The sequence below is a fragment of the Podarcis liolepis genome (genome assembly GCF_965112155.1).
Source record: "Podarcis liolepis genome assembly, chromosome: 5".
Lineage (NCBI taxonomy): Eukaryota > Metazoa > Chordata > Lepidosauria > Squamata > Lacertidae > Podarcis > Podarcis liolepis.
Genome location: NC_139556.1, coordinates 80,457,601 through 80,529,689, shown reverse-complemented (window position 1 = coordinate 80,529,689; position 72,089 = coordinate 80,457,601). Strand labels below are relative to the sequence as shown.

Below are 72,089 nucleotides of genomic sequence, written 5' to 3'. Positions count from 1 at the left end.
TCAGTTGCATGTTAGAAAGATGCCATCTCTATTATCTTTTTGCTATTGGTTGAAGCCTTCTAATATCAGGCAGTAACTCTATTGGATTTCAAAGTGTGTGTGTGTGATTGTTTTATATGTGTTTTTATTGTACTGTGAAGTTGCTTTAAGATACTTTATAAGAAGTGAAATAAATAAAAAATGAAATAAATGAAATAAAATCTTGGTAAATGAACACCACAAGCTTCCAGCGACCTCCTTCTAGAGGGAACTGATTCTGGATTAGAATTGTGTACCACTTGGAGAATTGAGCTTGTGTGTAATAGGAATAAAATGGACTGGCTAAATAAAAACTTCTCCCATGCAATAAATGTTTAAATTCTGTCTGGAGTGATTGGAGAGGGGAAAGGTCCTATGCAGCAGGTTTGCCACCCATTTAGCAAACAGTAATTTAATGATTTAAGAGATCCTCTAGGAAACTTTCTCCAGCTTCTCAAACTGACAGAATGATAAATTGGAGAATCAGTACATAATCAATGGGAGTCAATCTCCTGCCAGAAGTAATTTTAAAGAAGGAAATGAAGGTTCGAGGTAAGAGCAAGACATTGCACTGTTAAACAAGGTTTGGCTTCTTTCCTTCTGTTATGATGGTGTTGGTGATGAATTTATTTATACCCACCTTTTTTTCCTGACAGGGACTCAAGGCAGATTTTTGTGATGTTCTTTAAGATGGTGACATGTTAAAGGTTGCTTCTAAACAAGATTTGTTGTCTGTTGGAATGTCTCAAAGTTTTAACCACTTGTTAGATTATTATTTTTAATGTCAAATAACCTAGAATTATGGCTATGATGTCCAAGCCAGCCAGGTCATAATGGAACTCATTCCATTTCTATCCCTTTATTTGTGCTATGGTACATCTGAGCTACAAAACATGAAGAAACGTTTTCTTGAAAGCATTTGAGAGAGTACTAAACCTGAGGACTTGCGGCCTGGTTGTGAGCCCCTGTTTGGTGTACAAGTCAGAAGACTGCTTCATTGGTGCAGTTGTCTCAAGGCTGACTCCTGTTCATGTGTACGCATCACTTCCCTACTTGATGCCTTGCAGTTGGCTGACTCCATTGGGAAACATTGTGCCTATAAACTAATTTCGAAACTCTGTCTCTGATTTATGATGGCTTCTTCATACATACAGTACAAGGTAAGCACTTGGTGCTGAAGGCAAATGGTGGACATGTATACCCATGAGCCAGCCAACGTCTAGTTTCTTCACAGGTGATGTGGGCCAATTGTATACTGACGCAGAAGAATGGATAACCACAAAAGCAATGGCAACAGTTACTATGATTAGCTGGAAATGGTAATTGCTTGCAAAATGACATAGAATTAGGTACGTTGGTAGGAAAAATGGGGGAAGGCCATAGGTTGGTGGAATAGCACATTACTTTGCATGCAAGAAGTCTCAAGTTCAATTCCTAGCATCCTCCAGGCACAACAATACATGGCTCACACAAGTTGCCTGTTCATGCAAGAAGTTTGCCCCCGCCCACCGCTGCCACTACCGAGCTGGTGGCTGATATGCATTTCATTGAAATGGGAACTTGCATGCCCGTGATGAGAACAAATGGTGTTTTGCATGCTATCCTGTAGGAATGAAGCATTTTAACGTAAGGTTACCAGACGTCCCCGGATTTACAAATCAGTCCCCATACAAAATCCAATGAAGTTGAAAAGTGTCCCCGGATTCATTGGGAAAAAATCTGGTAACCTTATTTTAAAGACCAATTTATTTTGGTGGGGAAATCAAGTACAGTGGTACCTTGGGTTAAAAACTTAATTCATTCTGGAGGTCCGTTCTTAACCTCAAACTGTTCTTAACCTGAAGCATCACTTTAGCTAATGGGGCCTCCTGCTGCCGCCGCACCGCGGCCACACGATTTCTGAAGCAAAGTTCTTAACCCGAGGTACTATTTCTGAGTTAGCAGAGTCTGTAACCTGAAGCGTCTGTAACCCGAGGTACCACTCTATGCATTTAAATCTCTCTCCCCAATACCAATGGAACCATTGGAACTTAAATTTGCAGCTATGTGTCCCTCCCAACTCCACTTTTTTGGCACACTAAATGTGATATGTGAGTTCCTTGATAATACAGTGGTACCTCGGGTTAAGTACTTAATTCGTTCCTGAGGTCCGTTCTTAACCTGAAACTGTTCTTAACCTGAAGCACCACTTTAGCTAATGGGGCCTCCTGCTGCCGCCGTGCCGCCAGAGCATGATTTCTGTTCTCATCCTGAAGCAAAGTTCTTAACCTGAAACACTATTTCTGGGTTAGTGGAGTCTGTAACCTGAAGCATATGTAACCTGAGGTATCACTGTACTTTGATTCCAGTGGCTTTCAAGCTTGTGAAATTGTCACAGTGGCTAACATTATGCACCATTGGTCTATTCATTCACTTCGCCTAGGCAGACAGATGCTGCAGTAACCTGAGCAAAATTTCCATGATCAATGGAATTGAACCACCACCACCACCGCAGCAATCCTTTCTGTCTCTCAATGTTGCTTCCAATGGCACAACTAGGTAACACTGTGCAAATATTTACACAGCTTGCTAGTATGCTATAGCCTCCCATGGAATTTCATTCTTTCCAATGCTAGAGGTCTGGGACTAAAATTGTTCCCTACATATTGTTTCCTGTTTCCTGCCTGTTGCTAAAACCACAAGCCAGCATCTGATCTCTTTCTTTTGTCCTTTATTTTCAGATCAGATTCGGATAGGAGGAAGTCTTGTCATTCATTCCATGAGCCTGTTCTGTACTAGTCCTGAAACAGTTAACCAAAAGCAGGACTTGGCCTTTCTGCAGGAGATGAGATTTCATTCATATTCCTTTGTAAACAAGTTAACAATGAAGTACTACTCTGCTCTCATTCCCATAAAATCACCTTAGCAACACCTATAGCAAAACAACTTCAGCTGTCTTTCAGAGCTAACCGGCACATGGAGACAAGGAAAGCTTCCAAGGTTAGAAGGAAAGAAAGAAAAAGAGTAATGCTCCTTGCTTTTGTTTTTTAATTGATCACCGAACCTTCCATATTTATATGTTTATATAAGATTTTTATATTGTCTTCCAATTTTACAAGGTCCCCCAAGGTAGTTTACATGCATAGAAAATAGCTCCCTAAATGTCCAAATTAAACAATAACATAATTCCAATAGAATATTAAAACTCATAAAAAGAAGATCTATTACTATCAACCCCAGAGTAAAAGCCCAATGGAATAAAAATGTTTTTGTTGCCTGCCTAAAAACCAACAATGATGATGCCAGTAAAATCTCCCTAGCACTCCAACTGGGGCTGGGCTGGGCTCCGTAGGCTGCAAGCTACCACCAGCATGCAACATATTGTTGGCAGGATTTGCAATGGTTACCAGTCTCCTACCTGACCACCACATCCCTAATATGCCAGTAAGTCACTGCTTTGTGCAGGACAGTTTCTCCTTAATGTGCCATGATTATAGGAAGTCTTCTCCGCAGTAATTTGGAGCATGGCTCTCTGTTTGGTTTCCCTGTTCTATGGAATAGTATCCCTGTTAAGCTATGGCAGGTGCATGTATTATGAGGCAGCCTGTTTGTGTTGGTTAAAAGAATGGATTGTATTGGACAATGCAGACATCTTAGATATAGAGGGTCATGACCTGAAATTTGACTGACATGCATGTCTCTGGTATGGGAAGGCTGAAATTTACAGGAGTTTTATGAACCAGATTCTTAGGAAGAATCTGTATAGCATTTGGGAGAAATATTTTTTTAAAACTGCTGGAAAGAAAAACACATTTATGGCTATCTCCCACTGAAGCAATTACAATTAAGAGAGTTAATATGGGCAGACAATGGTCGAATTACATGTTTTGTTAGCCCAGACAGTCTGTTAGACAGACAATGGTCGACAGCCCATCCATGTTTCCCAAAAATGGAAAGGGAGTGAGGTCCCAACTAAAGAGGATTGGCAACTTAAGTTGACAGAATATGCAAAACTTGCAGATTTAACACATAGAATATGAGAGCAAGAAGAACATACATTTAAAGAAGAGTGGAAAACATTTATTGAATATATGGAAAATAACTGTATACAGCTGAAAACGCTGGCAGCACTAAGATAAATTCAACAGAGTAAATAATTTTTGATGAATGTAAAAGTGGAAAACTGATTTGAATGCTTATAGTAAAATATGCAGGGATGTATGATATGTAAAATGAACCATGAAAAGAGAAGAAGGGAAGTCACTGGATATTTTAAAGTTTGTAAAATGTTTATTTGGAAATGTTAAATTGAAAACTTAATAAAAATTATTTTTTTAAAAAAAGAGAGAAATGGCAGGTGCATACTATCTGTGTTTTCTGGAAGCAACTCACCACATTTTTGTTCTAACCATCTTTCTCTGAAGGATGGAAAGGCACCTGCCTTAGTTGTACATTTGGTACTGTTTTTAAACCTTTTAAAACCTATTTTAGCTGTTTTTATTATATGTCTGTAAATAACTATATATGTAAAAGGCAGCTTAATAAAATGATGGTGATAGATCTGTTTCAATTGGGTGACATTGGGTTTTAGGCCCGGTTTTGGCACAAAAACTGCTTGGGTCACCCTGTATGATGACCTCTGTTGGGAGAGAGACAGGAGAAACGTGTCCCTGTTAATTCTCCTTGACCTTTCCGTGGGAAGGAGCACCAGAATGAAAACACACAACTCACTGTCAAATGGGTCCTAAGTGCAGTCAAAAACCAAAGATTTATTTTTCTCTTGCAAAGCTAAGCAGGGTCCGGTGTGGTTTCAAATTGGATGGGGGATGCTGAGATTCCGGCATTGCAGGGAGTTGGACTCCCAACTCTACCCTTCCATGATAATCCATTTTCTCAATATGCTAAAATAGGTCCCTTTCTAAAGGCAAGTACTCTACTATCCCGATTCCATCAAGAATTCATTCTTTTCTCAGTGAGAAAACAACAGGTTATTAACAGGCCTTCAGTGCCCTTAGTGCAAGTTCTGTTTTCCTGAACATGAGTGGAAAGTCACAAGGCTTGCTCTTACATATCATTGTCATAACTGTCAACTGTCCCTTATTTGGCGGGAAAGTCCCTTATCCCAGCGCTGTGTCCCGCTGCTGTCCCTTATTGATGATGTCCCTTAAATTTCCTGGGTTTTAAAGGAAGCAGCTCTTCTCCCTCCCTGCCTGCCAGCCAGGGAGAAGGGAGGCTCCAACTGTGTTGCTTTGCTGCGTTGCTCACCTAATAAGGAGTCTAAGAACGATTGGGGGGGTGGAGCTTGCATGCCTTGTGCCGATCAAATCGGCCGCGTTGCCTGGGGACTTGCCTTTGCTCAGCACTTCCCAGCAGAGAGGTGACGGTGGTTTTCCTTGCTGCATCCCCTTTGCTAGGTTGCTGTGTTGTGGGAACCACCGCTTGAGGCTTCGTTTGGCTGCTGGCTGGGCTTTCTGCCTTTGGCTTGGAGGGGCTCAGAAGTTGAACATACCTGTGCTGGGAAAATCCCTTATTTTGGCTGCTGATCCCTTATTTTTGAGGCTGCTGATCCCTTATTTTCAAATCTGTAAGTTGACAGGTATGATCATTGTGCTCATCAAATGGAGAATCTGTTTTGCCTGTCTCTAGCATAATATGAAAAAGTGAGAGGAGTACTGGCTCACTGGGTGAGTGTCTGCTTTGTATGCAGAAGGTTGCAGGTTCAATGCCTTGTTTCTCCAAGCAGGGCTGGGGAATACTCTTTCCTGAGACCCTGGAAAACAACTGTAATTCAGTGTAGACCATGGGTAGGCAAACTAAGGCCTGGGGGCTGGATCCGGCCCAATTGCCTTCTCAATCCAGCCCACAGACTGTCTGGGAATCAGCGTGTTTTTACATGAGTAGAATGTGTGCTTTTATTTAAAATGCATCTCCGGGTTATTTGTGGGGCATAGGAATTTGTTCTCTTTTTTTCCTTTCCAAAATATAGTCCAGCCCCCCACAAGGTCTGAGGGACAGTGGACCGGTCCCCTGCTGAAAAAGTTTGCTGACCCCTGATGTAGACAATACTGAGCTACACAGACTTCTAAGCCTGTTTCTTTTGTTTCTTTGAACTAAACTTGTGGGATGCCAGTCTACCTCACAGCTACCTGCATGGGGTATTTTATCAGCATCACTCAGTTGTCACTAACTAGGGAGTAGTTCTGGTCCTGCCCCATCCCTGGATGCTCAGGTGACAGTCGTGGCCAGGGGTGCCTTTTCTCAATCGAGGTTGATGCAGCGATACCCATGGTTAGACACTGCAGTCCTAGCACTGGTAACACATATCTTGGTTACATAACACTGGATGACTGCAGCATGCTTGGGCCTTCCTGCTGAAAAGTGTCCACAAACACAAATGGATCCAGAATGGGGCAGCTTAGATAATGAAACTGGAGTTGCATATTGGGAACATGCCTGCACACACACTGAAACATTTACGCTCCCTGCCAATTTGTTTCTGAACTGAGTTCAAAGTGATAGTGATCACCTTTAAAGCCCTTTGTGCTTTGAAACCAGGTTAATTGGAGGAGCCTCTGATCCCATTGGAATGTACCCTTTTGCTGTTGTTCTCAGCAGAGGTTCTTTTATGTGTGGGAGACAGAGGGTCTTCTACTGTATGGCAAATACCAAATGTCTTAGTTTTTGTTTTGCTTTGAAGTGTGTGTGTGTGTGTGTGTGTGTGAGAGAGAGAGAGAGAGAGAGAGAGAGAGAGAGAGAGAGAGGGGTTGGAGTTTGGATTTTGGATTTGATATCCCGCTTTATCACTACCCAAAGGAGTCTCAAAGCGGCTAACATTCTCCTTTCCCTTCCTCCCCCACAACAAACACTCTGTGAGGTGAGTGAGGCTGAGAGACTTCAAAGAAGTGTGACTGGCCCAAGGTCACCCAGCAGCTGCATGCGGAGGAGCAGGGAAGCGAACCCGGTTCACCAGATTACGAGTCCACCGCTCTAGAGAGATTCTATGTAAGCATAACAGGTCAGCAATAAATATTAAACACAAATATTCGAGATTACATTTCATACCTTTCACAAATTAAACTCTTCCAAAAGAAACTTCTCATCTTGAGTCTGATGTGTTATCATCCAAGATCAAGAAAACCCCACATTCCAGAAGGCAGTGTGGAAGAAGGATGAGGTATTCTCTTTTAGATATAGGATCTCTGCAGAGAAAAATGGGGGCCACATTCCTAGGAAGTGATCCTGTCCAATGACATCTCATGTAAACCAGATCTGATGAACTTATGAGTGTGTGTTTGTGTGTGGTTTTTTTCTGCTAGAACTATTTGTCAAATTCTGGCAAACCAGCCTTGAACTGGAGGGCTATTTGTGGTTTTCCAGTGCTTGACCATTTCCATTCTGAACACTGTAAGGAGGAACAGTACAACCGCAGATTTGTGCCTGGAAAGAGTGAGGGAACAGATAAGTGTGGATAAGCCCTATGATAGCCGAGTGTTTGAGTTTTGGTTACATTCTAGAATACTGAACCCATCTTGGTTGATACCTCCCCATACCAGCTAAGGTTGGCATCAAGACATTTTTCACACAAATATATTTTCCCTCTGACACAAAAAAGGGTCTTTGTTTTCAGAGGATTAGATCAGTATCCATTCCTAGTGCAGCAACATTTCTAAGCATTTCTCAAGTTGTGAAGGCTTGATGTGCAGATGTCCACAACGTCATCTGTGGAGACTTAGAACAGTGTACAGCCTCCTCAGTTTTATATTTATAATGTTTCAAAGGAATAGCCTTTCAGAAGGAACAATGCGCAGAGGAATATTGAAATACGTGCTTCACAATCCTTCCTCTTCACCAAATACTACATAATGAGAAAGCATAAAAATTAGTGAAAAAAAGAAGAGAAAAAAATAGGCAAGGCGAAGAACAAGGACTTCATGGACTTGACAAACAAAGGCTTGCTCCACTGAAAATTCAGCAGAGAACAGAAGAAGTCTTAGAAGATCTGAATCTATAGCAAATTAATAGTGGCCAGGATCCAAGGGAGCATGAGATCACTTCTGTGAGCCCAGAGGCAGGGGGCTTGTTTTTTCTCTGGCAACCATCATTCATTGCCACATAGCAATCTGCTTTTGAAACAAAGGAGAGTTTCAAAAGCTGCTTTTGCTATACAGTCAAACCTTGGTTGTTGAATGTAATCCATTCTGGAAGCCCGTTTGGCTTCCAAAATGTTCAGCAACCGAGGTACAACTTCTGTTTGGCTGCAGGAGCTTCCTGCACTCAAGTGGAAGCTGCGTTGGACATTTGGCTTCTAAAAAACCTTCAGAAACTGGAACACCTGCTTCCAGGTTTTCGGTATTTGGGAGCCGAAACGTTCCAAAACAGAGGTGTTTGGGAACCAAGGTTTGACTGTATCCTGAGAGTCAGCTGTTCACAAGGGAAACAATAATAGAAAATTCAGGTTATCAGAAGTCCTATAGAGCTTTTTCGGATTCCCACCAGTCTGTCTTTTGAGCAGTCTCTCCTTGTAACTTCTCCCTTGTCAATATGATCTGTTAGAAAACAGTTGTAGTTACAAATCCCTATTTTCATATAATTACGGGGGGGGGGGGGGAGGCAGACCTTGAGCAAATTGGCCTCCCTGAAAATTAAATATATAGCATAAACTTGCATCTCTTTGCAAATTTGCATGTTTGCTTGGATAAATAAACCATTAAGCTTCCTCACAACTAACTATCACCTTCCCCTTAAATGCATGTTAACTGCTTTCTAGCAGATTTGCATAAGCCTCAAGTTGCAAATGCAAGCAATGGACACTAACTGGATTCTTTCATGGCCAGCTGCCTACAAGGCTAGGAACTAGATCCATGATTTCCAAACTCCCCCTCCTTCAACGGACCATTTGAAAATTGCTGGGGGTCTTGGGAAATCCCTTAATTATATTTCCTGCCTGTTATAGCAATTATAAGGCACTGTGCTGGGTTGAATTCCACATAATTCAAACTGTAAGTCTTCTTCACAGGCACACCATGGGCCCCTTGAATGAAGTTCATTGACCACTGGTGATCTACAGACCACAGTTTGGGGACCCTTGGAGGTGGTTGCTTGGCATTGTGGAGGCACGATGATGGTTACGTTGCCCACTGAAAACATTACATAGGTCTTTAGTAGTTATTCTTCATTTAATGAGCAAGATTGCACTCCCAATGAATTCAGGAAGGTTTGCTTTGTCCTTTAACATTTTTTTTAAAAAATAGCTTCTACAGATCTTCAGTGTGCCTGAAGCATACTGTGCTTCCTTATATTCCCTGTTCCTCCCTTGGGGAAAGTAGGGCTGTTCATCACAGGGCTGCCTGTGGAATGCCTGAGCAGTTGAGACAGCCATGGAAAAATATACCCTGCTTTCTCAAGGAGCAAATTAGATGGGGTTGGGGGCTCAGCAGAGCAAAAACATGCACATATTATTTCAAAGTTTTTAATTGAGACTGCCCTTTACTGAAACTATCTAGGATGTGTACAGTACAGGAGAATAAATCAGTCAGATTTTTATTTTGTTAAGTACTATGAGAATTTGGTGAATGAAAGAATTAAATTGAGTAAATATGAGATCCATATAAAATCACAACTTCTGTGCAAACAAAAAAGAAAACATTGAGTTGACTTTTGCTAGGTTCAGAGATTTTAGCATACTGTAGGTTCAATTCTCCCATTAAAATCACTGGGACGCTAATTTAGGACTCAGCTATACAGCTGCAAATGAAACGTTTTAAGTGTGCTTTAAGTGCAATATAAAATGTAACATTAAATGATGATGGTGAGCCTTATGAAAAATTCAATGCATTTAAATTTTTTTTTAAAGGATTTGCAGAATGGTTTTTATATGTATGTAGATTCCACCTATATCTGGATTATACCCTTTAATGTTCCATCTCTGGGATATTAAGAAGTAAGCATTTCATTCTTTCGTGTTGCAGAATAAGACTTAATTCAGACACAGATGCAAAGTATAGCAAGTCAGATATTGCTGTAATTAATGTATTACACTTGCTTTTCACAGCCTGCATTGGCCCCTAGATTTTTTCTAGATGTAAAAGAAATCCAAGCACCAGAAGCATGTGCATGAATTGCAAAGTAGAAATATGTTTCTGCCCCCTTCCTGGCTCTATGATGTCATTGCCAATATCCCTTGCGATAGCATCAGCCGCACTTTTGACCTAACAACCCTCCAGCACGGCACATGGTATTGTACAGTCACTGAATGCTCCCTGTGACTCGTGGACGTTCAAATGCAAACACATTGCATGGAAGTCAACAAACTACTCAATGATGGCCGAGCTTTCATTTCTGATGCTTTATTCTTTGACTTTGGAATGTAGGAGGAGGAAACAACTCCAGTGACGAGGGCATGTGCGCAAACAGAATAATGTATCATGTGCTCGATTCATTAGATCATGATCCAATGCACAAAGGGGGCTTGTTGTCACAGAAGCCCAACTGTGACCATTTTGTGACCTCCCCCCACAAAACAAATCCAGAACACAGTTTTTTGAATGGCATTAATTTTGCATTAAGAGAACTAGTTCTTCTTTGCTCTTAGATTCTTCTTTGCTTCCTAATCTTCATTTTATCGGAGAAGTAATTTTACATCTGAGGAAGGGTGATCTACAGAGGAATCCTAACCATATCTAGCCATGAGTAAGTCCTGTTGAATTCAATAGGGGTTACTCCCTATTCCCTCCACAGAACTACAATTCCCAGAGTTCCCTGGGAAGAGGGATTGACTGTTGAACCATTCTGAGAACTGTAGCTCTGGGAGGAGAAGAGGGGTTTCCTGAATAACTGTCAGCACCCTTAAAAAGCTGGATTCTTTGGAGGGGAAGTCATGACTGTTTAAAGTGGTATGATCCTACTTTAAATGTGTGGTGCAGATGGGGCCAAAGTGTGTGTGTCCCTCCACATTAACCAAATAGCCCTAATTTATTCTCATGAACCCATGGGGTGAGTTCCAGTGGAGATATTCCCAGTATTTATCAGGCAGAAGAGCCTGTTCAGCTGAATGAAAAATGTCTGTGGCTTAGGAAATGGTCTTGCCTCCCCCGTTAGAAAAAGAGGGAATAGATTAGTTAGAATAAGGAAATAGAGGAGAGAAAACTATACAGCTTGCCTTTAGTGTACGGCTCTTGATAGTGTCAAGCTTCTTCTGTAAATATGTATCTAGTTTTCACCAAGGGAGCCAAGTAAACTAGCTTATTTGACTTTCTAATTTGTGGCTGATGTTGAGTTCAGCATAACTGCAGGCCATCCACCATGCTGGGTCGCAAGCACGAGGGATAAATTATTAGCTATAAATAATTTGTCTAGCTCTTGTTTTAAATAACGTTGCGACCATGGAAAAGAATATTTCAGATGCAAGGGAAGTGATCTGTGTGGTCCTACTTCCAGTTTTACAGAACTGAGGTGCAGGGAGGAAAGGGAGGCAAAGAGAGGAGAAAAGGAAGCATTAGCCTCCCTTACTTGTTAGAAAACTAGGATTTCAACTGGGAGCCTAGTGTTCTATCACTGCACATAACTCAAATCTTGGGCTGTGTGCAGCATCAAGTCTTCTAACTGGCAGGTAGTATATGTGCTAAGTCCCTAACAGGTACCTGCAAACCAGTCTAGTGATTCTAGCACCATGGAAAGCTCCAAGTGAGCCACTTACTCTAATGAAGGGTGAAGGTATTCTGAGTCCTTGTTGAGAGCTTCTACCCAGTCCATCCTTCCTAAGCTCAACCTCTTCTGCCTGAAGAGTGTGACTTCTTAAAGACTGACCTCTTGATCTGAAGATACGTGCTTCTACTCCTCTCTTCTTGCCTACTGCATTCCATATGCAGTTGTGTTCCTTTTCAGACTTCAAAATTGTGTTCCAATCCTTGTGGGGTTTTTGTTTGTTCATCCCTGGTAGGGCAGGACCTGTCTTGTGAGATGTTTCCTTCCTTCCTTCCTTCCTTCTTTCCTTCCTTCCTTTCTTCCTTCCTTCTTTCCTTCTTTCCTTCTCTGTGAGCTATTGCCTGTCTTCTATAAACTTCTGCCCTGCAGAAACTGGGGACTTGGTCATCCCTTATCAGTAGCTGACAGGGAGGATGCTGAAACTGAGTTCATTGCATTGCCTGAAAGTTCCAAGCCTTCTTGGAAAAGTGAGTGAATTGCATTAGGACTCCTTGTTGCTAGGTCCAGTGGATAATGAAGTTGGTCCATTAAGCTATAAGGCACCGTTTTTAATGTCAAGTAGTTAGGACAACCTATGAAAGGAGGGGAGAGACTATCAGGCAAGGCCTCCTTCCACCTGCCTTGCCCCACCCTCTGGCCCCGGGTCTCCTCATAAGGAAGTTGTGCCTGGAGGAAGAACTGTGAGGGGAGAGACTCCATCAGGCAAGGCCTCCTTCCACCTGCCTTGCCCCACCCTCCAGTCTCTGCTTCTCAATGTGTATTGTATTGTTTTATGTACTGTAGCTTGCCGTTGTTTTATTGATTATAGTTTAGATATTATTGTAACTGTTGAATGGATTTCTGTTTAACTTTTATATGTTGATATTATCATTTTATACTATTCTAATGATTGTTGAATGTTACTTTTTTGATGGAGGTCACCTATTTTAAAGTTATGTTTTATTATCACATTTTTGTATTCCATTAGATTGTTATAAGATGTACATTTTTTGTTTCTTCAGCTTGTAAACCGCCTTGAGTATTGTAAGATAGAAAGACGGTATACAAATTAAAAATGATGATGATGATGATGATGATGATGAAACAAAACATGTCCAAAACTACCTTCACTGTCAGAGGCATTATGTTTCTAAATATCAGTTGCTGGGAATCACAGGTAGAGCAGAGTGCTGTTGCTCTCATGTTCAGCTTGCAGGCTTCCCACAGGTATCTGGTCATCTGTGAGAACAGGATGCTGGACAAGATGGGCAATTGGCCTGATCCAGCAGGCTTGTCTCATGTTCTTATGAGTAAGTGCTTAGGTTAGATAACACCTGAGAAGTTCTCGTTTTTAACTGTGTGACTCTGTTGTGTTTTACCTAGCGTATCATCCATCAACACTCTAATTAAGAGCTTTCCTTTATTTTATCCAGAGATTTTTTTTCCTGCAAAAAGACTGATTAGACCAGAGATTTGAAAGGACAGGGGTAAGAGCAAGGAGGATATGAATGAAGGGTGCTGAGGATTTTTACATCTGGGTGTAGTTTGACCAATTTCTATGTTGCATGAATTTTTTATTATGTCACAGAGGGGGATATAGTTTTAGATGCATCTTCAATAAACCAAAATAAAATACATATGGAGATCTGGAAAACATTGCCTGCAAATATGCATGGCTTCTAGTGGGCACTTTATAGAAAAAAAGCAAACAGAAAGCTTACCGACACTCCAGCAAGTCTATTGTGTTTGTGCATTTCTGCAAAATGGTTGGCTTTTCAGTTCTGCAAATTGCTAAATTGCTCTGAGAGCTATTAGCAGGTACAGAAAAGAAAAAAGAAGGGAGGCAAGCAGCGGCAGCTTAACTTTCTGTTTCTTCTTGATTTGATTGTCAAGATTGGCTGGAATTTTGAATAAAATGTACAGGATGAACAATAGGGTGCTAATTGCAAGTGATTAGCCACTGTTCCAAAATGCTGATACTCAGCCTGAGCTAGCACCACACAGGATTTTCCTCTGGTGCCACAGAGATGGCCAAATAACTCAGAAAGAGAGAGGAAATATGCATTCAATACACTCAGCTACTTTCTTCCTCCATTTGCCTTGAATTATTATTCCCACCCACCCAACACACTCACTCTTTGCTCATTATTTTTGCAAATCAATCCATGAGTAAAGATTTATCATAAATAACTTTTGTTCCAATTTTCAGAACAGAAGAAAAAAAGATAACTTGGATGTGGTTGAATACATGGGCTCATTTAGAAACCAAAAGAGAGGACACTAATGCTTTGTTCCAGAGCTGCTACTTCTTGTTTTATTTTTTATTTTTAAATCCAGTAATTACTGGATTTTATATTGAACAATATTAACATATTTTAGAGTGTGCAAATCATTAAGGGCACAAACCAATAATTATAAATCAAACTCTTTACCATCTTTATTTATCTCATGCACCGTCACAATAAACTTGCAAATGACATCTGTTTTCATTTTACAGATGTACTGTATTAGAGCTTGTTCATACATTGTGTGAAATGGGGAGAGCAGGGGAACTGCTGAATCATATCTCTGCTTTCCTCAATGTTGATGCATATTGTGGACTATGGACTATGATGGCTGATACCCCTGTGGGTCAGGGGTCCCACTGAAAAATGCTTCTATTTTATGAGTCACACATAGTCATAGGCTGCAGTCCTAACCCTGCTTATCTAGGCACAAACCCCATTGAACTTCCTTCTGAGTAGACGTGTTTAGGATTGCACTGATAGCCTGTGTATTTCAATAACACATTTCCCACAAAAACATTGTGCTCAAAGCAGCTCACGAAAACCAGACACCTGAAATGCAATATAAATACAATAGCCAACACATACACTCCACTTCAATATAACATTGAAAGTTCAACAATTCACAGGTCACTGAAAGCGTATCAAAAGTGTAAATGAACAGGAAAAATAACAATAGGGCAATGAACAAATCAATATTATGCACACATAAAGCAATCGTTCATATTCTATGGCTTTTATTGTAATCCAAAGTTCTTTTTTATGATTTTACATTATGCTTTGAGATATTAGCATTTTGTAAGTTGCTCCTTATGTGGCAAACAACTAATACATTGAAATAATCATTGTAATTGTTGTTGTTGGGTCCTATCCAGCTAAGATCTACTTAGAATAGATCCACTGATGTCAATGAACCTACGTTAGTTGTGTCTATTAGCGTTGATGAGTTTGCTCTGAGTAGGACTAGCTATGGATACAGTTTATTATGATGGTGGTGATTATGATAATGATGATGATTGGGCTTGGAAGCTGCAGGTATTGCAAAATATGACAGCTTAGCCACACACTGGGTGTTTCAACACAGAGGCCAAAGGTGCTTCCCCATCTTGGTCCTGCCAATATCACTGCACCTAACCAAAGAGCAAAATAGCTTGAACAAATCCTGGTTTGGAAATCTAACAAAATCTAGAAAGCCACAGACCACCCCATCCCCCAATTTCTTGTTTAGAGGAAAATTCCACTCCTTCCTGAGCTAAAGAATAGGGACCCATCATTTTTAGACATTTCCAAAATAGTTCTCACTCTCATATTTCCTGTTTTCTGTCCCTCCCCACACTTTTCTGCCTTAAAGGATAAGCAGGCCATCTCTATCAAATGAAACGGTTTGTAAAGTTATTTTGATAAAGCTCCATTGAATCTCCGGAAGGCACAAACTAGTGCAGTGTGTCAATTTCTTTTAATTATCAGCTTCTTCAAACCACTTCCCTCCAGCACTACATTACAGTTCACTTTTCAGTAATTAATGTCCATGAGCAGAATTTAATAGGACATGATTAGAGGGCAGAGGATAACGGCATTTTGCTCCCTTTAACATGAGATACTGACAGCGAGGCACTGAGGAACGAAACCAATGTTCTGCCTGGAACTTTGACCCGACATCTGAAACATCTGACAAAGCTCATTCACCTGACGTGATCTTCAGAGTAAAGACACATCCACACCACGCTTGGAACTTGTCGCCCATTTCTCCAGTTCAGACTAAAACTGCCCTTCTGGGCTAAAACTGTCATTTCAGCAGTGTAGCAGCTAAAACTAGAGACTCCATCCCTCCCCAGCTCTTAGCCAGATTCCAATCTATACAGGTGCTTCCATCTATTTTCCCTTTCTCCCAAGTGCATATCAGCAGGCATTTCAACAGTGGCCCTGAAGTTCTTACCTGGCTTGTTCCCTTCTCTCCTCCTGTGGCCCTGAGGGAGAGGGGAGAAGTCAAAGAACCAGCCAGGAACCCATGTAGTTGTTTTAGTGCCCTCCAGTCCTGGAGCAGGGGTCTCCACAACAATGGCTCTTCAAGGCCACTGTCAGTGTGGAGATATGCTGGTGGAGGTGTTGTGCTTTCCATGATTCTCCTCCAAGGAGACTTAAAGTTCTCAGTCTGGGTGAGACTGGACCCCAGTGCTTATGGCAGTAACAGGTTCTTCTTCCAGGGAACAGTCATTGCCCAGTGGTAGAACATCTGCATTGCATGTGGAAGAGCCCAGGTTCAATCTCCATGTAAGGCTCGGAATGTCCTCTCTCTCAAACTCTGGGGTGCGGTTGCCCATCATTGTGAACAATGCTGAGCTGGATGGACAAATGGTCTGAATAAGAGTTCTATCACTCCACGTTGACCTTCAGACATACTGCCCACAGACTTAGACAACTAGGGATCTGCCAATGGCATGTGCTGAACTCAGCATGATGGTGTTGTTGATGGCGTTGATGATGGTGGATGTGGCGTTTGCCCGTTCTTTTGAAAATATCTGTACAGGGGGAGAGAAAGAGTTAATAGGTAGACCAATAGAAAAGCCAGAGGCGGAGCCTACCTGTTTATAAAAGGGCTTAGCCCGAGGGTTAGTTGGTTGGTTGGGAAAAGGCAGTTGGGAAAGCAGTTGGCAGACAGATGGAAATAGAGAGACAGTTAGTGCAGTTGGTTCTTGTGTGAGGGGAGCTAGAAGAGTTAGAGACAGAATAAAATAAGACTAAGAGGGTAAAGGGTAACAGCATTTCAAATGAATTTAAAGTTTATTTGTGTTTGCAATAAACTACAATCTTGTTAACTTAAGAACCAGACTGAGACTAAGTGATTTACCAGGGAGGACCTGGTTGGCGGCAGTGGATTAGTGGTGTACGGGTCAATAATCTGTGAGATGACCGGGGGCTCCGTATGAACGCCACAAAATTAGTGGCAGCGGCGGGATAAATAAATACGCCCGTGGTGGAATAAATAAATACGCCCGTGGTGGGATAGATTTATATGCTCGTGAAAAAATACTGTCTTTTTAGATCTAATAGAGCAGTGGTTTTCAACCAGTCTGCAGGGGCACCCTGGGGTGCCTTGAATGGTGGTCTGGGTTGCCGCAGACAACACTGGCCTCTGACCCTCTTTCCTTCCTTCCCTCCCTCCTCTGATGCCCTCTCGCGTCTCTACCTCCCAAAGGCTTACACTGCTGTTTGTTGCAGCAGTCCTGGCTACAAGCTCCGTAAGTGAATGGTTCCTCTGGGACTGGCCAGGGGGCTCAGAGACTGGCAGGAGAACTCCGAAGGAGAGGGGAGAGGGGGCTAAGGATACACTCCACAAGGGGGAAGGTGTTCAAAAATGGCTGAGAGGCTGCCAGCTCTGCAGGCAAAGGGTGACATAACTGAGCTCCTGAGCCCCACAAGGGTGCCACAGAAAGAAAGTAGTTGGTTAAGGGGGCCATGGACTCAAAAAGGTTGAAAACCTCTGTAATAAAGTGCCCCCAAAATGGTTTTTGCAATTGAAAAAACAACACAATCATATAACAAATGTTAAAATTAAAACTTTAAACTCATAAACAGTGGCGTAGCGTGGGTTGTCAGCACCCGGGGCAAGGCAAGTAATTTGCGCCCCCTAACCCGTGGATTTGCGCCCCCTAACCCGTGGATTTGTGCCCCCTAACCCTAACCCCCAGATGTTGTGCCCGGTGCGGCCGCCCCCTGCACCCCCCACGCTACGCCACTGCTCATAAAGGACAGAGTTAAAAGGCTTCTAATGCGTATTAAAAGCCATTCAAAGCTAGTTGGAATGTTTGCACTGCCTGGCATTTGGGAGGCAATTCCACAACCAGGGTGCTGCCACAGAAAAGTCCCTGTCTCACATGCCTGCTAACCAAACAACCTTTGCTGGTGAGATGTTACATAGGGCCACACAAGACGGCTTTTTGCACATAAGACAATTTTTCAGACTTACAGGGCTGTGTCCCAGTTCATACAGTACATTATCTTTCAGTATCAGCGAACCTTAATGTCTTTCCTGTCAACACAACAAATAGTTGTATTTGCACCAATGTAAGGCTGCCACCACCCCTATCACCCCCTGCTCCCCGATTAAGGTGGCTTCTGGCATATCCAGTTCTCTACTGAATCATGAGCCAGGAAGCTTTCCCAAGCGAATACACCCTAATTAAGCACATATTTGTGTGGCTGAATTATGAGTGCTCTCATTTGTTAATGACATCGGTCTCATAGGGGAAAAGTTGATAAAATAATGAGCCAAGCTGCTGCTGATCTTTCACAAAATATGCAAATGCCCCTATTGTTTGCTGTCCAAAATAATTTCAGCTCAGTAATTGTTTTATGACACAAGAGGCAATAGAAATCCATTTAGTTAACGGAGATCCTTGAGTTTTGATTAAATTTGACTGTGGCTTATCAGTGCACTCTGTGAATAGAAATGAAAACGTCCTTCATGTTTGATCCTTTTGGTCTCTTCTCCCAAGAATGCTGCTAACTCTGCAGCGCCGCAGTTGGACTGAATATTATTATTTTTTATGTTGTGTTATTTTCACAATGTCCTGTTCTTAAGGGTCCTATGACCTGCTGCAGCAGCAAGTCCACAGTTATGGTTGTCGCACAAGGTACCAGCACAATTTGTCTTGCATTGACACTGTGAACTAACCTGGGACACCATGCAAGAGCCCCTTTTAGGAAGGGCAGGGAAGGGCAATATCTCTCCCCCTCCACTGCCCCATTTCCATCCAGGTTGATTATTCATTGGGAGCACCAGTGCTATTTCTGTTTAATGAAATATAATGGATTAACCAGAAAAAACTCTTTAAATCTACTGCTCTTTTGCAATTAAATGTTCAATAAATCAATATAAATAAATGCAAATGCGGCACTTTGAATCATGTTGCGAATCTTGCCCTCCACCTTAAAGAAAAACCATTTCAAATGACACCTGGGGCATCATGTTGGCAAACTGTGAAAAATTGATACAGCTTAACAGATCAGTCTGTTTCCATACTATGCCACTTAGCTACTGTATGTTGTCACTCATAAGTCTGTAGGTCGTATTTCTGAATTAATCTGCATCTTTATAATAACAAAATTTGCAATTAAGTATGGTATTTATTAATAATGTGTTTTCTTTATGCATTTGTATAATGCACAACAACATAAGGCAAATCTGCAGAATAAAAGCAAATGCCCATCTCATTTAGCATCCTTTTCTCACAGTTGGCAACCTCGTGCTGATGGGAAGCCATATTGGAATACACATTTCTATGCAGTTTGGAAAGACGTGAAATCTGTTGGATTGCTATGTTCCAGATCTCAACATCAAGTACAGATTAGTTGCAGATCAGGACAGTCTGCACTGGAATTTGCAAATATCTAATTTCTCAAGCACCTCCACGTTCACATATGTGGATGTACATGACTAAATCTTGGTGATACTGACATCAGTGCTACTGCTTGCTGTATGGTCATCTATAATGTTTCAAGTTCTTCTCTTAATGCTTTTGTGCCACAATTTTGTAAATTGAGAAAGCGAAGAAGAAGAAGAAGAAGAAGAAGAAGAAGAAGAAGAAGAAGAAGAAGAAGTTGTATAGTTTAATTGAACCTTAAGCTAAATATCAAAAAGACCAACAGTCATCTGACTTGTCAATAGCTTTCAACTGAGGCATCGTCTCATATGGATTATTTGATGCATCCTTACAGTGGCTAATGGAAATGACTTTCATGTCTTAGCCATACAAATTTCATTTATTATAAATATACTTGTTTAATAAGTGGGTCTCTGGAATATTAATTTAGAGAACAGAGGTCATAGGTCAGTCACTACCACCACCCCAATTTATGAGTATGACTCATACTTTGGTTTCATTGTGAAACATCATTGCTCTCCCTGTCATCAACCAACAGTAACTAAGATGTACCGTATTTTTCACCCTATAGGACGCACTTTTTCCCCTCCAAAAATGAAGGGGAAATGTGTGTGCGTCCTATGGGGCGAATGCAGGCTTTCACTGAAGCCTGGAGAGCGAGAGGGGTCGGTGCGCACCAACCCCTCTTGCTCTCCAGGCTTCAGGAAGCTCTGCGCAACCCTCGGGAGACCGGCTCCGAGGGTTGCGCAGAGCTGCCTGCAGTCCCCGGCTCAGCACAGCTCTGCGTGGCCATCGGGAGCGGGGCGCTAAGTCCCGCCCCGCTCCGGATGGCGGCGCAGAGCTGCCTGCAGTCCCGGGATCAGCGCAGCTCTGCGCGGCCACCGGGAGCCGGGGGCGAAGCCCCGCCCCGCTCCGGATGGCGGCGCAGAGCTGCCTGCAGTCCCGGGATCAGCACAGCTCTGCGCGGCCACTGGGAGCGGGGCGCTAAGTCCTGCCCCGCTCCGGATGGCGGCGCAGAGCTGCCTGCAGTCCCGGGATCAGCGCACTTCTCCCCATCGCCAGCCCCACAAGCTCGGGGGACAGCAGGGAGGCAGAGCGTGCCTTCCCACTGTTCCCCGACCTGGTTCTTCCAGCCCCGCACCTGGGGGGGAAATAATTTTTTTTCTTTATTCCCCCCCCCCCAAAAAAAAACACTAGGTGCGTCCTATGGGCCGGAGCGTCCTATGGGGCGCAAAATACGGTAAATTAGTCCTGGCTGTACACTAGGGTTGGTATTGTAAAACCAACAAGAAAAAGGCAGACTGTTCTGCTCTGTCACAGCTCCATGAATAAATATCAAATGTGAATTCCTGAGGGTCAGGTTGAACTGCCCCTGTGGAGTCTCAAGACTGGAGCAGAATTACAGTCACAACAAAAACTCTCTAAAAACTCAACAATTTTCTGCTAGCAAATGGATCTCCCTCCCAAGTTGCACATATACTTCCCAAATAAGGAAGCTCAAGGACAGGGATGGAGGACCTTGCTGGCTCAGTGGGTTAGATCACATTGAGTCAGGTCATTGATCCATCTGGCTGAGTGTTGTCTACAACACAGCAGCTCTTCAGGGTTCCAGGCAAGGGTCATTCCCTGTACTTTCCAGACATCCTGGGGATTGAAGCTGAGAAGCTCTGCATGCAAAGTAGGTGATCTAACCCTAAGCTATGACTCATCCCATAACAGACAACACTGAGATGGGGGATAGATGTGTTCCCTGAGCCTGGCAAACTCAATCATGGAAATCAAAGCATGATCTAATCTACTTACCCCAGGTAATTGTCTATAGCACCCCATTCTGTGTAACGTTTGTTGGTTCTTCTAGAGAAGTCATTTTCAATCTTTTTGAGACCTGGGACTCACATTTAACTCAAACATGCATTTGGGGACCCATTTCTTATTTATTTTTACCATAGATTTGTATGGCAGTAGTTCTGTTGTTGTGACCCATCATGGATCAGGGGCGTGGGACCAATATTAGTCCCAACTCACTAGCTGTAAACCAATATTCTAGAGCAGGGGTCGGCAAAGTTTTTGTGGCTTGGGCCAGTTCACGGTCCCACAGACACAGTGGTGGGCCAGAGTACGCATGCACACGCATGCATGCGCAAACGCTATTTCCGATGCTCCTTCTGGTATGGAGGAGGCTTGCGCAGCTTCCCATTGGCTGCAGGAGCTTCCTGCAGCCAATGGGATGCCAGCCAGCATCGCGGAAGGCGGTCCCTGCTCTGCTCCACGCCGGTTTAGCGCAGTGCATGGGAACCAACCAAGTGGGCAGTGGGGATCCATGGGCCGCTTAAACGGCCCCCATAGGCCGCTAGTGGCCCATGGGCTTTAGGTTGCCGCCCTCGTTCTAGAGCAAGCTAAGACGAAATGCTGTAGACAGGCTTTTATACATGGATGTATACGAAGTACTGACACTCATTATCCATAAGATACGTTATCATCCACCTAATGACTTTAAAAAATAAATTTGTACATCAACCTTCATCTGTAGACCTCAGGGTAGTTCACAACATAAAATAACAATATAAAAACAGGAAAATACATAATAAAAGTTGCATAATAAAGGCACCAGGTGAGCCTCTCTGGGGAGAAGCCACTGCAGAAAAGCCACGCTCTCATGTTCCCTCGCTCTGGACTTCTCATGGAGGAGGCACACAAAATGGGCCTCAGAGGATGATCTCAGGGTCTGGGTAGGTTCATATGGAGAGAGGTAGCCCTTTTGGTATTGTGGTCCTGAGCCATTTCAGATTTTATAGGTCAAAATAAGCACTTTGAATTGGACCCTATTGTTGAGACAATAATATTTTAGCTTAATAAACCACAATATGAATGATCATTTTGCCATACATTCACCCACCTCATTCCTTCCTTTATGAAAGGCAGCAAAAGACAATAGTCCAAAGGGGCTCACTGTATCATTTGCAAGAGCATTTCAGATTTATTTCACTATGTACAATAGCCTCCACAGGCCTCAAAGATTGTAACAGCCCCTCATTTGCCTTCTAACAAAGTGCAGGCTATTATCATTTAGGTAATAAGTGGTTTGAAGTTTAGGAACTGACATAAAATTGCAGGGATTTGACACGATCTCAATCAGATATTAACTAGCATTCAACAGTCTTACTTGCCATTGAGCCAGAGATTTATTAAGATCTAAAATACAGTCCTTGTGATAGGTCATATCAGAGTAATAAGGAGGTGTCTTTAAAAAAAAAATCAAGTTGAAAATCACATATAAAAATTCTGAAGAAATTGCAGGTCACCAGTGTTTACATGACCCTGTGCAGGGCTTGAAGTCTGATTAGGATAAAAGCAAACAACTAATCTACAATTTAGAGATTTTACTTTCTTGGGCTCCATGATCACTGCAGATGGTGACAGCAGTCATGAAATTAAAAGACGCCTGCTTCTTGGGAGAAAGGCGATGACAAACCTAGACAGCATCTTAAAAAGCAGAGACATCACCTTGCCAACAAAGGTCCGTATAGTTAAAGCTATGGTTTTCCCAGTATTGATGTATGGAAGTGAGAGCTGGACCATAAAGAAGGCTGAGCGCTGAAGAATTGATGCTGCTGAATTATGGTCTGGAGGAGACTCTTGAGAGTCCCATGGACTGCAAGAAGATCAAACCTATCGATTCTGAAGGAAACCAGCCCTGAGTGCTCACTGGAAGGACAGATCCTGAAGCTGAGGCTCCAGTACTTTGGCCACCTCATGAGAAGAGAAAACTCACTGGTAAAGACCTTGAAATTGGGAAAGATGGAGGGCACAAGGAGAAGGGGACGACAGAGGACGAGATGGTTGGACAGTGTTCTCGAAGCTACCAACATGATTTTGACCAAACTGCAGGAGGCAGTGGAAGACAGGAGGGCCTGGTGTGCTCTGGTCCATGGGTCATGAAGAGTCAGACACGACTAAATGACTAAACAACAACAACAATCTACAATTTGTTAAAGCAAAGTAAGAACATAAGAAGAGCTCTGCTGGATCAAGCCGATGGCGCGTCTAGTCCAGCATCCTGTTCTCACAGTGGCCAGTCAGATGCCTGTGGGAAGCACATAAGTAAGATTTAAGTACAAGAGCACTCTGCCTATGGCTTCCAGCAACTGGTATACAGGAGCATTGCCACCTCTGACATGGAGGCAGAGCACAGTGGCAAACTTTGGGTTCTCAAATTTCAGTGGTGCATTGTGCGACGCCAAAATTTTGTGAGCCCCTGCCTCTTGCCTTCCATCCTACACCACACCTGAAGCTCCATGCCCAGTGCAAGTGGATGAGTTGTGCTCCCCTAAATCCATCTGTCAGTACGCCTTTGAGCCGATGCCAACGACTGGGCTCAACAACTGGTTCTGCCCCGACTGGGCTAGGCGACTGGAGCACTTCCAGAGTCCTTTCACTCCTGGAAATCAGGTCTAAGTGCACCGGACCCACAAGTGTCCATTGTGAGCACCAAACTCAGCAGAGTATGAACAACACGGAAGAAAGCTGTGAAACATAACTTCTTTTATTTCTAATAGCTACTGCAAACTAAAACTAAAGAGCTACTGGCTTGCATGAGTGTTACAGCTCTCACTCAGCCACCTAATCTCTGCATAGATAACACTCAGACTCCACACAGAGTCAGGCAGGAGTGGAAGAAGCAAAGAGCAGTTTCCGCCCCCTCCTTCCTGAAAATATCATATCAGGAGATTCTTGCAATGGAAGGGGGTGAAAATTTCCATAGCTAGTAGACATTTTTCCTCCAGAATTTGTCCAGTCCTGTTTTATTTTTTTTATTTTTTTATAATTTTTAATAAATGTTCTGTTTTACAATTTAGAAAACTCATTTAAACATCCTTAAAATATCAATGACTTCCCTTCTTCTCTTTCCATGGTTCATTTTACATATCATAAATCCCTGCATACTTTACATAAAGTAAACCGTTCAGTATTCCATTATTACATCCATCAAAACTTGTTTATCTTAATGCTGCCAACGTTTACAAGTGCAATTTCCCCCATATATTCAATAAACATTTTCCAATCTTCTCTAAACGTTTCTTCTTCTTGTTCTCTTATTCTATACAGTCATACCTCATGTTGTGTCCGCTTCAGGTTACATGTTTTCATGTTGCGTCCTGCAGCAACCTGGAAGTACCGGAAATGGTCACTTCCAGGTTTCGCTACTCACGCATGCGCAGAAGCGCTAAATTGCGCCCTGCGCATGCGCAGACGTGGCACTTCAGCTTGCGTCAGTTCTGTGTTACGGACGGGCCTCCAGAACGGATCCTGCCCGTAACATGAGGTTCCACTGTACAGTGGTACCTCGGGTTACAGACGCTTCAGGTTACAGACTCCGCTAACCCAGAAATATTACCTTGGGTTAAGAACTTTGCTTCAGGATGAGAACAGAAATTGTGCTTCGGCAGCGCAGCGGCAGCAGGAGGCCTCATTAGCTAAAGTGGTGCTTCAGGTTAAGAACAGTTTCAGGTTAAGAATGGACCTCCAGAACGAATTAAGTTCTTAACCTGAGGTTCCACTGTATGTTAAATCTGCAAGCTGCACATATTCCGTCAGCTTAAGTTGCCATTCTTCTTTAGTTGGAACCTCGCTCGTTTTCCACTTTTGGGCTAACAAAACACAGGCTGCTACTGCAGTCCTCTTTTAAAGTTATCCAAGTTAGTGGCCATTATGCTTCCTATGGGCATGAGTTCCATAGTCTAACCATGTGAAGAAGTACTTCCTTTTGTCTGTCCTAAATCTTCCAACATTCAGCTGCATTGGATATCAAATACCGTATTTTTTGCTCTATAAGACTCACTTTTCCCCTCGTAAAATGTAAGGGGAAATGTGTGTGCGTCTTATGGAGCGAATGCAGGCTGCGCAGCTATCACAGAAGCCAGAACAGCAAGAGGGATTGCTGCTTTCACTGCGCAGCGATCCCTCTTGCTGTTCTGGCTTCTGGGATTCAGAATATATTTTTTTCTTGTTTTCCTCCTCCAAAAACTAGGTGCGTCTTGTGGTCTGTTGCGTCTTATAGAGAGAAAAATCCGGTAATTGTGTGTGTTACCTGGAGAAGAGACAATTGGCAGCATATTTAAATATCTTAAGGGCTTTCATTCAGAAGATAAAGACTTGTTCTCGGTTGTTCCAGAGGGCAGGTTCAAAGCCAATGAGTGGAAATGGCAGGGAAGCAGATTTTGCCTTGGCAGAAACTTCCTGGGACAAACCTGACAGGGGGACAAGCTTCCTTACAAACTGGTGGACTCTTCTTTTCTGGAGCTATTGAAGCCCAGGCTGGGTGGCAATCCCTTGAGAAGGCTTGGGCTAGATGGTCAAGAAGATCCCTTCCAACTCTAGGATTCTAGGAACTGGGCTGTGAAGAATAGCGCCTGATATTTGTAGCACAGCAGAACAAAATGGTGGAGCCAGAGAAAGAAGAAGCATTACTGGTCTGCAGTTAGTCAGGGTATGCGAAGCATTCAAAATGTAGAAATTCAGGAGGTGGCAACAGTCAAGAAAGGCGTATTATTATCTTTGCTCATCATCCTAGCTTCACTCATATGCAGCAAACAAGGTGATGTTGCCAGAATCTGTTTATCTCCTCTGACTTTTAATGCAATACAGGAACTAGTTGCTGATTGAAGAAGCCTTTTGACTGCGTATTTATTAGGCAGTCTTGGAGAGAATTTAATTAGGTAATCAAGGCAGAACATCCCTATATATTGTGCTGATTCACTTGTGTACTTAAAGCATCCAACAGTTGTTTTCCAAAATGCAAACCACCTTCATTTTAATATCTTTCATGTTTCAGCCCTATCTTCTCTGTTATTTTCTTTTCTCCTCAAGTTTACTTTGTTTTCGATATAAAACCACTCTCAAATGTTGTGGCTGCCTCCCAGCCACCCTGGGTCTTGTGCCACAAAGGGGAGGCAGATCTAGCCACAACAGAGTGTGGGCCTGATCTGCTTACCCTCCCTGCTGAAGGACTTCATACAGTTCAATGAGTTGATGCCCAAAACTAGGAAGCGCATCTTTCCGGTGGATCTCCGGTGATAAGTCACGTATCCCGTGCAAGTTCACAGTGCCCGAAAATGGGATGTCCCAATTTAATTGGGGCAGTTGAGGGGAGAAAAGAGGAATATTTCTATAAGGCTGCCCTTTTCCCAATCAGCCTAAAAAATAACAATCCCTTGTTTCTCCCCAAGAACAACTCAAGTAGCAAATAATTTGACTTAAGGCCCTGTCTGGTGAGGGACAGGTAGTAGTAGTTGTAATAATAATAATAATAATAATAATAATAATAATAATAATAATAATAATAATATTGTAAACCACAATGTGAGCTTCAAATGAAGAGTGGTATAGAAATCGTAATCATCGTCATCATCATCATCGAGACCTCAGGGTATAGGGTGGTATATGAATTCAATCGATCAATAATAGCAAATTTCATTATCTTCACAGACTGTAGACAGACACTTTGGTTCTGGCAGAATTCCTGGGAGTCTATAAAAGCCTGAAAGAATGTTCCCATGAAAATGTGGGCCTTCTGCTAAGGATGCATCTTCCTTCTTTATCTTTTTAAGAAAGCTGTTCTCCAGTAGCAGGTACATCGCTGCAACTTTGCACAACTCACAATTTTTTATGTTTATAATAAGAACCGCTTTTGCCTCATATATACATGTTTACAAAAGCAGTTTTCCTGTTTTAACACATTTTTGCATGTTACTTTCATCCAAATATGCAGACATCGCCCTCATACATCCACATTTGTACATATTACGTGACTGGAGAACTGCAATGCAAAATTAAGAGACGTGCAAGTTTTGAACTGTGGCTGGGTTTTGGTTCACATGCGGTGTAATGGTTCGAGTGTTGGCCTAGGACTTAGGAGACCAGGGTTCAAATCACCATTTGGCTATGAAGCTCACTGGGTGACCTTGGGCCAGTCACTCACTCTCAGCTTGGCCCACCTCACAAGGTTGTTGTGAGGATTGAATGATGAAGGGAAAACCACGTACATCACATTGAGCTCCTTGGGATGAAAGGTGGAATATAAATGTGGGGTGGTGAAGAAGAAGACATAATAATAAATGCCAATGAATCAAAAATTTCCCCATCCTACTTCAGAGAAAACATTACAGTGGTACCTCAGGTTACATACTCTTCACGTTACATACGCTTCAGGTTACAGATTCCGCTAACCGAGAAATAGTGCTTCAGGTTAAGAACTTTGCTTCAGGATGAGAACAGAAATCGTGCTCTGGCGGTACGGCGGCAGCTGGAGGCTCCATTAGCTAAAGTGGTGCTTCAGGTTAAGAACAGTTTCAGGTTAAGAACGGACCTCTGGAACGAATTAAGTACTTAACCCAAGGTACCACTGTACTTGACATGCTCAGAGGAGTTGCAGAGCAGAGTGACAGTTAAGAGGGAGAGTGCTGATGCCATGCCCTGGCAGACATTGTCAGCCACCGTGGTAGAGGAGCCAGAGCAGTATGGCATACATGCAGCCCACCAATAATATCTTGTCCTGAGCTCCCTCACACATACCCCCCCCCCACTGTTTGGTTTGTAGGCCCATTCTTAGCCAAGCTTTCCAGGTGGGTCGCAATAAAATGCTTAAAACAACAGTAGAAACAATTAACCTTCAAAATAAGGCAAGTTATGATCAATAAATCTAATATGACAAAAACGTGAGTCAGGAATTGTTCAAATCTCCAGTAGTAATGTTCATTGTTAAGCGGGTGCTTTCTGAAATAGGGCCAACTTTCTAAATTCCATTGGCTGATAAAAGCTTGGAGGAAAGTAGGTAACCTCGCCTCCTTGAGAAGGTAGTTCCATAGATTGTAGAGTCTGCTGGAACACAAGTGGTGCTGTGGTCTAAACCACTGAGCCTCTTCGGCTTGCCAATCAGAAGGTCGGCGGTTCGAATTCCTGTGATGAGGTGAGCTCCCATTGCTCAGTCCCAACTCCTGCCAACCTAGCAGTTCAAAAGCATGTCAAAGTGGAAGTAGATAAATAGGTACCACTGTGGCGGGAAGGTAAATGGCGTTTCCATGCATTCATGGTTTCCGTCACACTGTTCTGTTGTGCCAGAAGTGGTTTAGTCATGCTGGCCACATGACCCAAAAAGCTGTCTTTGGACAAACGCCAGCTCCCTTGGCGTGAAAGCGAGATGAACACTGCAGCCCCATAGTCACCTTTGACTGGACTTAACCATCCAGAGGTCCTTTACCTAGAGTCTCCTGCCACATCTCAAGTAGCAGAGGTTGTTGTAAGAATACCCCGCCTTCGCAATGAACAAAAATCTCCATACATGGCAAAGGCACGAGGCAATAGATTTTCCTTCAGATTAGAAGGAAAGAGAGGCTGTGGTGGGCTTTGCAGCTTTTGCAGGTAGAAGAGAATCAGTGATACCGTCTGTATGTTTTTCACATAAACAGGAAACGTTATTTCCTGGTTTGGCAAGCACATTTCCTAATACAGAGGGCTTCTTCCTCATCTGTCTCCCCACCCCCCTCCTGGGCAAATGAGTGCAGCAATATTTCAGCACATACTTATTACTGAACGTTTTTTAAATGATTGTTTGGTTACTGGGGAGAAGGGGGGTGGGAATCATGGCATCTGTCCACATCCTGCCTCCATCACAGGTGAGGAATCAGGCGAAGCATAGCTAAGCTGACACGAATTAAATGACTCCACAGCAGACTCAGGTGTCTTGTGGCATGCCTAGCGACGGCCATAGTAGTGAATTGCTGCCTGTCTCCTAATTTTCTCTTCCAGAAACCTACACACACATACACACTTGTGCTTGAGGATGCAGCTGTAAAAGGAAGGGGGCGTGTTGATTTCCCTATCACTAGGCTACACAGTGGTGCAGTTAGGCCAAGGCTGGGGAGCCTGCAACCTTCCAAACGTTCTTGGACTCCAATTCCTATAAGCCCTAGCCAATGTGGCCAATAGTCAGGGATGATTGGAGTTGTAGTCCAACAACAACTGGGGGGCCATAGGTTCCCACTCCTGAATTAGAAAATTTTAGGTGGTTGGTGATTGGTGGTGGTGGTGGTTGTTTTACAAAACCTCACAGTGTATGTCAATTCATTTGTTTCAAAATTTAGTACACCAGCCCTATTGTATATGGGGACCCCTCTACTCATTCTGTTGAGTGGGACTCTAGATATCTGCCCCCGTAACCTGCCCTGAGGGCAGCTTCATGCAGCATCCGTCATGCTGTGCAGAAGGAAATCTTTCTTTTATGCATTAGCATAAGTTGTAGAACACATGCTTTGTATGAAGAAGGTTTCAGGTTTTGTTATGTACTGAGTTGAATAGGATCCAAAATGCAGCAGTCTGACTGGTCCTACAACAATAGGATTCAGATTGCAGCAGTCTGATTGGTCCTAGAACAATGCAGCAGTATGATTGGTCTGCAGGAGCCACCCAATCCAGCTCCAGGTGGAAGTGAATCCACAACCTGATTGGCCTACAGGAGAATCCCGGAATTAGCCAATCACGTGCAGCCTATTGTGTAAATAATGTATATAAAGCAGGAACTGGTGGGAATGACTGGCAGAATCCGAGACCAGGGAGAAGAGTCGGTGGAAGAAGATTGGAAGAAATTTAAAGACTATCTACAGAAATACTGTAAAATTAATGAATGTTAGAATGATGTTGGATTGAAGTTAAGTGGTTTTTAGCAGCAATGTTATAAAGGAATATGTAAAAATGGATTGTTAACAGGTGATAATCTAAAGTTATAATATATTAAGATAAAAGATTAAGATAAAATCAAAGAGGGAAAGGATTTGCTGAATTAACTAATTGAACTGGAATACAAAAAAGGGAGGTGTGATGAGGTCAGGGAAACAAGCAAATTAAGGATAAGATATGGAAAGACTGATCTGTTTTTAACTGTTTTTACCTTGTATTTTTATTTTCTAGTTTTTTTCTTTCTTTTTTCTCTTATCTTTGTAATATGTTGAAACTTTAATAAATATCTTTTTTAAAAAAAATGTACGGTATATAAAGCAGATATTTTAGGGGAACATTCATTCCTCCTCACCACTATGAGCTGAATAAAGAGCATGAAATCCACTCTCCACTCCGAGTATATTTCAGGTTTAATCCCCAGCATCTCCAGGCAGGGCTTGGCTAGACCCCTGTCTGAAACCCTGGAGAGCTGCTGCCAGCCAGTGTAGACAGTACTAAGCTAGAAGAACCAACAGTCAGACTCACTTTAGGGCAGCTTCCTATGTTCTTTCCAGGGCAAGACCTGAACACAGCCTGAAGCACTTGATTTGAAAGTGGGGGTCTTGCTTTGTCCAAATGCTTGACAGTTAAACACCTGATTTAGGTTACTCATTTGCATACTTCCAATGTTGCAAGCTGAACTATTGCTGGCTTCAACACTTCTCCTTGCCTGTCCTTTTAAGGTGATTATTTGCATTGATTGGTGGCTATGTGCCATATATCACTACTTGAATTGATCCACTCTGGTAGTTTGATTCAGATCATATTGACTCCGGGGACTCAGTGATGGATTAGCAGTTGCAAACAAGCAATCAAACTCAAACTTATCCATATTAGGTCCAGGGTATATTGAATAAGCCATCAGTCTATCTTAGCATGATTAGCCTTGTCTAAATAGTTTGTAGGCTAATAAAAAAACAATAATTGCAAGTTTCCTGCAGTCCCAGGAAACCATGGGGCATGGTGCCCCTGATTTCTTGCTCAATTATGGAGAGACTTATCCACTGAAGTCCTAAAGCACTGTTTCTGTTGGTGCTTTTCCAGTTCCCAAATCAGCATTGGACTGAAGGGCCATTTCTTTCACATGTAAAAGCTGCTATCGTAGGATGATGAAGTCACATGAGCGATGGCAACAATGCTTCAGATGCCCACTCCATCCCTACTCTTTGTTGTTAAAGCATGTTCTCCCTCATGGAGAGCATGTGTTGCAGTGGGGGCTGGCAAGAAACTCCACTGTTGCTGGGCGGGACATAAGAGTGTTGTCCACCATTTGCAATTGGTGGGGAGATTTATATGTTGCCATTTTGTGACTGACAGCCAAAGCTGATAAAAGCCATGTGCGCATCGTTGAGCTTCCTCTTTTCGCTGTGCACATCGGATCACCTGCCCACCCTCCCTATTTTCAGGGTTGTTTGCTTGACCTTGCTATGCCTGTCATGGGGTTGTCTGCTTTGGGGGCAGGGGCCCGGTAGGAATTTTGTCCATTTGGCTGCTTGGCTGGTGCCATTTGGTTTTTGCCTACTGCGTAGCAACTCGTCACAACTTGTAAGGTTGCGGTTAGGCATTGGTTATAAATTGGTGGAGGAGGGGTTAGGATAGGCTGGGCCTGCCCCTCCATAGTTGCTGCAGAAAGGGAATTCCGTTAAAGGAATCCAGGGGCTCGCCATGCGTTTGTCCAAACCCCTGTCAAAGGAGCTAGGGCCACGCAAGAGCCCCTGGGAGCATTTGGGGAGAATGGTACCCAGCTCCGTCTCTCTCCCCAAAATGTTTTCCCTTTCTGACTTCAAGGGCATGCAAATGTCAGTCTGTCCCTGTGTGGGGTCAGATAGACGCAACCAATGCCTAAGCAACCACTCACATTTTCTGTATTTCAATAAAGTTGTGGGCAAAATTATGCCAAAAACCTTAAACAAAAATTATGCATCAATTGTGTTTTATTTGGGGTGGCTTGGGGACCTTGACACGCAACCTACGTTAAGTGCTCCTGACTATGCACTCTTGCTAATGCACCAAGTGTCCTGTTTTAAGCATCCCAAATTGACAAAGGCCACCCCACTTTCCATTCCCAATCCTGGATGTCCCATTTTGGCTCCTGCGCTCTGGCCATGCCAGAACATGGGACCAAAAGACAGGCGTTTTTCCGTCCCGGACTCCCGCCCTGTGGTGAGAGTCAGTTGGCTCACACCAGAGCGTGGGACCAAAACACAGAATTGAAAGACGCATCAATTTACCTTGACCCCAGGTGTCGCCAGTCTTCTTCCTCCTTCCGTTGCAGCACTTCTGGAAGCTGGATTCCAGAAGTACGTCTGCGGTCCTGGCAGAGGAGGAGGTGCCCCAATTTGCCCTTCTTAAATGTTTTGGGGGGGAGGTATGGGATGGAAGGGACACGGGTGGCGCTGTGGTCTAAACCACAGAGCCTAGGACTTGCCGATCAGAAGGTCAGCGGTTCGAATCCCAGCGTTGGGGTGAGCTCCCGTTGCTCGGTCCCTGCTCCTGCCAACCTAGCAGTTCGAAAGCAGGTCAAAGTGCAAGTAGATAAATAGGTACCGCTCTGGCGGGAAGCTAAATGGCATTTCAGTGCGCTGCTCTGGTTCACCAGAAGCGGCTTCGTCATGCTGGCCTCATGACCCAGAAGCTGTACGGCGGCTCCCTTGGCCAGTAAAACGAGATGAGTGCTGCAACCCCAGAGTCGTCCGTGACTGGACCTAACAGTCAGGGGTCCCTTTACTTTTTATGGGATGTAAGTGGCTTGCTGGGGCAGATCAAGGCCCACCCCATCTCATTTTCCTTACAAGACTCCCAACCAACTAGCAGGAGTGATGGGGTCTGCTGTCAATTGGCCAGTGGTCCACTGGTGAAACATTGCATTCCACCATCTTAGCCGCCATGGAGCATAGGAACCTGAGTCAGGGCATTGGTTCATCTAGCTCAGTATTGTCAACCCCGAATGGCACTCCAGGGTTTCGTGCAGAAATATTTCCCAGCTTTTCCTGGAAATGCCAGGGATATTGTACCTGGGACCTTCTGCATGCAAAGCACGAGCTGTCCTAGTGGCACATTACACGAGCTCTCTGGATCCCCGGGCTTAGGACAAGGCAAGCCCAGCTCTGTTGCATGCCGAAATACAGCTTATTCCTGGCTGTTTAAATTTTGAGCAAAACAAAAACATTCAAATTGCAAGGTGACACACAACAAGAAAATGACTCTGAGAACAGAGTGTAGCCTGCATCTACCCACACAGTAATTACTGTTCTCTCTCGAACTCTGAACTCGCAGTAATAGTCAACACAGAAAAGACTCAAAATTACAGCCGAGCTACTTATGTTTGCTTTTGACAATCCGCTTTACAAAAAGCATTGGCAAAGCTGGTTGGTTGGTTTGCAAAGCTGTTTGTAGTAGTTTATCTGTTCCTGCAGTAACACTTCTGAGCTGAGCAGAATCTATTAGCCATTTTGTTATATGGTAGGAAAGCATGTTGCATACTGTGTGTGGCTTCATTGGAAACACATGGGAATAAAAAGAGTAGGATGGGGGTTGGGATCTAATTTGGATCACATTTAAAGGTGAACCTATCTAGATTTCAGCTTCCGAGCTAGCATGAGAATGAAAATACAACCATTCTTTACACTTCTCTGGATTTTGTGATGCAGTTCCCCAGCATTTACAGAAATGTGCATATTTGGGAAAGCTTGCATGAGAGTCCTTGCAGCAGGTGGACAAAAGGGAAGCAATAAAAATAAAAATAAAATTTTATTACTTGTACCCCGCTCATCTGTCTGGGTTGCCCTAGCCACTCTGGGCAGCTTCCAACAAAATATAAAATAACACATGATACACCAGACATTAAAAGCTTCCTGATACAGGGCTACCTTCAGATGTCTTTTAAAAACCACATAGCTGTTTATCTGTTTGACATCTGATGGGAGGGGGTTCTACAGGCCTGGCGCCACTGCTGAGAAGGCCCTCTGCCTGGCTCCCTGTAACTTCACTTCTCGCAATGAGGGAACCACCAGTTCGTAGTTACTGAATGATTTTTTTAAAAAATGGTGGTGTAGGAGTCTGCCCAACTGGTGGGATATGTCACATATTGATTTGTTTTAGATGTACACCTAATGGTTGTTGTTGTTTAAGTATAAGTAAGGATGTAGACTAGAGAATGGATGTGGCAAAGCAGGTGCTTTTACGTATATCATAAAAAGGCACGCTTTTTCTGAGAGCTCGGATTGGCTGTCGCTCTTCACAGAGTGACATTCAGTAGCAAACCTGGGCTAGATGCTGCATAATGGATGAAAAAGCCCTGTGTCTCTATCTTTTTCCTGCTGTTTGTTATGTTAATGCAAATACAACAGCCACAGCTCACAGCTGCCGCAGAAACACTGCAGAACAGCGAGGACCCTGTTAAGAGCAATGATCAAGGAACAGAGGCATGATGATAATAAGGGTTCTCATTGATAGACCACAATGCTATTCCCTTTGCTTCAGCAGAAGTCATGGCAGGGAGTTTCCATGCTGCCTCATCACACAAAAACTTCCCAGATGTCGTCACCCCTCTTACTAAGGGTTTGGCTTAGAGCAGGTCTTGTGCTATTCACAGTGCTTACACAAACACATTTTCCTCCACCAATCATATCTTCTTGAGTATGCACCATGCTCGTGAAACCTTAATCATGTGGGCAGTAGAATATCAGCCCCATTTCCCTCTCCGGAACAAATCGTCTCCAGAAAATGTTAAATCCCCTCTGCCTCCAGTCTTAATTACAGCCTAAAATTACATTTTATTTTCTCTCAGGTTCTCATTTTCCTAATCTTAAATTCCGTTCTCTGCATTTCAACATCAGTTTGCAATGTTAAGAAAATAAAACCCACATAACACCCCATTAACACCCTTTCACAAGTGTGTTAATGAGAGTTCATCCTATTATACACATGCTCATATGTAATTTTTACTTAAAATACACATTTTTGCAATGCACCTCCTCCTAATATATCATATTTGTGCATGTTGTTTTCACTGGTTTGTACATTTTAATTCACACTGGACAGGATAGCTGTGTTGCAATTTGTGTGTTGTCTGGGGGAAACCAAATTACCGTATTTTTCGCTCTATAAGACACACCAGACCTTAAGACGCACCTAGTTTTTGGAGGAGGAAAACAAGAAAAAAATATTCTGAATCCTAGAAGCCAGAACAGGAAGAGGGAGCGCTGTGCAGCGAAAGCAGCGATCCCTCTTGCTATTCTGGCTTCTGGGATAGCTGAGCAGCCTGCATTCGCTTCATAAGATGTACACACATTTCCCCTTACTTTTTAGGAGGGAAAAAGTGAGTCTTATAGAGCAAAAAATACAGTAAGTAGATTTGCCTTTGAATGTGAACAGAATCTACCCTATCCCTATATTGGACTGAAACTGACACAGCAAGCATTCCTCTATGCTTATTTCTGACTGTCCTGAGTTCTTCCCTTGAGAACTTTGTCTCAATTACTTGTTTTCTTCCTGTGTAACCTCTCCCACCTTAAAATTTTTGGACCACAAGCTCATTGAGGTTGAGACTCCAGAACTATTTTTTCCATAAGCAATTTAATGCAGATGTAATTGTTAAATTGTCTAAGGCTGCAATCCTAACCCTACTTACTTGGGAATAAGCCCCATTGAATTCAATAGAACTTGCTTCTGAACAGACAGGGTTAGGACTGTGCTAATATACTTGCTGGGACGCAGGTGGAGCTGTGGGTTAAACCACAGAGCCTAGGACTTGCCGATCAGAAGGTCAGCGGTTCGAATCCCGTGACAGGGTGAACTCCCATTGCTCGTTCCCTGCTCCTGCCAACCTAGCAGTTCGAAAGCACGTCAAAGTGCAAGTAGATAAATAGGTACCGCTCCGGTGGGAAGGTAAACGACATTTTTGTGTGCTGCTCTGGTTTGCCAGAAGTGGCTTAGTCATGGTGGCCACATGATCTGGAAGCTATACGCCAGCTCCCTCAGCCAATAAAGCGAGATGAGTGCTGCAACCCCAGAGTCGGCCACAACTGGACCTAATGGTCTGGGGTCCCTTTACCTTTAATATACTTGCAATGAAATCCTAACCAAATGCTATTAAATAGCAAGTGCTATTAAATTCAGTGTGACGACTTCCAGTAGGTGGGGTTAGGATTGCAGCCTTAATCTGTTAAGACACAGGTCAATGCCATAACAAAGCATCAACCTTCATTTAAATATGAATGCTACTCTTTATAGATACTCTGCAGTCCATACACCAATAAATGAAGTACAACACTTCATATAGGTACTTGTTTTCATGACATACAGAAACAGTGGTGGTAAGACTTCATTTTAAGCTTCTTAGAGCAAAATGAAAGACACCCAATTGAATGTCAGCCTGCAGGAGCTACTAAGGATGCCATACAAAATCTACATAAATAAATGTGCATTTATTCAGATAATTGCAAACGGAGTTGGAACAGAGCATATGATCAGATTCATCGTAATGGAAAAGGAATCAGAAAATTGTCTTCTGAAGTTTACCTAGGTAATATTCATAGCGGGAATTACATTTTCAGCTGGGGTGTTTGGGATATGTCTTCCAAAATGCTGACAGCTATAAGGCTTGGAAATTAACTTCCTGGTCATAGATTTTGACATAATTGTAATGTCTGCAAGAGACCAAGGTAAACAAAACAAAACAAAAATGCTGTTCTCCCCATACATTTAGTGGGAGTGGGGGCTGATGCCAAGGTAGTAAGAGAATGTGGTGGGACCAGTTATTTCCTCATGCATAATTCTGAATTTCTTGCTCTAATGAGCCCTTCTGCATTTCCATGGCAATTGTCACTCACCTAGGTGAAAATGACTTGGTTGAGGGAAAACTGTTGCTAAGCCTCAAAAATTAAATGAGACCTGGAAATGCTTGACTACACAGCCCCAGTCTGACATATCCCACCTTATCTCTGTTGGTTGGTTGGTTGGTTATGCAGGCTTGGAAAGGAGTCTGTAATGTCAGGGGTTTCAGACAAGGTAGCCAGAGGAAATAATGGACTGGCTTCCTGAGAGGAGCTCAGGATCCCCTTAGGAAATCGGAATGTAACCTTGCTGTACACCTCGTGACATTTTTAAAGCATCAGTCAGACCACTGTTTAAACCTACCCTGACCCTCATATCTGTGTTGCTGTATCATAGAATCATATTACCACAGAACTGTAGAGTTGAAAGGGACCCCTGGTCCAACCCCTGCAAGGTAGGAATCTCAGCTAAAGCATCCATGACAGATGACCATCCAACCTCTGCTTAAAAACCTCCAGGAAAGGAGAACTCTTACATCAGTAGCAGAAGTCTACAGTTGACGTTGGAAAGTTGAAATGTCTCTGTTTCAATTATGTAATAGATACAGTACAGGTAGGTAGCCATGTTGGTCTGCCGTAGTCAAAACAAAATAAAAAAAATTCCTTCCAGTAGCACCTTAGAGTAGGGTTACCATTTCCTGGGGACAGTCCCTGGATTTGCAAATAAGTCTGCGGACAAATTCCATCCCCGGAATGTCCCCGGATTTCATCTAATGTCCCCGGGAAATGCAACAGCGGCAGTCTCAGCAGCCCGGAGCAGTTGACTCTGGCTGGCTTCAGAAGCTGCTCGGATGTCCCCATATGGTGGTGGTGCAGGCGGTCTAAGATGCAGTTTCCGGGCTGCCTCCACCTTCCCTGACCCCAGCAACTAAGCTGTGAAGGGAGGCTTCATGCTGCCTATCGGAGCAGCCTCCCAACTCCTACTTGCATGCAAGCAGGAGTGGGGAGGGGATCTCTCCCTTTCCAGTTGAGGAATCCCCGCCCCCGCCCCCCGCTTGCATGCAAGTAGGAATGGGATTGGGGCTGCTCCAATGGCCTCACTGCCGCCGCTCTCAGCCCTCCTTCTCCACCTTCCATGCCTGACCTACCGGTACTGCACACTGCTTCCCCACCACCACCACCGAAGAACCAACAACTCAGGGGCTGACCAGGCTCATGGAGAAAGGAGATAGAAGCCTCAGAGGAAGGGGAAATGTAACAGTTGAGGTCAAGGCAGCTGCCGCCCCTCTGCCATCGCTGCAGCATCAACATCCCGAATGTGTAGTAATTAATTAATTAAAGCATCCCAGGATTCATTGAAAAAAAATCTGGCGGCCTTACCTAAGAGACCAACTAAGTTTGTTATTGGTATGAGCTTTCGTGTGCATGCACACTTCTTCAGATACCAATTAATAGAGTAGAACACAGCAGAAAGATCAATGAAGGCTACATAAAGATTATTCTTAATGTTCTTGGCATTTTTTCTTATGGTATGGTTCAGAGTAAAATCTTGATCAATGGTACCCCATTGGTTTTTCATGAAGGTTATAAAACACAGTTGCCCACGTATGGATGTCAGAGGGAACTGTGGTTAATTTTAAAGCAGATTTGGCGCCAGCTCCCTGGGGCCCTGGGTGCCCGGGCACCCACAAAATTCCCCATGAAGGGGCTGGGTACCCACAAATTTTGACACCAGGGCCGTGCATGCAGCATGGCACCCATGGGCCCAGGGAACCAATGGTTGCAGGCCCAAACTGGGACTCCAAGTGGGCACTTACTTTCACCACTGGTACACTCCTCTGGATTTCCCTTTGCACATTGGAGCTTTCCCCCTCCTCCCCCTGTGCCCCAACACTTTGTAGCAGATTTGGGGTGGGGGCAAATGGAGAGAGAGGAGAGTGGAACATTGAGAACCTCGCACTAACAGAATGAGTTGCTTGGATACCTTCCATACATGTGGTCTTGTGTCTTCATTCTGGGGGAGGGGAGACCTCGTTCCTCCTTAGCTATCTATAGACTTGAAAATCACTTTAGTCTGCCTTTGTATACAGTGGTACCTCAGGTTAAGTACTTAATTCGTTCCGGAGGTCCATTCTTAACCTGAAACTGTTCTTAACCTGAAGCACCACTTTAGCTAATGGGGCCTCCTGCTGCCGCCGCGCTGCCAGAGCACGATTTCTGTTCTCATCCTGAAGCAAAGTTCTTAACCTGAAGAACTATTTCTCGGTTAGCGGAGTCTGTAACCTGAAGCATATGTAACCTGAGGTACCACTGTATTCTTATTCTTATTTCTGAGCTTCATTCCAGGTTCAGTTTGCAACTTTACCCATTTTTTTATTTCACTTTTGTGATCATGGTCTTCCAAAACCGTCTTCTTTCATCCTAGTTCAGTTGCATGCCAGTCAGCATTTATAGAAAATGCATTGTGTATGTGTGTTTGTATTCTTCCAGGCTATTTGGCCATACATCACATGGGGAAGCTAATAATAGTTCTTCACCATTATGTTTGCATGTAAAATTGGCTTCAAGTCAATAAAACTGACTGGAAAGCTGGACTTTGAAGATTTACTGAGGAGGGGTGACCATGACCTCTTATTAGTCAATTTTATGAGGAATGTTCGATTTGGAGATGCTGAAATCCTAAGACAAAGAAGCCAAAGAAAGCTGCAAAAGTAAAACAAAAAAACAATTAATAGCAGCAATGTCTTCTTTTGCATGTGACTTTCATCTGATCTAAATGCTTAAAGCAAAAGAGATCTGATGTATTGAAACCTTTCACAAGAAAGATGCATGCTGCATACTAGACTGTGACACAGAAATGCAACTTCCTATGTTCCTGAAAAAGATCGTGCTTTGTTTTGAATGATTTCTCCCCATTTACACAATTTGTACATATGGCAGATTCTATTATCTGTATTTATGGTATTGACTCCAAAACCCATTTGGAAGGTTAGATAGTTCTTGTTTTGAGCTGCTTGCGTCAACAATTTAGGTACAATCTAGCCAAAGTTAAATAGAGTAGGGAAGATAGCTTGGTGGTTAAGAATGTAGCTTGCATGCACCAGATCCTAGATTCAATAGCATGTACAGTTAATTGGATCTCAAGTAGCCTCTGCAAGAGGCATTCCACAGCTGCTGTTGAAGGAGACAATACTAGTTAGGTGGACTAATTGTATGCCTCCGTATAAGGGAATTTTATATGTTTAGACTCTAAAACAGGGCTAGCCAGCAGTGAACTACAACTCCCAAGATCATTAGCCACGCTGAATGGGGCTGATGGCAGTGATGGAGGAAAACATCTCGAGAGCCCCATTTTGGCTTACCCTTGCATTAAAATTCTTATTTTCACATTCCATTGACATTAGTAGGAGGGAGGTTTCTCAATGATGTGCCAGTGTTTGATTCCCTGCTTCCACAATTTCTCTAAGCCTCTAACAAAAATCAGCAAAGCAGTCACATGCTATTGATTTCAAGGTTGCCAAGAACAGTATATTTTAGCCATCAAATGCCTGGGGAAACAGAAATGGTTTTAGGTTCCTACTGCAAGTAAATAATGAGGGAGACAGAGGCACCTCACCAGACATCTTAGGTGCCAGAACGCAAACTTGCTCAAGATCACAGGATTCCTTAAGGAAGAACTTCACAAGGAATCTCCATTGTAAGGAAACGTCATGTCTCCAATTCGTTGAGGAGACAGTAGTCAAGCAAAGCTGTGTTTCTGTGTTTTTCTGGCTGGTGGATTCATTATGATTCCTTTCTTTAGGCTTTTTCTGTGCCATCCACACCCAATCGACTGTGTCCCCTGGGCAGTTCACAATTTAAAATCAATAAAATACAAATACAATCAACAGTACTAAAACAATCAATGTACAAAAGCAGCACCAGCAGAAAATAATAAGCAGCATAAAACCAGAATCAAAATCTCTCTCACACACAATTTCATAGTATTTATTTTACACTAAGTTAAAGCTTCAAATAATGGAAAATGTATCTTGGAAACACTCTTTGTAACGAAAGGCTGATTGTGTTGCAAGATCTTTGATACGGATGCTTTGAGGGAATCCAGTGCTAGAATCCATTGCTCTTGCAGCAGTGTGTGGTAGTAAAAACTTTGTAACTCAGTAGGCCGAGCTATTAAAAAGTCAGTCAATGTGTTTCCACATTTAACAACCCATGGGATCTGACTTCCCAGTGCTACACAGCTGCGTTATCATTATGCTTTCCCAACAATGAATTATCACATTCTTGGCTGCTGTCCAAAGGTGAACCCTCCATGGCACCAAGTTGAGGTATGGCCTTTCCAGTTTCTTCTTTTAAGGTAGGAGGGAAAACAGCTCATGTCTGGAGGAAACAAACAGAAGCGGGTAAGTGTATTCAGATCATTTCTTCAAGATAATAAGCAGATAACTATATATGCAACAAAACAGGAGTCCTGTCACCATTCACATACAACCCTGGCGAATGAACCTTCTCAGAAGCTGCAGAATTTTCAAGTGATAAGTACCACACAATGGCTTTAAGTGCTTGTTTCAATGACTTTTCACAGATTTTAAAAAATGACAACTGTGTGGTATAGTGGGTAGACTCTTAGGGTTGGACTAGGAAGACCCAGGTTCAAATCGCTCCTAGAACTTGCTGCTTCAAGCAAACCATGCTTTCTCAACCTGACCTACCTCACATTTTGTGAACACAAATCATATAACTCCCATGTGCATTGCCCTGAGCATATAAACTGGCCTCCCCCCTCCCCCATTGTGTCATTTGGCTGGCATTGTTCAGCATAATATTCTGTAAACTGCCATTCATAAAAAAAGAATTCAAGGGGACTTATTCCGAGGTGAGTGTGTCAAAGATGACAGTGTCACTGAATATGTTTTCTGCTCCCCACCAATCAAAATATATTTTAAAAAATTGTCCAGTAGCACCTTAGAGACCAACTAAGTGTGCATGCACACGAAATCTTATACCAAGAACAAACTTAGTTGGTCTCTAAGGTGCTACTGGACAATTTTTATTTTATTTTTATGTTTCGACTGCATCAGACCAACACAGCTACCTACCTGAATCTCCCCACAAATCAGTTCTGCAGTCGAAACAGGAAAGTGAAAATAAGATGGCTGGCACATGGAGACACCTGAGAGTTAGTCCACCCATACGTAATGGTGATAATTTTGTTCCTGGTGTAATTGCCTCATAGAATATATCACACATAACTGATGAGCAAAGAGTGTTCCATCACATTCGCTGGACACAGTTCACTCTGCAAAGAAGATCTTGCAAGTCATGTTGCAGAAATTTAGGTGTGTACATATCGCTGCATACCAGGTGAAAGAATTAATAGAAATATGCATTTCCAAACTGAAATAATCCTTACTTCCCATGCGTTTCTTTCTTCTTCTTTTGGTCTCTTCAGTCTAGCAGTTCTCTCTCTGGCTCTATAGGCCTCAGCTTGTCTTGACAAATGAATGCATTGCTTTGGGCACAAGTACAGACGCTTATCAACAACTGTCTCGTACAGATACGTTCAAAGACGTGGCATGAAGTTCCTCTGTACATTTTTCTTCTTTGGCCCAGAAACCTTTCTGACTAGCCTTCCTTGAACAAATTCATTTCCTGTTAAATGGTGAAGCGAGGAAATAATCACACTGATATGCTGAAGAAGGTGGTTGGGGCTTCTGCACAAAAGCCTTCCTGTTTGTGCATTCTTAGGCCATGACAGATCAACTAATATTCCTCATATGACCACTCCCATAAGGATTTATTGAGTGCTGGAATAACAGAGGAGGAATTGTCTTGGGTTTGGGTATATAAAAAAGCACCAAAAAAAAAAGGGAGGGGGAGTTTTTTCTCAAATGTTTTGCAGGAAATTTGCCTGAAAGTTTTAAATTTTATAATATATCAAATTTAACTCTTTTTTTTTTTAAAAAAAACCCCAAGTCCTTCAGGAATTCATTTGGAGACAAAAGAGGGGGGGGAGGAGTGGAGAAGGCATACAAAGATGTTTATTGCCACAGCATAGGAAACAGAAGAGACAGCAGACCTGAATTTTTACTTACTAATTTTTGAAGTCACTCTTCTCTGAATTTCCCTGAAGACGGGCTGCCAGTCACTGTTTCTCACCCTAACCTACCTCACAGAGTAGTTGTGGGGATTAAATGAGGAGAGGGAGAACCTTGCATGGCACTTTGGCCTCCTTAGAGGGATAAAAGTGCAACATATAAACTAAAACATAGTTTGGGGGTTGGTGATAGGGACATAACAGAGAGGGTGGGGTCGTAGAACATTCCTTCACTTTCTGTCCCTCATGTGATTGAAATCGCACAAGAAGGGGGAACCCCTGGGCCACGTTCACACCAGACATTTAAAGCCCTAGGTACCATTTTAAACAGTCAAGGCTTCCCTCAAAGAAGTCTGGGGGCTGTAATTTGCTATAGGTGTTAAGAATTGCTAGCTATGGTTCCTGGAGTTTCCTGTGAAGAGAGATTGATGGTGAAACCACTCTAAGAATTGGAGCTCCAGAGGGTCTTCTAACAACTCTCAGCACTCTTAACAAACAACAGCTCCCAGAATTCTCTGAAGGAAGATATGCCCTTTTAAAGTAGTCTGGTATTGCTTTAAATGTCTGGTGTGAATGTGGCCCTAGTAACAGCAAGGGTTAGTCTCACTGCAGTTTCCCACAGCCAGACTGTGGCACTAAATATGGAGCCCAGATCAAATTGTTTAGCTGGTGGAAGGCAAAAGCAACTACATGTACATTGTGCTGATCACAACAAGCCTTTGTTTATAGATTTTGATTTGATTTATTAAACTTTATACTTTTAAAAGGGTGTCAAAGTGATGTGCAATAGTTACAATACAATAAAAAAATCATACAAACATATCAAAACAATACACAAAATCTGTACAGTAATCATTATAAACACACTCACACTGGGGACTCACTCTGTATGTTTCCTGACACAAGGTGACAAAGTTCGTCTCAGTGCACCCCAATTGAAATGGATCTGGAAAACCCCAAAATGCCTCAATTGGTCAGCAGCCACCCACTCATAAACCTCACCAAGGAAGAAGATCTTTGTACTTGGTCCAATAATTAGTTATTCAGATCTTCCAGGTCGAAGGAGGGTTTCTGGGTAAAGAGATACCTAGATCTCATTAGTCTGATGAATGTGGAAGTAACTTGGTGCAGTGCTTGGGTAACTTCAAAGAAGATGCTGAAAGCATGGTTGAAATGTCCTGATGTGCCACAGTGATGTCACAGCAGCCCATAGCGTGTGTGCTTAGAAGTTCCTCACCCCAGGAGAGGAAGGCCTGCAAGAGGCAAAGCCAGATGCAATTGTTTTTCTAATGCTCATTAATGGCCAATAACCGACAGTGGCAAACGGCACACCTGTACAGTAGAACAAAGAAAACAAACGTGCTCATGCTGTCCTGAAAATTCTCTAACCACATTGCTGGGGTTATCATTCAAAATGAAAATGGCAGTTTCCCACATCAGATACGGTGTCAAACCACATCAACCAGCTCAAAAACTAAGATTGCAAAGGGACAAAAACATTTTTATAATTACTTTGCATTGCTCTTTCAATTACCCTGCCACTTTATTGCACCACTAGATTCTGAATGAAAGAAGAAGAAAACCTCATGTGTTTGCAGAATTGAGTCATATGGCTATAAATCATCTCTCTGGTGGAGTCAGGCAGTTGAAATAAAGGGAGAGAGCTGAAAGGGAACACCCACTGTGATATGTAGCACAGCATAAGCTAGGTAAACATACGTGGGTACTTTTTATTTTCTCCTGGTCTATGGAACCCTAGGGACGTGGGTGGCGCTGTGGGTTAAACCACAGAGCCTAGGACTTGCCGATCAGAAGGTCGGCGGTTCGAATCCCCACAACGGGGTGAGCTCCGTTCCTCGGTCCCTGCTCCTGGCAACCTAGCAGTTCAAAAGCACGTCAAAGTACAAGTAGATAAATAGGTACTGCTCCAGCGGGAAGGTAAACGACGTTTCCGTGCGCTGCTCTGGTTCGCCAGAAGCGGCTTAGTCATGCTGGCCACATGACCCGGAAGCTGTCTGTGGACAAACGCCGGCTCCCTTGGCCAATAAAGCGAGATCAGCGCTGCAACCCCAGAGTCGATCACGACTGGACCTAATGGTCAGGGTCCCTTTACCTTTTTATGAAACCCTAATTTCCACTTTTACATTGAAATGCTGCCTGAATATAGAAATCCTGGTTATAGATGCGAAAAGAAAAAGGCATGGCTGAAAATAATGGTGTAAAGCAAATCCCATCAATGATTTCTTAGCTACTGAGGTTGTGATCTTTTACGTTAGCGAATTATTCCAGGATGCAAAAACCAGTCTGTTGCCAAGTTGTGCTTTCCTTTTTTGCTGCTCCCTTTAATTTCCAAGAAAGGAGGCAGAAGTTCCCTTTGCAGAATCGTAAACTGTGGTCTCTAACAGCACTATGAGCAGCGGTCACTTCTCACCTCTTGCAGCCCGCATTCCTGACGTCCCAATAGTGGCATGCAAAGTGCAAGAACAGCAGTCTGTATCAGTGACTCACAGCAAGACAGGAACTCTCAGCAGATCCACCCTTCCTTCCTGTACTCTATCAGCTGAATCGCCAGAAAAACCACAGGCAAAGGCGAGAGCAAAGAAAACCGGGGTGGGGGGGGGTGGGGAGAGAGAGCAAAGCATCGCTCAGGAACGTTTAGAAATGCAGGACTCTTTCTACTACATTGCAGACACACACACACTTAGCACAAATGACTTTTAAGTCCCTTGACTGCCCCTTTTCCAGGAAGGCCTGCTATTTCTAGAAAATCTCACATAACTGAATCAGCTGCAGAGCTTTTTATTCCCAGCAGTGAAGGTTACTTAACCAACTTCTACAGTCTTGTTGAGGAAGACTGGCTTTCTTGTTTTTAAAGAAATTAACAGTGAAAAAGGTGACTGGGCTGACTTAAATTTTTGAATTTCCCTTTCCCCCTCATTGTATGGAATCGATAATTTTGTTTTACATTTTCTAAAGGTGAAAATGGCCATCTCATGAGAAGAGAAGACTCCCTGGAAAAGACCCTGATGCTGGGAAAGATGGAGGGCACAAGGAGAAGGGGACGACAGAGAACGAGATGGTTGGACAGTGTTCTCGAAGCTACCAGCATGAGTTTGACCAAACTGCGGGAGGCAGTGGAGGACAGGAGTGCCTGGCGTGCTTTGGTCCATGGGGTCACAAAGAGTCGGACACGACTAAACGACTAAACAACAACAACAACAAAGGTGAAGATCCTGAGAACATAAGAAGATCCCTGTTGGATCAGGCCAATGGCCCATCTAGTCCAACATCCTCCTCTCACCGTAGCCAACCAGATGCATGTAGGGAAACTACAAGCAGGATCCAAGCACAAGACTACTTTCCCCTCCTGCGGTTTCCAGCAAATCATGTTGCAGTGAGACCTGGCAAGCTAACCCTGTGTTGTGGGTGGGTACATTTGGATAGCCACAACACCCGATCAGTAGGTCCCTTGATGCAGGGTTCAATCAGGCCAATGGGACGCAGGCTAAATGAATCAAGAGACCTATATATACTTATGCATGTGACCCAGAGCTTCCTCTTTTGGTGCGTGCATCGGAACACCCGCCCACCTCTCCCTATATTTAGGGATTGCGTGCTTGACCTTGCTATGCCGTTGTGTGTTGTCTGTCGTTGGGACGGGGGCACGGCAGGAATTTCCCCACTTGGCTGATTGGCTGTTGCCATTTAGGTTTTGCCTGCTGCGTAGCAAATTGTCACAACTTGAAAGGTTGCGGATAAGCTCTGGTTCAGGTGACAGGGATGGGAGAACGCTCTCGCCATCCCTATGTGAAGGGTATTCCGTTAAAGGAATCCAGTTACTCGATAGTTTGGTCCACCCCTGTGAGGGGGTTGTGCCCGTGCCTGAGTCCAGGGGAGCATTTGGGTGGCAGAGATAGCCTGTTCCCAGTTTTCCGCTTATCCAGGTGTTCACCCTAGGCTGACCTATGCTGGTGCCCTGGGTCAGCACTACCTGCAACGGTGCAGGGAGCTAGTCGAACCAGAGCCTATGCAACCATTCACTATAATCAATAAAGTTGTGGCCTAAATTCTGCCCAAAACCAAACCAAAATTTGAGTCTTGTCTGAATTTATTTAAGGGGGAGGTTTAAAGGTCGAAACATGCAACTGGTATTCAGAAGCATACTGTCTCTGACTCTACAGTAGAGGCAGAGCATAGCAATCAAGGCTAGTAACCATTGATAGCATTATCCTCCAATCCTCTTTTCAAGTTGGTGGTCAGCACTGCATTCTGGGGGAACAAGTTCCACAGTTTTACTATGCACAGAATGAAGCATTCCTGTGTCCTTAACCTTCCAACATTCAACTTCATTAGACATCCAGGTGTTCTAGCGATATGAGAGATGCCCATGAATACTTTTATACACTTCTTTCATGGCACCTCTTGCTCAGCTTTCCTCTCAACTAAAAAATCCCAAATGCTGAAACCTTTCCTCATAACGGAGTCACTCCATCCGCTTCTCCATTTTGCTTGCCCTTTTCTGAGCCTCCTGTGGTTCCTTTTTTCTGAAGGCCTCAGACTTTTAATAAACTTGAAACTGAACTGCAACAGAAAACAATGACAAAGGTACAATTATGACGAAAGCAGAAAGAATGTGCGACTGATCCCACACCACACCAGGAACCGCTGTGGTTTCGCATCTTCTACTTATATCCTTTGAGATGTAAATCTTTTGCAGCTCGAGGGTCACATTCCTATTTGGGCAACCTTTGGGGGAAGGGTGGCAGCACATGCCAGATGTGGGCGGGGCCAGAGGCAGAAGTGGGTGGAGCAACAGATATAAATTTTACCTCTGTACATCAGGCTAGTTTTTGCACATTCTCACACTTCTCTCTACCCTCAATCCAGGTAAGCAAGAGGCATTTTCAGAGTTCAAGGATGCATCCCATTATTATTATTATTATTATTATTATTATTATTATTATTAATACCCCGTCCATCTGGCTGGCCAGTCTGGGCAGCTTCCAACAAAATTTTATAATACAACAAAACATCAGACATTAAAAACTCCCCTAAACAGGGTTGCCTTCAGATGTCTTCTAAAAGTCAAATAGTTGTTTATTTTCTTGACATCTGATGGGAGGGCGTTCCACAGGGTGGGCGCCACTACTGAGAAGGCCCTCTGCCTGGTTCCCTGTAACCTCACTTCTCACAGTGAGGGAACCGCCAGAAGGCCCTTGGAGCTGGATCTCAGTGTCCGGGCTGAACGGTGGGGTTGGAAAAGCACATGTGGATGGCTGGGTGTACAAGGGATGAGACGATCTTCCAGATATCCTGATCCCAAGTGTTACACATTATCTCAGTGATCCATGCAACAGCCCTGTAAAAGTAGGACATACAGAGAAAGTAGGCCACCCAGTAAGTAAGTGACCAAGATGACATTTGAACCAGGGAGTTCCCAGTTCACATTCTTAGCCACTATCCAAACCCCATGTTATTTACATTATAGACCATTCAATTTTTTAATCTGCTTTACAGACGGAGAAAATGTAGAACACCCATTTGACCGTCACTTTTAGAGCAAGGAGGGTGCAAACTGGATAGCACTGCATGGGTGTTGCATTGGCAAATGTCAAGGGGTTTGGCCAGTCCAACTGCAGAGGCAGCCGTATGGATTCTCATTGTATTTTGAGGCCCTTCCCATCAACAAAGCCAAATGTTCTTCTGCCTTAAGCCTAAATTCTGCAAGATGCAGTGCCATTGGTTTTCTTATATATAGTTTAATGATTGCCAGTGCAGCAAAATGGCCCAATCTTAGGCATATAAAGCTTGCAATTATCTGAGAGGGCCTTCGGGGGGGGGGGGCAGGAGAAATCCAAAAGCAACAGAAGTGTGCCATACTTTTATTAGGACAAACCAATAAGAATTAGTCCTAATAAAGCTACTCTGTTACTGTTGTTTTTGTATCCTGTGCAGTTTTGAACACAGCTACCCTTTGTTTCCTGTTTCAGTGAACAGTTCAGTTTCTGGGATCCTAGGAAGGTGTTGTTGTTGTTGTTGTTGTTTAGTCGTTTAGTCGTGTCCGACTCTTTGTGACCCCATGGACCAGAGCACGCCAGGCACTTCTGTCTTCTACTACCTCCCACAGTTTAGTCAAACTCATGCTGGTAGCTTTGAGAACACTGTCCAACCATCTCACATCTCATCCTCTGTCGTCCCTTTCTCCTTGTGCCCTCAGTCCTTCCCAACATCAGGGTCTTTTCCAGGAAGTCTTCTCTTCTCATGAGGTGGCCAAAGTATTGGAGCCTCAACTTCACTATCTGTCTTTCCAGTGAGCACTCAGGGCTGATTTCCTTAAGAATGGGTGCGTTTGATCTTCTTGCAGTCCATGGGACTCTCAAGAGTCTCCTCCAGCACCATAATTCAAAAGCATCAATTCCTCGGCAATCAGCCTTCTTTATGGTCCAGCTCTCACTTCCATATATCACTACTGGGAAAACCATAGCTAGGAAGGGTACCTAGGTTGGATACCTAGGAAGGTACCCAACACCAAATCAGACCATTGGTGCATCTAGTTCAGTATTGACTATTGTAATTGGTAGAGACTCTCCAAGGCTATTTCCAGGTCTTAAATGGAGATGCTAGTCAGGAATTTGCTAGTACCCTCCCTCCCTCCCTTCCTTCCTTCCTTCCTTCCTTCCTTCCTTCCTTCCTTCCTGTCCACTTTATTTCAGCTGTTCCTTGCAGGGCGACCATTGCAGTGAATGGGTTTGAAATGCTTGTTTCCTGAACCAGCATTAATATCTATCTCCTCTGGCTGTGTTTTGTGGGAGTATTATGTCTCAACACTACATTTGAGGGCTATGAGATTTTCAATCAAGTCATTAAGTGGAGCTTAGTGCTCTTTAACTGCTGCTAGTGGGAAAGGGGCAACGAGAATTCAGTTTATATAACACGTTAAGAAGGTTTTCAGTTTGACCTTATCAGTTTTGCTTCCCACAATAGGATTGCTTTAAGGTCCCTTATGACAATCAATCATGTGTGGAGGAACTGAGGTTCTTGAGGTCAGCCGGGAATGAGAAAGCAAAATAGAAAACAGCGTATGAGGCTGCCTGTTTCTTGAGTATCTTTGCTACATTATGGCAGGACAGCAAGTTACCTCGTATTCCCACAACAGCTTCATTTGTGTGGACTGATTTCCGGAGGTGGGAGCGGGAGGTTCATTTGAAATTGTTTCCATAAGCATCCTCCACGATCACAATTTAGTTATTCTGCTGCAATTTCCTTTTTTGTGGAACACAGCCAAGCATTCTGTTTCAATTTTTTCATTTATAGTAAATGCTATTTTCTCTTTTAGAATTGTTTCCTTAAACTGTGTTTGCGCTCTCTCTCTCTCTCTCTCTCTCTCTCTCTCTCTCTCTCTCTCTCTGGTTTGCTATTTCCTCTTGTGTTTGTTTGTTGGCCAAATAAAGCCCATGGGGCAAGACATAGTATCAGTCATGATGGAGCAAGCAGGAGGCAACAGAGTGGTGATCACAGAAGCCAGATGTCCACACTGCAGCTGACCAGAGGACAGAATGGCTTAGAATAAATCCCAGGCAGATAACTTTTCCTCCCAATAAGTTCCAGAGCAGAAATGAGCTCATCCACACTTATGGTTGTCCTGTGATTTCTAAGCAGGGGTCCAACAGCTTTTTCTTTTATCCTGCCACTTTCCCTGGAAAAACCCACAGTTTACTGCTGAACTGGAACAAATATAAATACAGTTTTCTACAGACTGGCAATTGTCCCAATTCAGCGGCAAACAGTGGGTTTTCCTGGGGAGAGTGGTGGGACAAAAGAAAAACCTCTTGTGGTTAAGAGTGGTAGACTTGTAATCTGGGGAACCAGGTTCGCATCTCCGCTCCTCCACATGCAGCTGCTGGGTGACCTTGGGCTAGTCACACTTCTCTGACGTCTCTCAGCCCCACTCACCTCACAGAGTGTTTGTTGTGGGGGAGGGAGGGAAAGGAGAATGTTAACCGCTTTGAAACTCCTTTGGGTAGTGATAAAGCGAGGTATCAAATGCGAACTCTTCTTCTTCTTCTCCTGCCTAGAAATCAGGGGGGAAACAGTCAAAATTTAGGGAGAAAGGGAAGAATGGATGAGCCCAACATCAAAGGTCCAGCATTGGGGCACCTGTAAGTCTCCAAAAGTTGTTGGACTCCATTGTCCCAGGAAACATAGCAAATGGCCAGCAATGATGGGAGTTGGGGTTTGAAAACGTCTGGAAGACCACATGTTCCTCATCCCTTCACCATACAGTAGTGTAAACTCTTACTTGAAGACTTACTTCAATCCCTATCAGTGAAGAGGATTCACTATTCCTTGGCACTGTGTTCTCCTGGTTACAACCATTTATGTCCCAGGCTCCTAATGGTGCTCCTAATGAAGTGGTTTGTTGGAGATCATGCTTTGCTGAAGTCTATCCTCCAGTTTCTCAAAAAATAATTATTCCCCTGCCAAAGATGCATCAGTTTTTCTACCCCATTTTTGGGACAGGACAACCGAGAATTTTCCCAGAATTTTGGTGAGTGTGGGGTTGAGCATCCTTGCGAGGTGTTCGTGGGTAGCGTGAATAAGTTTCTTTCCACGGAAGATTTCCTCAGTGCACTTTCAAGTTAATCCACCTGTGCTCAGAATCATAGTGCCTCTACGATTAAGACGTAAATAAAATAATAATGAATGGGGGAAAGTTTCGTAAGCCATAAGAGAAGCAGGTAGCACAAATTTATCAGCTCAGTGGCATCAAAACTCCTCTTTATTACAAGGAATTGTGTCTTGAGCTGATTGGTTGTTGGCATCTGTCTGTCTTGGGAGACAATGGAGGGGTGCGCCTTTGGGGATGAAGTAAAACTGTTGGAAGCTTACAGCACCTGCTGTGGCTGTAGAGACCAATACAGGAGAGACATGTATTGTTGCAGTTGGGACAGATGAAGGCACCATAGTGTTTCTTCTCTCTGAGCTCCTCCCAGCAGTCATTCCTCCTCTGGACACTGCTATGGATGCACAACCTCACTTGTCTACAAGGGATTCCCACACCGCGGGGTTGATGTTGCCGGCCTTCATGTCCCATTTGCAGACATTTTTGTAACGCAGGTGGACCCAAGGTCTGGCTCAGTATAAGACAGCTTCCTTTGCTCCTATGCTGGGAGGAGGTGTGGAATTCTAGCCCGGCAGAGTCAGAAACACATTTTGTTATGTTTTATTATTCTAATTGTGAGGCTGGGAAACAGTGTCAAGATGATCAGTTTGACTTTGAATGACTCATTACAATCAGGGAACTCATCCCACAGAGTCTGTTAAGATCAGAGTCATCTGAGGATGCTCTTCCTCCGTACTTTGGAAGAAAACAGCCACTCCAGAGAGCACTCAGACTCCTAGTAGGAGGTGAGGTTGAGCTGAGCATAGCAAAGTCTGTCAGAGGCGGAAAACAATTGCCCTGCAATTCAACCTAACTGGATTTGGACATTCAGCCTGAGCTGTGCTGGGAACCAGGGGCGCAGGTGCTACCCTTCTGCCATGAAGTACAGTGGTACCTCGGGTTAAGTACTTAATTCGTTCTGGAGGTCTGTTCTTAACCTGAAACTGTTCTCAACCTGAAGCACCACTTTAGCTAATGGGGCCTCCTGCTGCCGCCGTGCCGCCGGAGCACGATTTCTGTTCTTATCCTGAAGCAAAGTTCTTAACCTGAAGCACTATTTCTGGGTTACCGGAGTGTGTAACCTGAAGCGTATGTAACCTGAAGCGTATGTAACCCAAGGTACCACTGTAGTGGTGTGTGTGATGCTGCTTACCTGGACTGGACAGGGCAGGTAGCAAGTTTGGGGCCACAGGGCTGCACCCTGCATTATCAGGATTCATGACTAGGAACCTTGGTAATGCAGAGCTCCAGATCATGGGAAGACTACTAAGGCCACCTTCACACTGTATATTTAAAGCGCTATGATGCCACTTTAAACAGCCATGGCTTCCCACAGGGAATTCTGGGAGCTGTAGTTTGTTGAGGGTGCTGAGAGTCCTTGGTCGACCTTTATTCCCCTCTCAGAGTGGCAGATCCTAGAGTTCCGTGGGAACAGAAGTTGATTGTTAAACCACTCCAGAAATTGTAGCTTTGAGAGGGGACTTAGAGTCTCCTAACAACCCTAAGCACTCTTTACAAACTGTAGCTCCCAGAATTCCCTGTGGGAAGCCAGTACTGTTTACATACCCTCCAACACTTCTCTAATGAAAATAGGGACTTCTTCTTCTTCTTCTTCTTCTTCTTCTTCTTCTTCTTCTTCTTCTTCTTCTTATTTATACCCCACCCATCTGGGTTTCCCTAGCCAGTCTGGGTGGCTTCCAACATGTATAAAACATAATCAAACATTAAACTTTTTTTAAAAAACAACAACAAAAAACTTCCTTATACAGGGCTGCCTTCAGATGTCTTCTAAAGGCTGTATAGTTACTTATCTCCTTGGCTTGGGGGTCACAAAACTCCATACGCTCCAACATTTCACCAATGAAAATAAGGACATCCTACCATACCCTACAATATTTCTCTGATGAAAATAGGGAGGTCCTAAGGAAAAGCGGAACATTCCAGGATCAAATCAGAAACTGGGATGGCGTCTGTAAATCTGGACTGTCCCTGGAAAATAGGGACACTTGGAGGGACTAAAGTGGTATCTGTATGTTGTGAGTGTGGTCTGAGACTAAGAAGGAGGAAGCTGATAAACCGTTCCACCTGCTGCATTGGCTGAAAGTAAGAAGGCAGGCAGGTGAGATCACTGGGATAATGCCTGTGTGACCAAATGAACCAGCCATACCTTGGAAGAAGGGTGGGGTCATCATAGCCTGCTTGATTTTAAAGCAAACAGATAAAGGTCTCTACTACACCCATTACAACGAAGCTTACGCTATATAAGGCTGCACCTTGAGCACCCTACACTTTAGGGAACTTGGAAATGTTAAACACCTGGAATGTTAATGGAAGGCCTACAGAAGCAAGAACCCTTCTCCAAATGTTAACAGCTCCTGAGCATTTCGAGAACTTATTTCAACAGCTTCTTCAAGCTAAATTATCGATGACATTTTGGAGACGGAACCAGACAGATGAAAATTGTGCTTCCCCTCGGAGATTTAAATGAACACCCTGTCAAATCTGATGTGGCACGTCATCACTTCTTGATTGTATGGTTTATAGGCACTCCAATCGCTCGAGAGTTTAGCAAGCTATGTGCACACTTCCAAATATATCCTAAATATAAATAACAGACTGACTATATATCAACATTTTAACCAAAACAGAAAAAGCTATCTGTTAACTCTGAAGGGACTAGCATGCTTTTTAATGACAGAGAAGGATGAGTCATTAGTTATGTGGTTTGTTCTTTAGGCAGCGTTGCCAGGATGTGGCCAAAGGTCAGGCATTTCTTGCTACAGAGCCTACAGTTATGGGTGCCAACAATTTCATTCCAGCTATGCCTGGGTTCTGAAAGAGACAGCAGAAGGACAGTTGGCTCATTCTAAGTGGGATACATATCAGTGAAATGTACTGTTTCTATAAGAAGCTGCCTTATACCAGGTTGGACTTATTTGTTGAATTGTCCATTTAGCTCACTTTTGTTTCCCCTGTCTACTCTCCAGAGCCTTAAGCAGAGGCCTGTCCCTCTCCCCCCCCCCCACCTTACTATCTGACCCTGTAAACTGGAGATGCCCAGGACTGGAACTGGGACTCCCAAAGGAAGTTGCCTCACAATGTGTCTAACCATTGGCTCCTTCTAGCTCAGGACCAGGGAGCAGTAGAGCAGCAGAGCAGTAGAGCATCTGTTTTGCATGCAGAAAGCCACGGGTTCAATTCTCAGCATCTCCAGGGAAGGCTGGGCATGTTCTCCATCTGAAACCCTTGTTAATCTGTGCAGATGATCCTGATCTAGGTAGGACAGTGGTCTGACTTGGTGTGCAGCAACATTCTGCATTCTGCGCTGGGCCAGGTTTAGGTTTGATGAGGCCCTAAGCTCCACGTAGAGAGTCAGTGTGGTGTAGTGGTTAAGAGTGGTAGACTCGTAATCTGGTGAACCGGGTTCAATTCCCTGCTCCTCCACATGCAGCTGCTGAGTTACCTTGGGCCAGTCACACTTCTTTGAAGTCTCTCAGCCCCACTCACCTCACAGAGTGTTTGTTGTGGGGGAGGAAGGGAAAGGAGAATGTTAGCCACTTTGAGGCTCCTTCAGGTAGTGATAAAGCGGGATATCAAATCCAAACTCCTCCTCCTCCTCCTCCTCCTCTTCTTCTTCTTCTGACAGTAATGGGGCCTTTTATATGTCCAGCTGTCCTTTGTCAACAACAAATTGTCGCAGTTTTTTGTGTTGAATATATGTGATATGGTAATTTATGGACTACAAGCACTCTTTAATATTAGATAACAGGTACAACAGCTTGAACTACATTCAACTGTGCTCTACTGCAGTCTGCAGCTGCATTCTCCATGTTGCCATGCAACCTGTTCATGCAGAATGTAGGCACCCTATATACAGAAATGAGCAAACCAGTGATATTTAGGGAGCAGGCTAGCAGGCGGGCCCCATGACTTACATCATAGGAGCCTACACAACACAAAACACTGTTGCTGTATTTAGGTTTTATTGTATTTGTTTTTTATCTTATATTTTGGAAATGTACATCCAGTGTTGTTTTTTTCCTTTATTTGGGGGGGGGGGCAAGGGAGTGGGGCCCTAAGCTATAGCTTGTTTAGCTAATACATAAATCCGGTACTGATTCTGCTTTCAGTATCCTCTGCCCCAGAGGTGCCTAACCTGTGGCCCTCCAGACTTTGCTGAACTAAAGCTCCCATCATCCCTGACCATTGACTATATTGGCTGAGGTTGATGAGAGCTGTTGTCCAACAACAGCAGCTCTATGGGATTTCAGAGCCTTTCCCAACTTTGCCTGGTGATTCCAGGGATTGAACCTGGAAGTTTTTGAATGCAAGCCCCAATACCCAGCCATTGAGCTCTGGGCCCTTTGCATGAGAAACATGTTCTCTATATTCTGTGCTACACATTCTCCCCTACCACTAAGGTTCTGCAGCTGCCACCCCCTGTGTTTTCTCTCTCTCCTGTTTTTATTTAAATACAGCATACCCCCCATATACCCGGTGCATAGATTTCTTTAATTATCTTATAATAAATAACATTCTTCTTTTAAGTCAGGAGATTACTCCAGTCTTTGCAACCAAGTTGCTGGTTCCCACTGTGCTATTTCCTCTGTTTAGGAAGCAGCTTTTCCTGACACTGATTGACAGAGTGTCACAAGGCTGCAGCAGTCTTGTGGCAGGCATAATGTGCAGAGAAATCACATTGTGCAGAGAAATCATAATGTGCAGAGAAATCAGAGAGAGGTTTTGGTTTTTGGGTTTTTTCTTAAAAAAACCTTACAGGTTTTGCAGAACTGGAACCAGAATGCAATTTCTCCAATGCAACAATAAAAATATGAATAGAAGCCGCCTTAAACCGAGTCAACCGGTCTACCTAGCTCAGCCTTAACTAAGTCCACTTGTGATGGCTGTCCAGAGTTTTGGACTAAAGTCTTTTCTAGTCCTAACAGGCCCGAATCATTCAGGTACTTCCAAACACTACACCTTGAGTTGTGCCTAAGAAATGGACCAGTAACCAATGCATCTCTTTAAGCATTGGAGTAGTAGTATGTTTGCAGTGCCCTCTCAATTTGTAGGCAAGAAGGTAGAAGAAAAGGGGTATTATAGTATGAAAAGAGTGGGGCCCTGCAACAACAAAAATTGTCATCATTAGCCCCAAACAGAAATGTTCCTATTCACGGCTTCAGCCAACCTGACATTAGACCCTTATTGTACTGTTCAGGGCTTGTAATGAGAGAAAATGCCAGCTAAATCTATGGTTCCTTGTCTCTAAGTTATAAATATATGCTGATTCATTGCTTGGCTTTTCTGGGCATTTTAATTGCAGCGAAGGTAGCTTTCAGATTGCTAAACAGTAGTTTCCCTTTTTTTTAACCAATTTACTGGAAGAAAAAAACACAATTTCCACTGAGTCAGATAACCTAAATTCCAAATGCAGGTAAAATGCTATTCTTTAAGCCAGTTCCTTCCAAAACACAATAGGAATTTAAGTGTTGGTTGTCCTAAAGCACCAGTGAATAACCTTGGTGTGAGGGCTGGATCTACTGTCCACCAGCACATTTCATGGCTCTCCATGACCTCACTGATCTTAGCAGTGGTAGCAAAAATAAAAATAAAGTAGACACAAGACCCAGCACTCTGGTGGGGATGCGAATTGCCACCTCTCTGGTTATCAGATTAATCATCTGATGAGCGGATAGGAGGTGGTTGGATGTCTTCAGCACACCTGCACGGATTGGCTGAGGAAGGAGTCTCTCTTGGTTTCTTTCTCTGTGTGTCAGCCTGTGCGAATCCCATGCACATGTGAGTGGATGTTGGCGTGAAACTCCAAAGGGTTGGCTTGGGTGAACACAACCCTTGGGCTAAAATAGTTTAGCCGTACCTGTCCTAAAGTTTCAGAGAAATAATCAAACATGCAGAGTAGCAGAAGTTTCATCTTCATATGGCGATATGCTAGTGGCAGCACAGTGAGATCAGGCAGATAGACTTGTTCCAACAGATTTGGGTCACAGAGGCAACAATAGCCACACTTTCCTATTTGGGGCTGCTGCAATGATTGCCAGTGTGGTGTAGTGGTTAAGAGTGGTAGACTTGTAATCTGGTGAATCGGGTTCGCGTCTCCGCTCCTCCACATGCAGCTGCTGGGTGACCTTGGGCCAGTCACGCTTCTCTGAAGTTTCTCAGCTTCACTCACCTCACAGAGTGTTTGTTGTGGGGGAGGAAGGGAAAGGAGATTGTTAGCCGCTTTGAGACTCCTTCAGGTAGTGATAAAGCGGGATATCAAATCCAAACTCTTCTTGACTGCAGCCAAAGAACCGAAGTTTTGTTCATTATTTATACTTCTAGGGTTGCATCCAATGCCATGCTGCATAACTCGCTCCATCAATACAAGGATTAAAACTTGTGCAATGCAGCTTCCCTCCTGCACACCTCCTGAAGCTGTTCTGGAGTTTTCCCCAACAGTCAGGTGCAGATTTGGGGAAGGGTGTGAGAAGAAGAGAGAGGCAGGGAGGTGCACATGTAAATCCTGGAGCTAAAGGACGCTGCCCTTCATAAGTTCTGCCCCACAGGCATAACAAACTGTACAAAACACACAGAGCCATCGATCCAAGTTAAAAGACTGTTTTAAAGGGGAAATGTACTCAAACTAGAGTTCATGGAGTTTGGCGGTTTCAGATAGGTATTATCTGAATTATCTTATTAAGGTAAAAGGTAAAGGTAAAGGACCACTGGACGGTTAAATCCAGTCAAAGGCAACTATGGGGTGTGGCACTCATCTTGCTTTCAGGCCGAGGAAGCTGACATTTGTCCACAGACAGCTTTCCGGGTCATGTGGCCAGCAGGACTAAACCACTTTTGGTGCAACGGGACACCGTGACGGAAACCAGGGCGCACAGAAACGCCGTTTACCTTCCCGCCACAGCGGCTCCTATTTATCTACTTGTACTGGTATGCTTTGGAACTGCTAGGTTGGCAGAAGCTGGGACAGAGCAACGGGAGCTCACTACGCCGTGCACATAGACCCAATCTACACTGTGCATGTATCTCTATCATAGCTCTATGATAGCTCTATCATGCTATTTTAAACAAGCTCTATCATGCTATTTTAAACAAGCATGGCTTTCCCCAAAGTATTCTAGGAGCTGTGGTTTGTTAAGGGTACTGAGACTTGTTAGAAGACCCTTATTCTCCGCACAGAGCTACAATTCCAGAGTGGCTTAACAGTCCATCCCTCTTCCCAGGGAGCCCTGCGATACTTTAGAATGAATTTCCTTGCTGATGGCAAAATGATCTGGGCAAACCGCTGGATGTTATTGAAACTATATATATTTGCTGATTAAGAGCTGCAAGAGCAAGCATGGAAAACCTGCACATATTTCATTTGCAGCAGGGAAGAGCAAGTAATGATGCTGAGTCCAGGCGGCTTCTGTTGTTGTTGCCACTACTGCTGCTGCTGCTGTGGAATTTGAGATTCATAGATAATAACGCACCTCATCCTGCCTTTTCAGGCTTATAGAATTTGTAATACAATGGAGAGAGGGGGGGGAGGGAGAGCTGGAATGCATGGCATTCAGAGGCCTGGTTTAAAATGGGGGCTTTTTAGCTCAGGGGGCCACACTCCCTTCTGGGGAACCTTCTGAGGGCCACATGCCAGCAGTAGGTGGCTCCAGAGGCAAAAGTAGGTGGAGCAACAAATGTAAAATTTACTTTTGTACAGCAAGTTAGTTTCTACATGTACTCCCACACCCCTCTGCATCCTCCATGCGGACCACAAGGCATTATCAGAGTTCAGGGAAACCTTCTGGCCAGACAAAAACACTTTGCATGATCAGGGAATCAGCTAGATTGGTAAAGAAAAAGTGATTTACTTTCTTGGGCTCCATGATCACTGCAGATGGTGACAGCAGTCACGAAATTAAAAGACGCCTGCTTCTTGGGAGAAAAGCAATGACAAACCTAGACAGCATCTTAAAAAGCAGAGACATCACCTTGCCAACAAAGGTCCGAATAGTTAAAGCTATGGTTTTCCCAGTAGTGATGTATGGAAGTGAGAGCTGGACCATAAAGAAGGCTGATCGCCGAAGTAGTGATGCTTTTGAATTATGGTGCTGGAGGAGACTCTTGAGAGTCCCATGGACTGCAAGAAGATCAAACCTATCCATTCTTAAGGAAATCAGCCCTGAGTGCTCACTGGAAGGACAGATCCTGAAGCTGAGGCTCCAGTACTTTGGCCACCTCATGAGAAGAGAAGACTCCTTGGAAAAGACCCTGATGTTGGGAAAGATACTCCTTTTAGGTACTCCTTTTCTAAACACTGGTGAAACTGAAGAGGTCTAGCACTAGAAACAGACACACTGCAAATCTCCAACTGCATCGCACAGAAGTAAACCAATCTGCACTTGAGACAAGAAATGAAAGATGCCAATCAAAAAAACATGACTGAGACATTTCTAAGTTTTGAATCGATGCTCACAGAAGCATGCACATAACAAAAACAAGAAAGGGTTTCTTGTTTCTTGTTTTCTTCAGCAAAGTATTGCCATTACAGTTCCGTTTAGAAAAGCATGATGGACAAGCATGCTTTTAGTAAACTGGCCTGTGGTTTTTTTTTAAGTGGGATTAGAATACTGATGTATTTTAACAAGGGGGTAGGGAGGAATAAATACAGATTTGACAGAGGGCCTGATCTTTATCTAGTCAAGGAGTCATTGGGGAGGAACAGGGTTAATCCTGATAAAGAACAAAGAGAAATAAGCTGTTTTTCTAGCAGTTCCTCCATCCTGTCGTTTCACTTCCCGCTGCCAGCTCATGGTCATAACGCTTCCATATTATATCTGCAGGTTTCTATGGTGATCAGCATACAAATTGTCTGCCCAACCATGTGTGAAAGCAATCATCTGATTTAGGCACAAGGAATAAAATAAAAAAAAAGCGTTCAGAGATAAAATTGTTCCCTCAATGAGAGGATCACAGCGCTGTGCCGAATGACACAAGTCGTGGCATTTAATTATGGAACGAGAGAGAGGAGTGGGGAAGAAATGTCCCTGTGAAAAGATTTGAGTGGGAGGGTTGGTGATAGGCTATTGGGATGTCCCCAAGCAAGGCCAATCATAAGAGCCACGTAGGTGAGAGCACCACTTACGTCGGATGCAAAATAAAATATCTACACCTAGATGCACATGTAACACTTATTATATATAACTCAAAAGCTGTGATGTTGATGAGAAGGCACAGCAAATTAACCAAAGGGGGGCTGGCAAATGGTCTGGCAGCCCCTGGTGCTGCAGCAATGGTTGAGTTCAGCAGGTGCACCTAATCATCGCTGCTCTCCTGTAAGGGGAAAGTGGGACAGTAACTCTGTGCCAATCTGTCTGGGATCCCAATAATGGGTTGTATCCAAGGCTGGTGTTCTGCATGTGAAATGGAACTGTCCACTCCTCTGCAGTTTCCTGTTAGCCCTCCGAATCTGCTCCAAAGGGGAGCCCTCTGGAACACATTTTGGGGGCTGCGGTGGGGAGAGGAAGGGGAAGATCCGTAGCACAAGTGGAATGCTGCTTGCACAGCCCTGGAGACAACCCAAAGTTCTGTCTGCTTTTCCCCAACCTCAGAAAATGGCAGGCGTTTTCCTTGGGAACATGGTGTTGGGGGGAAGGTTTAAATTAGTACTCCCCCCCCCCCCCGCTGAACGCCTAATCAGGATTCCCACAATATAAAGGGTGGGTGGGTGGAAATATGTGGGCGGAAATATTTTAATTGTGGATGTTTATATTTTTAATCTGGGGGCGCGGGTGGCGCTGTGGTCTAAACCACAGAGCCTAGGACTTGCCGATCAAAAGGTTGGCAGTTCAAATCCCTGCAATGGGGTGAGCTCCTGTTGAGAGGTCCCACCTCCTGCCAACCTAGCATTTTGAAAGCACGTCCAAGTGCAAGTAGATAAATAGGTACCGCTCCGGCAGGAAGGTAAACGGCATTTCCGTGCGCTGCTCTGGTTCACCAGAAGCAGCTTAGTCATGCTGGCCACATGACCCAGAAGTTGTCTGCGGATAAACACCGGCTCCCTTGGCCTATAGCGTGCAACCCCAGAGTCGTCTGTGACTGGACCTAACGGTCAGGGGTACCTTTACCTTTACCTATATTTTTAATCAGAGAACTGAAGCACTGGAAGGTATCCCAAAGCTCATCTAATCCGACCCCCCCAGGAATGCAGAAATCGCAACTATATCATACATGGCAGGTGTTTGTGCCATTGTTTTTTATGCTTGTTTTGACATCAAGTAATTGTGATAGCAGAGACATCACCTTACCAACAAAGGTCCGTATAGTTAAAGCCATGGTTTTCCCAGTAGTGATGTATGGAAGTGAAAGCTGATCGCCGAAGAATTGATGCTTTTGAATTATGGTGCTGGAGGAGACTCTTGAGAGTCCCATGGACTGCAAGAAGATCAAACCTATCCATTCTGAAGGAAATCAGCCCTGAGTGCTCACTGGAAGGACAAATCCTGAAGCTGAGATTCCAATACTTTGGCCACCTCATGAGAAGAGAAGACTCCCTAGAAAACACCCTGATGTTGGGAAAGATGAAGGGCACAAGGAGAAGGGAACGACAGAGGACGAGATGGTTGGACAGTGTTCTCGAAGCTACCAGCATGAGTTTGACCAAACTGCGGGAGGCAGTGGAAAACAGGAGTGCCTGGCGTGCTCTGGTCCATGGGGTCATGAAGAGTCAGACACGACTAAACAACAACAACAAATGTGATAGCAATGCCGTTTGTAAATGGAAGGGTTAAAGTGATAGAGTTGACAGAGAGGAGTCATGGAATCATCAAATCGTAGAGTTGGAAGGGACCACTTAAGAGTCTCATGCTCTATTGACCGTGCCACCGATAAACAGCCACCTACACCTCAGTTTGATGTGGCTTAAAGTGGACTGTGTCCCACACTTTCTTCTCCCCAAATCCAGAAATTCCCTATGCTTTGAAAATCCAAATAGGGGGTTGGATTTTCATGCTCAAAAGGTACCATGGTGGGCTTCCTCCCCACTCTGCCCTGGCACAGTAGCTCGGCTGGGACGAATGGAGCACACATGGCATCATGCTCAAGTACTGAGCTCCTTGAGCCCAGATGCTTAGACAACCATACCATCAATTCTTTCAAGTAAACTAGAGAGAGAGAGGAAACTCTTTTGCTAATGTAACCTATTTTACAAGAGCTGCTGTGCAGAAAAGCTTAGCATGACATTTTTAAAGTTTTTTGTTTTTTTTTAAAGCTCAGTGATGAATCGAAATTCAATATTTTTAATTTGGGCATGGTGCATATCCTGTCCCCGAATCCCTGTAAAATGAAAAAGCACTCCAAATAAATATCCCTATTTTCTTACAATAAATCTATTCCTGTTCATGTGTACTGATTATGATTTTCTTTCTCAAATAAAATATAGATTGCATGCATTAAAAAGCACTCAGCAGCTGACACCGACTGTCCACTTCAGATGTAAGCCAATGCATTATTTATTGAGAGACGGTGGAAAGGCTCCGCAATCTACTTGCAAGCCTGATCCTGCCTGAATCTACTTGGAAGTAAACCACACTTATTTCGATGGAAGGTACTCTCAAATAGGTGTGTATAGGTTTTAAGTCAGTACTGCGACAGACAAAAATAAAAATCCAGCTGGGCTTTTCAGGGTTCACTTGCTATCAGTGATAGAGAAACAAATGAACTTGAAAATGTTATGGCTGCAACCCTGCAAACACATACCTGGTAAGGTAAAAAGGTAAAGGACCCCTGGACGGTTAAGTCCAGTCAAAGGCGACTATGGGGTTGCAGCGCCGGAGTTTGTTCACAGACAGCTTTCTGGGTCATGTGGCCAACATGACTGAACCGCTTCTAGTGCAACAGGACACCATGACGGAAACCAGAGTGCATGGAAACGCCATTTATATATTTATATCCAGCATATCTGAAGGAGCGTCTCCACCCCCATCATTCTACCCAGACACTGAGGTCCAGCACCGAGGGCCTTCTGGCAGTTCCCTCACTGCAAGAAGCCAAGTTACAGGGAACCAGGCAGAGGGCCTTCTTGGTAGTGGCACCCGCCCTGTGGAATGCCCTCCCACCAGATGTCAAAGAGGAAAACAACTACCAGACTTTTAGAAGACATCTGAAGGCAGCCCTTTTTAGGGAAGCTTTTAATGTTTGATGTTTTACTGTATTTTAATATTTGGTTGGAAGCCGCCCAGAGTGGCTGGGGAAGCCCAACCAGATGGGCGGGGTATAAATAAATTGTTGTTATTATTATTATTATTATTATTATTATTATTATTATTATTATTATTATTATTAACCTTCCCTCCACAGTGGTACCTATTTATCTACTTGCCCTGGCCTGCTTTCGAACTGCTAGGTTGGCAGGAGCTAGGACAGAGCAACAGGAGCTCACCCCGTCGCAGGTATTCAAACCGCCAACCTTCTGATCATCAAGCCTAAGAGGCTCAGTAGTTTAGACCACAGCGCAACCCACATCCCTTATATACCTGGGTAACACAATGCATATCCTCTCACATTTCTCCAATGAAAACAGAACTGTCACCACCAACATTTCTCTGGTGAAAATAGGGGTGCCCTAAGGAAAAGCGGGATGTTCTGAGATCAAATCAGAAACTGAGACAGCTTCGGTAAATCTGGGACTGCCCCTGGAAAACAGGGACGCTTGGAGGGTCTGACAGTGGGTAGCAGTGCATCTGAATCCATCAGGGAGATTAGTCTTTGCACTCCTTTACAGCACAATCCTGTGCATATTTACTTGGATGTAAGTTGTGATGGACAGGTCTTGGGTCTGCCTCTTTGGGACCCAAGGTCCAGTGGGAGATGGGGAGTAGATCAGACAATCAGGGGAGAGGAGGGAGGATTTAAGTTAAAGGCTGACACTTAACAGTCAGATAGGGACAGGAACTTTATGAGAGCGCAAACAGAAGCTTCATGGACCACGAACCCCAAATTTCAGGATCACATCAAAACCTCTCACATGGTTTTGTAGTTATTTCATAGGGTGAACCCTGTGTTTTGTAGGGGCCCCTGAACTGAGTAATTGATACATCAGACTGGAGTTCTAGTTAACACCCAGAAATCCAACATTCTCTACAGTATGAAGAACAAAACATTGGCACAGGTTTGGAGTGAATCGGACAATGTTGGATTTCTGAGTGTGTATCATTTATCCAGTTTGGGGGGCCCTACAAAATGTGAGGTTTACCCTACAAAACCCACCAAAAGAAACCAAATTTCAGGGTTCATAGTTGATGAAGTTCTACCACTTTTCTCTGCCACCAGGTTTATTATGCAGACAATTAAGGAAACATTTTCCATAACAGAAAGCTGGTGATCTGTTTTCAGCTTTTTTGAATCACATTTAAAAGAATCCTTTAAAGAAATTGCCATATATAAATATTTTTTATAAATCAATAACTCTGAATACAACAACAACAACAAATATTTTTGTGTATATTCTGCGTCACAGAATTTGGACAGTGACATAGGGTTGCCATATTTCAAAAAGCAACTTTTTTTAAGGAAGAACCCAAAATTGTTGAGCTAATTTAGGGAATTGTTGACCTTTTTATGAGAACAAACCCAGTCCAGCAACACTCAGAGTTTAAATATAGAAAGATAGATGAAACTGCCTGAGTCATACTATTGATATGTTTAGTCCTGACACCCGCTAGGTTTTGAGCTCTCTCCCCCCCCCCCCAGCTTTTTGGGGGAAACCTAATCCAAAAATAGTGATTTTAAGCTTTTGGAGCTGTTTCCTCTGCTTTTTCCGTCGCATTGCCATACATTCAGGTTTTGCGTGTCGTGGTCCCCAAGCCACCCTCAAATAAAACACAATTCACACAGACTTTTGGTTTAAGGTTTTCGGCATAATTTGGCCACACCTTTATTAAAATACAAAAAATGTGAGTGGTTGCTTAGGCATTGGTTGCAACTATCTGACCCCACACGGGGACAGACTGACATTCGCACGCCCGTGAAGTCAGAAAGGGAAAACATTTTGGGGAGAGAATAGAGCTGGGTGCCAGGCCCTCACCTCTCCCCAAATGCTCCCAGGGGCTCTTGCGTGGCCCTAGCCCTTCACAGGGGTTCAGACAAGAGCATGGCGAGCCCCTGAATTCCTTTAACGGAATACCCTTGCAGCAACAGCATTGGAGGGGCAGGCACAGCCAACCACATTCACTCCACCAAACCAAAAATTAACCAATGCCTAACCGCAACCTTACAAGTTGTGACGATTTGCTGTGCAGCAGGCAAAAAACCAAATGGCAACAGCCAATCAGCCAAATGGACAAAATTCCTACGAGGCCCCTGCCCCAAAAGCAGATGACCCATGACAGGCCTAGCAAGGTCAATGCGAACAACCCTAAATATGGGGAGGGTTGGCGGGTGATCCGATGCACGCAGCGAAAAGAGGAAGCTCAACGCTGCACACAGGGAATATAAAGCTAATAGGCTGTCAATCAGGAATAGCAACATTAAAATTTCCCCAACAACATAGAGGAGCTCAATCGCAAACGTGGCCATCTAATCTTACCCGCCCAGCAACAGAGGGATGACTTGCTAGACCCCACCACAACATGTGCTCTCCATGAAAGAGAACACACTTTCCCTGACATTTTGCCGATTCGGCAAAATTGCCCCCCCTCCCTGGCATTTTTACACCCCAAAACCCAGGTCATGTCAGGAATTTTCCTGACAAATGGCAAACCTACAGTGGCATAGCATTGCACCCTGCATCACAGCTCGCTCGCTCGCTCTTCTCAAAAGGGCCTAGCAGAGTTAATTTTGCAACACAGAGAAAGGGCCTGAAGCTTAAATTCTCTGATGCTGCAGGAAGAAGGAGTCACAGCTTCTTCCACTTGCCAGTGTTGGGTACCTGTGGTTGTGGCTGCTTCAAGACTTAAAACCATGTGGTCCTTGGTCTAACTTCATCTTAGTGATAAGAACCTGGAATGAGTTTGGGGAGGGAGATTTTGCAGGAAAAGCCAAAATGGATCAAGCAAGGAAAGCAGATGAGGATACAGGTCCCTGCAAGCTATCCGTCTGCAGGCCTTTCCTTTGGCAAAGTTCTCTGCCTTCTGGCAGCCTGCTGGGTGAAAAGGAAGAAAGGGAAAGGAGGAGATGAAAGAGATGTTCTCCTCCCACTTTTCCTCTGGCCTCGCTCACCACCAGCACATGGCCCCTTACAGCTTACTTCCAAGGGAACATAGCCCTCAGCAGGAAAAAGGAGACCCCTGCCACTAGTTTAAAGGCCTTATGTCCCACCCATTTTGGCTGCAACAGGAAAAGCAGCTGTGAGCTTTTCACCATGAGCAGAAAGACAAGAACAGTGAGCACAAACCAATATTGCACATGGTTAGAGCACAGCAAGTCCTGCCTCCCACTAGACAAACTGACACAAACTGGTAGAAATGAGAGCATTGTCGAGATGCAAATTTAAATCTGACAGGCCAAATAAATCTATTGTTTCCCCTTGCTATGACTAATGGGAAACCCGTGATGGCGTCTCCAGGAGCAGCTTCCTTCGCAGGAAAACACTGCTGTCTCAAAAGAGCGGCTTTCTTGCAGATACGTTTAATGAATGGTTAAGAAAGAACGGATGGACAATACGATTCAAAACCCACAGAGCTTCAGCATCTCATGAATGAAATGAACAGGGATTTTTCCTATGGCACATAATGTCTTTTCTATATGGCCCTACAGGTTAGGGTCATCTCTTGACTTTTTGTTTATAATTATTTTGCAATGCAATATTTATTCACAAAGGGACGTGGGCAGCGCTGTGGGTTAAACCACAGAGCCTAGGACTTGCCAATCAGAAGGTCAGCGGTTCGAATCCCCATGACGGGGTGAGCTCCCGTTGCTCGGTCCCTGCTCCTGCCAACCTACCAGTTCGAAAGCACGTCAAAGTGCAAGTAGATAAATAGGTACTGCTGCGACGGGAAGGTAAATGGCGTTCGCCAGAAGTGGCTTAGTTATGCTGGCCACATGACCCGGAAACTGTATGCTGGCTCCCTTGGCCAATAAAGCGAGATGAGCACCCCAACCCCAGAGTCGGTCACAACTGGACCTAATGGTCAGGGGTCCCTTTACCTTTACCTTATTTATTCACAAGGTATCCTGTTGGGACAGCTGGCAGAGCTTGGCAGAGCTGGGAACCAACCGGCTGAAACTGAAATGTGCCACATCCAACCAGCCCTGCAGAGATGGGGTTAGGATTGTGTGCTTAATAATTTTTCTGCTTGTAGTGATTTAATGCGTGGATGGTGCGGTGGTCTAAACCACTGAGCTTCTTGGGCTTGCCGATTGGAAGGTCAGTGTTTCGAATCCGTGTGATGGGGTGAGCTCCTGCTCCTCTGTTCCAGCTCCTGCCAACCTAGCAGTTCGAAAGCACACCAGTGCAAGTAGATAAATAGGTACTGCTGCAACAAGAAGGTAAATGGCGTTTCCGTGCTCTCTGGTTTCCATCACGGTGTCCCGCTGCGCCAGAAGCGGTTTCGTCATGTTGGCCACATGACCCGGAAAGCTGTCTGTGGACAAACTCCGGCTCCCTCAGCCTGAAAGCGAGATGAGCGCCACACCCCATAATCACCTTTGACTAGACTTATCTGTCCAGGGTTCCTTTACCTTTACAGTGCGCTATGCTAGATGTTGCATGGTGTTAAACTCCATTTTTATTGCTTCTTTTGTTTTGTTTATTTCGATACAATTTCCATTCCAACGAAAGCACATAGGCTCTGGGATAATGATGAGAAAGCTTTCTATCAATTTATCATTACAATATGAAGAACGGTTCCCAGATGGGATGACTGTGCAAGGCTGGGACAGCAAGGAATGTTGTGGCGTGCCTATCAAATGTATTTCAGCACAAGCTTTGTGGACTGCAGTTACAGAGATGGGCTCTGGTCCACAGATGTCATCATCAGTCTGGCCCAGACACATGCATACAGTGGTACCTCGGGTTAAGGACTTAATTCTTTCCGGAGGTCTGTTCTTAACCTGAAACTGTTCTTAACCTGAAGCACCACTTTAGCTAATGGGGCCTCCCGCTGCCGCTGCGCTGCTGCTGCACAATTTCTGTTCTCATCCTGAAGCAAAGTTCTTAACCCGAGGTACTATTTCTGGGTTAGCGGAGTCTGTAACCTGAAGCGTATGTAACCTGAGGTACCACTGTACATAGAATCATAGAGTTGGAAGGGATGCCATGGATCATCTGGTCCAACCCCCTACAATGCGGGAATATACATCCATATGGGGATCAAACCCATGACCTTGGTGTTATCAGCACTATGCTCTAGCCCAGTGTTTCCCAACCGGTGTTCCGCGGCACACTACTGTGCCGTGAGACATCGGCTGGTGTGCCGTGGGAGGGAGGCGGGCGAGAGGCGGCGGCGGCGAGGATCCGGCGGGGGTGGGGGGAGCGGGGGCCGTCGCGCGCAACCGAACTCACTTGGCGCGCTGCCGGCTTGTCCTCCTTCAACCCGGGTCGGGCCAGGCCTGCTCACGTCCCCGGATCCCCTAGCAGCAGCCGCACGCTCTCCAAAAGCGCAACGCTGCGCGCAACCGCTCGGCCAGCTGGTGCTCTGCGACTCCGCCCTTTCCCCTCCCAGCGCCGGAGGGTTCGCGCGACCGCAGCTGTTCCCTTTCGCAGCGCGCGGGAAACAATTCCAGGCCGATTGCCTTGTGCCGAAAAGCACCGCCTCTCCTTCCAGCTCAGGCCCGGGCCGCCGGCTCCCCGAATGACGTCACGGGGGCGGGGCTTTAATGGTGGTGTGCCGCGAGATTTTTTTCCGGTAAACAGGTGTGCCGTTGCCCAAAAACGTTTGGGAAACACTGCTCTAGCCAACTGAGTTAACTGGCAGGGCAATGTATGGCAGGTATGTATGTACATGTATACCACATTTTTCCGTGTATAAGATGCCCCCATGTATAAGACGCTCCCCCCTTTTGGGGACCCCAAATTTAGAAAATGGGCATATGCACTATCTGTGTATAAGATGCCCCCAGATTTTTAACCTTATTTTAAAGTGAAATAACCTAGTCTTATACACGGAAAAGTACAGTACATAATTTATTTGTATGCTGCCTTTCCACAGTTCAAACCATGCTCAAGGCTGCTTACAAAATGAAAAAAAAATATGTAACCCCAACAGAACAAAACAAAACATAACAAAACAAAACATACAACATAACAAAAGCAGTCGATAAACAATAAATAGAATATTAAACAACACACAACCAAACTGAACTATTTCCACATAAATCACAAGGAGATCTATAATAAAAATACAAAAATGGAACAATACGTACTTCTAAGGCACAGAGAGGTCAAGATCCTGCAGCTTCTGCTCTGCACTCACACACTGGGAATTTTTATTCCCAGAGGCAAGACACCTCTGATGACCCAGGAAGCAGAGGTCTGTTTGCTAAGCAATGTGGTTACATGGAGTTTCTCCTCTCTTTAGGTTTTGCGGAATTGTGAAATGCAGCAGCAAAAAGAACGATCATTCCTATTGTGACGTAGGCACAGCTACGTGTGCGTTCCGAACCTGAAACAGGTATCTATAGCCACAGAGCTTCAGCGCCATCATCCACAAGCTTGGTGATTAGGGAATTCTGCTCTCAGAGTCTGTTGCATAGTTAACCCTCATTTCTACTGTCCGTACTGACTCTATTAAAACACCATTATCAAGACACGCTCACAGTTTCAGTCAGGAGTTCCTCTGTACTCCCCAATCTAATAGGAAAGCAATTTGATATGCATGGAGCTATTTCAGATGCAGGCAGTGTGCCAAGAGAACGCTTCCCAAAACTTGGGCACCGTACATTTTCAGCACAAAGTTTCTTTTATGTCAGGTATTTCACAAGATGGTGCATTACTGTGCCATATGTAGCCTACTTTGCATTGGTAATTGAAACAAATTGCAAGAATCCCCCCAAGACCTCTGTAATGTTTGTTTGTCAGACTGAGCGCTACCTTTGGGAAGTGCTACATGCGCTTCTGTGGTTTCATGAAAGGGAAACAGGAAGCACTACAAAACGAAAATGGAAATCATGCAAAGCTGAACCCCAATGAGCAATGGCTCAGATATTGGGGTGGCTCAGATATGAAACCACAGTCTGAGCAGGTATCGTGAACTGGCAGGACAACAGGGAGAAGGAACAGGATCCTGGCAAGGGGTGTAGCCAGGGGATGGGGGAGTGTCAGTACACAGAAACCAGAGGGGGCCCTGAGGCATAGGGAGCAGCCAGAGATATGCTCTCGGACAGTGTTTCCCAAACTTGGTTCTCCAGCTGTTTTTGGACTACAATCCCCATCATCCCTTACCACTGGTCTTGCTAAAATAAAAAAGTTCCTTCCAGTAGCACCTTAAAGACCAACTAAGTTAGTTCTAGGTATGAGCTTTCGTGTGCATGCACACTTCTTCAGATACACTGAAACAGAAGTTGCCAGATCCTTCTATATAGTGAGAAGGTGGGGAGGGGTATTACTCAGAAGGGTGGTGGGAATGGGTGATTGGCAGATAGCTGAGATGAGCCTGTTGACGACTCTTAACGACTGCAATAGGTCTTACAGGAAAAGGCATGGGGTGAGAAGGTGAAAAATGGCTTAGTCATGTATAATGAGATAAGAATCCAATGTCTTTGTTCAGACCAGGTCTCTCCATGGTTTTAAGTTTGGTAATGAGTTGCAATTCAGCAGCTTCTCTTTCCAGTCTATTTCTGAAATTCCTTTGTAGTGAAACAGCTACTTTGAGATCTTGTATAGAATGTCCTGGGAGATTGAAGTGTTCTCCTACTGGTTTCTCTGTTTTGTGATTCTTGATGTCAGATTTATGTCTGTTTATTCTTTGGCGTAATAGAAGGATCTGGCAACTTCTGTTTCAGTGTATCTGAAGAAGTGTGCATGCACACGAAAGCTCATACCAAGAACTAACTTAGTTGGTCTTTAAGGTGCTACTGGAAGGAACTTTTTTATTTTGACTATGGCAGACCAACATGGCTACCTATCTGTAACTGGTCTTGCTAGCTAGGGATGATGGGATTTGTAGTCCAAAAAACAGCTGGAGATCCAAGTTTGGGAAACACTGTTCTAGGAGGCAGAAGCAGGCAAGGGCCCACAGCCCACCTCACTAGCTGGCCAGGTGGGGCTTTTTAGGTCTGGGGAGGGGTTTTTCAATTCATCAGCTGAAGCAGGCTTGGAACAGGTGAGGGTCACCTGCCTCATCAAGCCCAGATGCTGCAATCAGCATGCAAAGTACAAAAGGGAAGCAGAGCTGAGCTGCTGTGTCTGTTCAACTTCCAGTGTTGATGGACTACTGCAGGGGTCGGCAAACTTTTTCAGCAGGGGGCCGGTCCACTGTCCCTCAGACCTTGTGGGGGGCCAGACTT

General features: G+C 44.1%; 1 long non-coding RNA gene across 1 annotated transcript; it reads right to left on the bottom strand.

Annotated features, from left to right (window-relative positions):
- Nucleotides 1–40,865: 40,865 nt before the first annotated feature.
- On the bottom strand, nt 40,866–42,678 carry LOC310706924. The gene is made up of 2 exons (XR_014526250.1): nt 41,994–42,678; nt 40,866–41,274 (listed from the first exon to the last, which is right to left on the bottom strand). It is a non-coding gene; the product is annotated as an uncharacterized lncRNA (long non-coding RNA).
- Nucleotides 42,679–72,089: the final 29,411 nt, after the last annotated feature.